General features: G+C 39.8%; 3 protein-coding genes across 5 annotated transcripts in view; 1 reads left to right on the top strand and 2 right to left on the bottom strand.

Annotated features, from left to right (window-relative positions):
• erich3 (glutamate-rich 3) overlaps positions 1 to 13125 on the bottom strand; it is a 13240-nt gene extending 115 nt beyond the window's left edge. Inside the window, exons 1-14 of the mRNA XM_030727990.1 lie at positions 12900 to 13125; positions 11053 to 11146; positions 10834 to 10959; positions 10663 to 10734; positions 10283 to 10411; positions 7469 to 7627; positions 6928 to 7128; positions 6248 to 6428; positions 5957 to 6143; positions 5348 to 5574; positions 5128 to 5268; positions 4600 to 4956; positions 3139 to 3273; positions 1 to 3052 (exon numbers count right to left, since the gene is read on the bottom strand). The exon at positions 1 to 3052 is cut by the window's left edge and continues 115 nt beyond it. Coding sequence (XP_030583850.1) covers positions 1 to 3052; positions 3139 to 3273; positions 4600 to 4956; positions 5128 to 5268; positions 5348 to 5574; positions 5957 to 6143; positions 6248 to 6428; positions 6928 to 7128; positions 7469 to 7627; positions 10283 to 10411; positions 10663 to 10734; positions 10834 to 10959; positions 11053 to 11146; positions 12900 to 12919 — 5081 coding nt within the window. The 5' untranslated portion in view covers positions 12920 to 13125. The remainder of the gene's footprint in view (positions 3053 to 3138; positions 3274 to 4599; positions 4957 to 5127; positions 5269 to 5347; positions 5575 to 5956; positions 6144 to 6247; positions 6429 to 6927; positions 7129 to 7468; positions 7628 to 10282; positions 10412 to 10662; positions 10735 to 10833; positions 10960 to 11052; positions 11147 to 12899) is intronic.
• Positions 13126 to 22625: 9500 nt separating this feature from the next.
• Positions 22626 to 28380, top strand: LOC115778582 (LIM/homeobox protein Lhx8). 2 transcript variants are annotated; one of them, XM_030726687.1, is made up of 9 exons: positions 22626 to 22762; positions 23408 to 23485; positions 24119 to 24244; positions 24454 to 24575; positions 25094 to 25314; positions 25493 to 25596; positions 26435 to 26530; positions 27139 to 27328; positions 27865 to 28380. In XM_030726687.1, exons 1-9 carry the CDS (start codon positions 22682 to 22684, stop codon positions 27939 to 27941), a joined length of 1095 nt encoding a protein of 364 aa, XP_030582547.1. In that variant the 5' UTR covers positions 22626 to 22681; the 3' UTR covers positions 27942 to 28380. The 2 variants fall into 2 exon arrangements, with proteins under 2 accessions (XP_030582547.1, XP_030582548.1); XM_030726688.1 differs by lacking the exon at positions 22626 to 22762 and adding an exon at positions 23175 to 23249.
• slc44a5b (solute carrier family 44 member 5b) lies at positions 27740 to 71599 on the bottom strand. Of its 2 annotated transcripts, none has more exons than XM_030726686.1 (22): positions 71369 to 71599; positions 54068 to 54116; positions 49666 to 49739; positions 47498 to 47582; positions 47128 to 47212; positions 46881 to 46994; positions 44987 to 45047; positions 44764 to 44887; positions 42880 to 42963; positions 41668 to 41780; positions 41358 to 41489; positions 40482 to 40581; positions 40302 to 40394; positions 38618 to 38705; positions 37789 to 38051; positions 37472 to 37566; positions 37271 to 37374; positions 37099 to 37172; positions 36721 to 36791; positions 36214 to 36302; positions 33607 to 33691; positions 27740 to 31857 (listed from the first exon to the last, which is right to left on the bottom strand). In XM_030726686.1, exons 1-22 carry the CDS (start codon positions 71403 to 71405, stop codon positions 31760 to 31762), a joined length of 2118 nt encoding a protein of 705 aa, XP_030582546.1. In that variant the 5' UTR covers positions 71406 to 71599; the 3' UTR covers positions 27740 to 31759. The 2 variants fall into 2 exon arrangements, with proteins under 2 accessions (XP_030582546.1, XP_030582544.1); XM_030726684.1 differs by lacking the exon at positions 27740 to 31857 and adding an exon at positions 31976 to 33300 and having other exon boundaries at positions 71369 to 71595.
• Positions 71600 to 71837: the final 238 nt, after the last annotated feature.

Raw genomic sequence — 71837 nt, 5'->3', positions numbered from 1 at the left:
TCTTCTATCAGCTGCAGCTCTTTTCTGTCACTGTCGACTCCCTCGTTACGAAGCTCCTCTTGACTTCCATCGTCAGACTTAGATGTTGTAAGATCAGTGGTTTCTGTAACTTCTCGGTCTTGCTTATCTGCTTTTCCCCATGTTTCGTTGATATCTTCAGTTCCAAGTGGGCTCGTGGACTGATGACCCTCTTCAGTTTGTGGTTGTTTTACATTCAAGTCAGTATCAGTAGTTTTCTCATCAGTTTGGTTTTTAGAAACACTCTCAGGCTTCCCAGCGGCCAAATGATGACTACCTGAAATGCTTTCCACTTCAGTTTCCTCATTAATTCCTTGTTTTGCACTTTTTTGATCATTACACTCTTGAGGAGATCCCACGTCTCCTTTGCTTCCTTTGCGCTCTTCCGACCTCATCTCCTGCGAGGCTGCAGACTCCTCACTTTGTTCAGTTCCTGCTTTTGGTATTAAGCCTTTCATGTCAGTCTTCTCCTCCACTTGTGGTACATTTTCAATGTCTGTGTGCGCTTTCTCTTCATCGTCAGACATCCTCACCATCTTAAGTGGACTCTCTGATCTTGGCAGCTCTGTAGACTTTGTCTCCTCTTTATTTGAGTTGGATGCTGGAGTCTCTGCTACTTCCTCCCTCAGATCTTCCAGAGGTTCAACAAACGTCTCAAAAAACTTTGACGACTGGTGCTTGTTTACCCAGTTAGTGACTAAATCTGTGTTGTCTTCTGTTCCTAAGGTCTCTGGATTTCCTTGACCTGCTGCAGCACTCTGTTCTGTGTTATCAGCCTCATCGTTTTGAGCTTGAGGTTTGAGAAGCACACTTGCTCCTTCCTCCGAGGTCTTGCTCGCGTCTTCTGCGTCTACTCCGTTTTCTCCATCGGTAGCAGGGAGGTCAACACCAACTGCATTTTCAGTGTGCGGGTGTATGTCAGACATTGCATCCTTATTCTCTTCATCTAATTTGGATGCCGTATCACTTAATTCGACAGCAACTGGTGCTGAAGATTGTTCCTGATCCCCTGAGGCAACAACTGTGACCTCATCCATGTTACCCTCAATGCTACTCTCCTTTTTGATGAAATATGGCTCTTTGTTTTCATTACCACAGTCAGATTTGTTGCCATTTTGATCTTCTTCTGTTTCCTCACTTTCATCTAATTTAGGCTCCTCTTTTATTTCTGCACCAGCTGTCTCTGGCTGTGAGTTGCTTGGAGATGATTCATCATTTTTTTCCACGCTGTCACCCCCCTCCTTAGCATCACGTTCCACCTCATCAGCGCCGGGAGCCTGATCAGCCTCGTCATCCTCATGCTTTTTAGCACTTTCTTCAGACTCCATTGTTAATTCTTTTATGTCTGCGCTCTCATCTTCAGCAGGCCTGTCTGATTTGCTTCCTTCTTCACCGTGTTCTGTTGTTTTCAAGTCATTTTCATCTTTTGGCTGAGCCTCTCCCTCATCGTCATGAGTTTTGCTCTCAGCTCCTGTAGAAACCTCCCCATTTTCAGCATCAGTTTCTCCCTTTTCACTGGTGTTACTGGCTCTTCCGGCTTCTTGCTCAACGCTCTCAAATTCTGGCGTGTCTTCAGTGAATTTAGTCCCATCTGCTGTTTCATTTACACCAACATCTGCACTTTTCTCACTTTCTTCTGCGGTCGCAGATATTCCTTCTCCTGGAGGGTTTTCATTTGTGTCTTTTTCCTTGTCATCCTCTTCATCATTTTTGATCTCTTTATCCTCACTTTTCTCAGCTTTGTTTTCATTCTCACTCTCTGATTTTTCAGCTTCATGATTGTGTTCTTGAACAGCTGTTTTAGTCTCAGTTTCAGCCCCACCCTCATTTTTATCAGCTTCCCTTGCTTCAAGATCTTCCTGTTCATTCTCAACACATTCACTAGTCTCATCATTTTCTGTCTTTTCTGACTCTTCAACTTTCTCTTCATCTGAGACTTTGTCATCCTCACCCAGGATCTTCACAGTTTCTTCTTCATTTTCCTTTGTTTTGGTGGCATTATCAGCGCTTTCTGCAGTGTTTTCCTGTATGTCTGGTGTTACTGGCTCTTCATCTTTTTCATCATTTTCTCTTTTCTCAGTACTTTCATCTTCTTCTATTTCATCAGAGGATGCACGAGTTTGTTTCTCCTTCTCTTCTTCTCCATCCTCTTCAGATTTCTGTTTGTCTTCCTTTTCCTCTGTTTCCATCCCCTCCTCACCCTGCTCACACTGTTCTTCCTGACTATCATCCTTACTAGTCTCTTTTCCTGATACTTGTTCTTCTTTAATGTCATCTTTACTGCTTTCATCCTTTGTATTTTCCTCACTTGTATCTGCAACCTTTTCAACTGTGGTTTCTCCACTCCCATTTGGCGAGCTGCTTGAGTTTTCGGCAGTGACTTCGGTTTCTGATGCTGCAGCTCCGTCCTCGCTGTCTGCCGGCTCCCTTTTTTCTGCATCAGTTACAGGTGCCTCTTCATAGCTGAGGGCCTCTCGCTCCTCTGAGGGTTCTGCTTTTATCTCTATTGTTTCTCTTGCTGTCATTGTCTCCTCCCCTGCATTATCAGGCACTGCTGTCTCATCGGTCCTTTCGTCCGGCTCTGATACTGATGACTCATCCTCCTCTCTGCTCTTTGCCCCTTGCCCTGCCTCATCACACTGAACGTCAGTCTCCACAGCAGTTTTCTCCTCCTTTTCTTCATCTTTCTCTACAGTCTCAGCATCAATAGTTTCAGCTGGGATTTCTTCAACAGGTTCAGTTCTCTTGTCATCTTGTGCCACATTTTCTTCTTTTAAAAGATGCAAAGCTTCACCTGTTTCCTCTGATTTATCTTTGTCTGCTGTGGCTTCGTCTTCCTCAGCCTTCTCATCTTCGGTACCATCCCGGTTCTCATGAGGCTCCTGCTCATTATCGCTTTGTTCTTTTGTTTCAGGTGAATCTTCCTGTTCCTGTGCCACCACCACTTCACCCGTATCACTTTCTTCACATTTTGTCTCTTCTGCAATGGTTTCCTGTTGTTCTGTAATTGTAACAAGCTCGTCTGGAGCTACAGCTGCAAAATACAAAATGGACTTGTAAAATACAAGAATTGTCTTGTGCAGTTTATGAATTTGTTATAATAAAAGTAAAATCTGATACCTTTGTTGTCTTGTTGAGGGCCTTTATGTGTGGTCTCCTCCTCTTCCTCTGTACTGGTGTCACTCAGTTCAGGCTCAGAGCTGCACTGGGCTTCCTTCAGTATGGCTTCAGCCAGTTTCTCCTGCACAGATTTGGCTTGAGACAAAAGGAACAGGACACTTGTGATCACCCTTCTCTGGGACATGTTAATGCTTCAATATTAACTTACCTTTGATAACGAGGGCTGCATCGCTTTTTGCAGGTTAATGGATAGGAATGAAAGATTTATTGATCTGCTTGTTTAAGCAAAAAAAAAAAAAAGTTCCTGTTCATTGTTCAGATGCATCATAGCAATGGGACTGGACAGAGAGCCCACTCCTCCACTAAAGATGATCGAGGAGGATGTAAGAAGGGAGGAATCCATCAAGTGTCGCAGTGAAGCATGGCGTCCAGAAGTTAAATGAGTAAGACATTTAAGGACCAGACAAATATTTCTTTAATCTTTCCAGGTGCAAACACAAAACGAAGCTAAGTGAGTGTTTCTGTTTCATGTCAACTGCTTCAACTGCAGCTGTTATATAGAAAAACCTTCCTAAAATTGCTGGTATCAAGAAATGCAACAGCCACCAAATTAATTACTAAAAAAAGACAATTAGTAACATAAACCACCGCCCTCAAAACAGTTGCATTAGAAACGTGTTTGACATGCATTTTTGTGCATCCCTCATATGAAAAAAAAACTGACCAAGAATTATAGTTTTAGTAAAGATATAGATGTACGCATATATGTTAAATATTTAGAGGTGAAGAAAAAATGGTGAAAGAAATCAAAATCTTTCTTGTCATGCAAAAGTAGATTTCTTTTGATATGCAAATGAATAAACGTGCAGCAGCTCGTCACAGAAGCATATTTTGAGCTTTTGAGTATGCAAATATTACTTTTTCTTCACTGCCGCTTACTTCTTCTTCTCTGATTGCAATTTCACCCCGATGTTGCTTGCCTTTGTTTACTTAACGATATATTTACACGTTATTTTTAAAAACCCTAATCAAGAAGATTGAATGAAGACTAAACATTAAAGTGTGTAAAAACACATTTTTAAAAGTTTTTTTTTAAGTTTTTTTTGCAATAAAAATTTTATTTCTCACAGATGTCCAAAGATCTCAACAGTAAAAGTGGATCAGACAGAAAACAAATCACTGCAACGACACACATATTTTTCCACTATTATTATTATTTTTTAAACGTTACAAGCTGACAATATTTTAGCAGTATGACAGTGACATGTATTTCTCTGTTCTATATTACAGTATTACTCAAATTATGTACAACTTACAGATAATTGCTTACATTATGACTCAGACTCACTTAAGGTGGTCTTGACCTTAGTCCAGGTTGTGTTAACAGTGGAAAAATCTCCATACAAGATGGATTTATCGACGTTTCTCACTCCACAGCTATATTTGGAGTTTTATACTCACCTCTCTCCTGTTCCTCTTCATGTTTGCTCTCCTCTATCATTTTCTCAGCATCTTTGTCATCACTCTGTCTCGTGTCGCTTCCTGAGGGGACGCTGGTGTCAGAGATTTCTATTTCTGTGCTGTCCCCTGCACTGTCCATGTGCGAGTCTTTGGCCACAGAAGACTCAGCTTCTGTGGCAGCAGCTTCTTCTGGATTTGGTTCATCTTTTTCCATTGGCTGAGCGACAGTTTCCTCTTGACCGTCCTCTCTTGGTTGCTCTGCCTTCTGGTCCTCTTTGCTGTCTTTTGTGTCTTCAGCATCACTCTCGTCCTGCTCGCTGCCCGAGGAGCTGGAGCCTGAATGAGATCTCGTGTCGTCTGTGAACAGGAATAATACATGTAAACATTTCACAAGATGGTTTTTGTTGCCTACAGTAAAAACACTTTACTTAAGCTCCTTTTGTTCCTTAATTGTCCTTAAGATTTTAAATATTCACACATTTTACTGGGATTGTTGCTTTATGTGGTCAACTAAGACAATTCACCCACCATCCTTCTCATCATTTTCAGTGTCAGAGGCGTCCTTCTCTTTAACCTGGCTTTCCATTTCGCTGGATGGAGATGGAGATTTCTCTTCTTTTTCCTCCTCTGCAGGTTTCTCTTCATCTGCTTCAAAGTCTTCTTCATAATCTGAAGCAGAAAAACACAGAAGATCCTTTAATAGGCATGTAAATCTTTAGTTTGAGCTCAAATGCTCCAGTTATTATACCATCTCTGTCTTTGTCCTCCTCAGGTGCTGTTTCTTCTTTGACTGGAGTCTCCTGTGGCTGACTGGTTTCACACTCTGAGTGGGAGCCAACATCCTCCCCGGTCCTCTCCGTCTCCATTTCAGGTGCATTTTTTGGGCTGCTGACTGATTCCTCTCTCCTTGTATCCTCCTTGACCCTCTTTGGTGGAGGAGTGGGCTTTTTGTCCAGTCCCATTGCTATGATGCATCTGAATAATGAACAAGAACTCTTTTTAAAAAGTAACTTTTGCTTGGTTAAATAAAGATATCAATACATCTCTCATTCCTGTCCACACCGTGGTGGTGACGTTAAAGTAATCTATCTATGGTGTAGTTCATTTTAAGCCTAATGTCACTTCAAAAATCATCAGTTTGAAAGGATTAGCTTGCTGAACAAACTGTGTGAGTATTATAAAATTTCTTTCTTTCCACAGAGTTTATTTTCTAGATTTATCCAAAATCCTATTGGCAGAATAACCAGGGTGACGCTAACTTCTGAGTTGGCCTGTAAAAAAAGGTCATCCCTGGGACACTTGTTTTATATTAAACAGATTTAGAGTTAAGGCTCATCTTTAAAGCTGTATATCTTACTTGTAACAGGGAGCGGCCCCCTCTACGCTGGAGAAGCCAAAGTGCCCGTGCTTGCCGCCGAGTCGGGAGCCTTTCCTGTGTTTGAACTCACAGCACGAGCTCAGCCGCTCCACCTGCAGCCCATTCAGGAAGAAGGTCAAGCTAAACGGGAACCCTCTGTGTCGCCTGGAGATAAACTGGAAGGTTTCTGAGAGAGAGATTGAGCATGATGAGACCCCCAAAAAAGCCATCCTAAATGTTTTGAGGTATCTATCTATCTATGAACAATACAACATGGTTTCACACACTGACCCCCCTCATGAAGTTTTCCCTTGTACACACACAGGTTCTCTCCTCCACAGTGCTGCTGAAACACCTTGACCTCGTCCCTCATGTCAGTCAGGTCACTGGAGAGACGCACCGTTTTGCCAAAGTACACCATGTTCACACACACTCTGCTCTGGTGAACAGAGCTCCTCAGCACTGGAGTGTCCTGGATGGAAAAAGTGGCAAGTTGGGGCCAGTTTATGAATTTATAGTAGTTTGGAAATACTTTAAGTTGTGATTCCAAATTTGATGTTAGTGATACATAGAGGTGGATGATATCTAGAGGTGGGTAAAATGTACTACTTCTATATGAGTCAAACAATTATCTAAATAAATTAAGGGTGAATGGGCATTAATACTATTAATTTGACACTTAAGTTCGATTTTTGGATTGTTTTTAGCAGATGTTTAGAAATGCTTTGTGTAGTTCTGTATTTGCTTTTTGGTATTTTCAAACACACACACACACACACACACACACACACACACACACACACACACACACACACACACACACACACACACACACACACACACACACACACACAGGAAATGCTATTTGTTGTTCCTGATTAATCCAAAGGAGCTGCAGCTTCATGTTTGTTGTGGAAACGTTTGTTGCCAAGGAAATCACAAGGAGAGATAAAGACCTGCTGTAACATCACATCAGCTCCACTGGAGGCGGTGGTCGGGTGCAGTCTGCGGCCTCTGACAGTACTGCTGGGAGTGACCTTTAACCCTCTCTCTTTCCTTTTCGTAGCTGGAGGCACTGGAGTGACAAAGTTGTTGATAACTGGGAGGCAATAGGGCGAGATGCCATGGGAGGGCTCCACCGGGGTCAAACGTCTCCGAGGCTCTTTTTCCATCTGGTAGAAAGGTTAATGAAGTCTGTGTATTGGCTCTATGAACAGCTACTTTTTGTTTTTTTCACTCTTAAATCTAGTGTTATGAATATTTAAAACTGTGGCTGTCTTATGTGAAAATACTGAGGTTCAGCATAGTTGATTTCTCTCAGTGCATAAGTATTATACAGAAAAGCATATTTAGTGCTGTCTACAGCTACATTTCTACATCTCTAAAAGGTAGTTTTATGACCAATAATACACTATAATTACTACGTTATATCACTTTAAAAATCTAATTTGTCTCCACAGAAAAACCTGTGACACAGCTTGTACATGTGGGTATCTTGAGTCTCAGACTCACAGTGCAGTTGAACGGCACGTCATTCTCGTGAGAGGATTCGAGGGGTCTGTAAGGGGAGCTGCGTCTGAGCGAAGCCGTGGTGCTGTTACTGTGGATTGGCTTCAAGCGCACCGGCCTCTGCATCTTCCCAGGGGCCGTGTTGGGTCGAGATGAGCTCGGCTAAAAACCATGTTACAGGCATACAGTAAGCACTCTGCTAATTACGTGAATGATACAGCTATACTCTTTGCATTGCCCTTGAACCATCATCATTGTGATTTCCTTTAATAAATAATGACAATCATGGAGCTGTGTTTCCACCTGCTCATCACGCTGGTGTTTTCTAACTGTGGGTTGTGTTATGTGAACTAGAGCTTATTTATTATTACGTTTTTCTTTCGCATTACTTTCCCTTAATAAAATAAAATCATGAGAAATCAGGATGACAACAGATGCATGCGAAGTGCACATTAGTTGTCTTCTAATCGTCACATTTCCCAGAAAATACACATTAATGTATTTCAAGCAAGGCTCAACCCGCTTTAGTGTGAGATGTTTGTCGAGATAGGGGGAGTGATTGCAGCAGAGTGCTCACAGAGATCAAAGACAGGATTACTGGCTCTATTTATTCTGGCATCGAGGTCTGCGACTTTTTATGTTTTAAAGATAACGCACAGCTAATCCCACCACTTCACTCAGAGCGCTCTCGTCTGCACACAAAGCAAACAGCTGAAGCTGCAGCTCTTCATACTAAAGTGGCAATGTCACTTTAAACACGGCAGCTATCAGGATGCACAGGTTACAACATACATTATAGTAATTTATCACTTAGGCATCACTCCTTGGCTGCAGGTCAAACTATCCATATGTTTACTCAATTAACCTGAGTAATGCTGCAAAGATGCAATTCTTTCTGTTTTTCTACAAGGTAGTAATCCAAAAGCTATGAAAAAAGAGAAAATGCACAAACTGCCTGAATGCAAGTGCAATGTAATAATCAGTTATAAATTTTGGCAAGTGCAAAACGTTTGCTTTCTTCCTAAGAAATATCTAGTCCTTATCAGGTCTTAAAATGAGGTGAATACATAATACAGATGGACAACAACACGTCATATTACACCGTATCCTTATTTATTTAACAAAAACTACGTTTTGTGTGTTAAAAAAAAAAAAAAAGGCACACCCCATGATTCAATATCTTGTTGAATCACCTTTAGCAGCAATAACTTGAAGTTTGTTTTGTGACTTTGTAAGTCTGTCACATCGCTGAAGATTATTTTTTGCCCACTCTTCTTTACAGCGTTGCTTCAGTTCATTGAAGGTTGCAGGCATTTACTTATGCACAGATCTCTGTCCCATCACAGCATCTGGAGATGCTTTATTATTTTCTTTCCAGCCACTCTGTTGCAGATTTGCTGTTCTTGGGATCATTGTCCTGCTGCATGAGCACGCAGCTTTAGTTGTCAGACAGATGGCCTCACATTTACTCCTTTGGTGTACAGAGGAGTTCATGGTTGACTCAATGACTGCAAGGTATGAAGCGTTTGTGCTGGTGTGCTGTGCTGGGTTTTCACCAAACATGGTGCTGTACACAATGGACAAACATCTCCACTTTGGTCTCATCTGACAATTTTTCTACAGGTCATGTGGCTTGTTTTAGATGCAGCTTTGCAAACCTAAGCCATGCTGCCATGTTCCAGGTCCTGGGAAGATTGGCAGCTGTGTTGAATGGTTTCCACTTGTGAATAATCTTTCTCACTCTAGAATGATGAGATTGGTTGAAAATGGCCTTAAAATCCTTCATAGATTGATGGGCAGCACCGATTGCTTGTCTAAGATCACTGCTGATGTCTTTCCTCCTCTGCATTGTGTCAACACACACCTGAACGCTCTAGAAGAAAAAACTGCCAAAACTTCTGCTTTTATAGAGGCGCTCACACTTGCTAATGATCAGTTAATTGCATGTGAATAACGGCACTTGGCTGCTCCTTTCCCTCTTAATACCTGTGGGATCAGTAAAGGTGTACCAAATTTTTTCACACACTGCTTCTGCATTTTGGCTTCATTTCTGTTAAATAAATAATGACACTGTATAAAATGTGATGTGTTGTTGTTCATCTGAGGTTGCACTTACATAACTGGAAAGAACCAGATATGTTTTATGTATGTAAAATCTTACATACATGGTAAGAGAATGTACTTTCTTTATCACATGACTGTGTATATTATATTATCTATGCATGCGTGCCTAAACATGTCTATTATAAGATCAGTACTTAAGCCTGGGAACAGATGTCTCAAGTGTACCAGATTTATTACTCTAAGTTTTTTTTTTTTTTTCTTTTTTTTAACCACAGCAGTGAGCCCGGTTTGGTCCAAAGATAGGCTATTTTCCCAGGATTCAGTGTACACTACAGGTTATCCTGGCCAACAAATTAATCCAGCACATAAATCAAATAAACAAACACATAAACAAAAAAACCCCACAACTTGTTCATTTCACATATCTGTTTTTGTGTGGATTATAAAACATAACTTAATAAACACCCAATATCTCACATGTCAGCTCTGTGTTTGTTTTTAAGGTGATAAATAAATGAATCTTTTCTCTCCAATCACACTGATCAGCCTGAGGTGGATTCTTTAACAAAAGGTCATTGCTTTGAACTCACACATAATTCTCTGAAACCAGCGGTGTAATTTTTAACTTTGTTGTGGCATATAAAAACACCAGTCTAGTTGGTGTGATTAATAAAATGTTTTAAAAGGTCACACTTTAAACAATAAACACTCAAATCAGTGGATTTATGTAAACATCCTGGTGCTTTCACGTACCGACTCAGAGGACTCAGAGTGTTCCCCCTCTGGCCCAGAGTGCTGTTTCCAGATGCCCCTGGCACCTGTAGGTGGGCGTGGAGACAGGATGTGGACAAAGCCTTCCTCATACCTTTTAGAGCGCTCCACCTGCCAAACAACACCATTACTTATTATACAGTATGTGGCGTTATATGAGACAAATATAAATTCATTATTTTTTTGTAAAAAAATAAAAGGGTTAGATGACTCATACAGATGTGATCTTCTGTTGAGACACTGAAAATAAATTATATCTGCAAATTAGCACTTGTGATTAATTGTTGCTTTTTTCCTATAATTTAAGAGTCATTAGTTTACAAAATGGGGCAGCAAAGCATTGTTTTATGTAAATGATGTACCTTGATCTTACGCACTCTTTCCCTCCTTGCAAACTCCTCCAGTTTCCTTTTGATCTCTATTTGGTGGAGACGCTGTGTAGACAGGAAACAAGGCAAATTATCAGCATCTGTTACATAAGGAAAAGCACGGATTCAATGACAGTGTTTTTTTCTTTTAATTTTATCGCCCACCTCCATCTCCAGCACCTTGTGGAAAATAGCCTGAGCCAGACATTCTCGAACATGTCTCTGGTGGGCTCTCTGGATCAGCTTATGTCTGTACTCCTTGTCCGGAACAATGCGCCCACTCCTGGTGATCTAATGTCAACAGGAGTATCAGCAACTTTCAATCAATCAATCAGTCAATCAGTAAATCAATGTTTTTAACTGGATTCCATAATTTAAACATACCAGTCCTGCTCTCTGCAGGTGTCGCCTGATGCGAGTGTTGCTAAAGTATCCAGCGAGATGTTTGTCTGTGAGGCTGTTGTAGGCCGAAATAAGTCTGCAGACACAAAACCAAAAACACGCAGGAGACACACATATTTAATCCTAGTCACCACTAAACACAGCCTCACTTCAGGAGAGGAGGAATGTGCAGGCTTTAAACTATGTGTTGATTAAAGCTATCGGAGAAGCGGAGTCCTAATCAAATGCTTTACTGGGGAACAGCACCGTGTTTGTTTGTTGCCAGTTGTTCTCTTGTCCTCATTAACGAGACATCAGCTCGTCCCCAGACCGGCCTGTCTGAAAGCAGGATTTTTTTTTCCAATACAGATTTGATTTCCACCAGCATTTGTGTAGAACACAACAGGATCTTACAACTATAGAGTCTGTTACAGGTGTCTGATTACCCACAGGAATTAGAGGGGATGACACACTTAACCCGGGCTGCCTCCTCTTTGTGCGCCAGGCTTGTTTGTTTCAGGTGCTCCAGATCGCAAGCACTGAACCTAAAACTGTCATTTTAGACATGACTTTCTCCGAGCAGGAGAGGTGTTGTGGAGAAACACGGCTCAGAAATATCCGGTGCCAAAGCAGTTAAGAGGCATCCTTCTTTTCATGACAGAACTTGTTGTCTCATTTGTGTTTACAGTCTAGCACGTTTTTTTTAAATTAGTTTTTATTATGGTATCGTGGTATATTTGCTTATACGAGTATGGGGAAAAAAATGCAACTGGATGGATAATCTCACCTGTGTGTGTGTGTGTGTGTATCTCTATTCCTCCTCAACTGCATGCAAGACTTGACATATCATGAAAACAACGTTTGCTGGAATATTTTGCAGGGATAGTGTTACAAATACAAAAGATAACTGTGTGAGACCGTGTGCCGTGCAGGTGTGATATTTTCTGAGACGGTTAAAATCTAGTGCTGTTGCAACACTACTTTTTGGGAGGGTGCATATTAGTAAACTGGCCTAAAAGCAGCAAAACTAAAACACCTGCATTCAAAAAGTTACTTGAATGCCAAAATAATAGCAACAAAATACAAGCCAAGTAATCACTCTGCAGCAGGACCTCTGTCATTATTGGATCAATGCTGCATGATTGTACCACGGAATCGGTTTGTTTCTTGTTGCAGTTTAGTGAAGTGTTTACTATTTTCCAGCTCATTTGAATTTTTATTTCCTTAAGTTACAGTTTGATAGTTACATCCAGAGCTATACAGCATGTTAAAGACACTGCGAGTGCTTCCTTCTGAAATGTGGTGCATTAGAGATCTGAAGTAGCATTAAACAGAAAATGGTGAAGTACCTCAAATCTGAACTTAAGCACAGTAGATGGTTATGGGTACTTGCAAGACACCGTTACTTCAAATTCTTTCTGTTTGGCGTCACTCGTTATTCATAATAAAGCCCAATGTTTTTGCAAAGCTGTCTATAAAGTTTTCTTTGAATTATTTATGGGTTTGAGTGGACCCATTTGAAGAGGCAGGTTAAAGAAGCACTCAAAGTGATAAAACGTGCCTCACCGGTGACTGTATTGGCACACACTGTGGGAGTCTCATCCACCGAGAAGCACTTTTAAACTGTTATTATTATTATTAGCCTTTCTTAGCAGGATTAGCATAGTTTAATTGCTGGATATTTAAAAATATTATTATTGATAATTTTCCAGCTTTTCTAGCTGCTGAAAAATATGAAAAGAAATGGATGGAGTTCATCTAACACAAGGCCTCCGAAGGGGGTAAAGTTATACAGACTGAACCAGGCGGCTCTGTCCACGTTGAATAAAAACATATTCAGTTGCTCTTACCCTGCGCTGAAGTGACTCATGGCTTTCAGCCCGCGCTCTCCTGAAAATTCCCTCCAGCGTTTGAGGTGTGAAGGGAGGCGGACTCTGCTCGGTGCTCGTTGGGAGACGTTCAGGTTAGCGTCATGTCAGATTAGTCAGAGACGTTGTTATAAAGTGAGGCAGGTAAATTTTGAGCTGAGCCGGACTGAAGGTGCACTTCTCCCACAGCGGAACTGATGACAGTCGCCGGTTGCCATGGGAAATCACGTGACGAGTCTGCCAACAAGGCTGGTTTCCACTTACAGAGTCCCACTGACAGCTCAGCACGCATACAGAGCCACGCACGCATCCATCCTAAACTAATTATTTTAAACACATATTACAATGTGTCCATTTACAATTAAGAGCAGGAACTATGTTTTTTTTTTAACTGTTAACTTTCTCAATCATTTGATTTCTATTGTAACTTGAGGTCATGACAGAGCACTCACATATCACTCCACTACAAAATCAAAAATATTACAAAGGTTCTGCATTCAAAATCGTGTCTAAGATATACAGTACAGTTGTAGGTGACATATAAAGCAGTATAAAATGGACATAAATATACTTTTGTAAGGTAAAGATTTAATTACTTAAAAGCAAGACTTGAGTATGCACTAAGTACGAGTTTTACTTGTTTTTAATCTTTTAATCTGCTGTCTATGCACTTTGTACTACTTTACTGTGTTGTGTGAAGCCGTTTTTCAGTTTCTCTGTTCTGTGTTCATCTGAACTTGTATTTATCTAATTTTAAGACCTGGTAAAGACCAGATCATTTTTTATGATGTCCTGATACCTGAAACCTTAGATCTGAAAGACAACGTGTACTTTTATCATAAAAGGGATATTGTAATTTTTCAATAAGTTTATTAAAGGTAATTAAGTACTCATAATGATTCAAAATAAACTTTTGCCCATCACATTACACAATGTTAAAAATAAAACTTAAATAATGCCTCAATTTATCTATAAGACAACTATGTTTTCTTGACTTGATGGAAAAATAAAAGTGATAAATGTGCAGTTTAAAACTTATGACAAGTTATGTAGAGCTACTTAGAAGTCTGTGAAGCCGCTAGAATTTTTTTATCTTTCTGCATAAATGCTTTTGACATTCACATGTGTAATATTAGATCATTTTATTCAATAAAAGCAACTCTAAAATTTTTTGTCTGATTTTTTTAATGTTAGGATGTATAAAAATCCCGCAGCTCATAATCACAGATATGATTTAATATATTTAAATTGACGTTGTGATGCTATCAGCAACCATAGACAGTGTTCCAGGAACCTACAATGCCACGTGCAGTCCTGCAGGTGTAAAAGAATAAAATATGCTTCTGCAAAGTTATTCTTTGCATTCGCTGACTAGAAGCTACAGTGACATAAAAATCACTGCTCTTTCCTTCATGACTGATTTTTATTGATGGCTGATGATGTGAGCTATGGTCTGCCCTGAAAAATCACTGATTCAGTGGCAAAACCATCAATTCCCACCTCCATAAATAAATTTGCAGTGGAACTGGACGACTTCAGGTCCTCTGTGGCCCTCTTGTGGAAATGTGAACAACTATTATAATGATCTTTTAAAAAAAAAAAAAAAATATGTGTGTGTGTATATATCCTTTTTGGCATAATGTAGTATAATTTTTATGTGGTTTATTAGCATGTTTCAAGCTTTCAACGCAATCATCCCAGATATTCTCACCACCAAACTGCACAGGTTTCTTGGTGTCCTCATCTCTGCTGATCTCTGTTACGCTGGATCTCATCTGTTATCAAGAAGGTTCAGCAGCGACTTTACTTCCTGAGGGTCCTCGGGAAGAACAACCTGGACTCAAACCTGCTGCTGACCTTTTACCGCTCATCCATTGAGAGCCTGCTGACCTACTGTATCACAGTATGGTACGGCAGCTGCACTGAGGCAGACAGGGTGAGGCCTCAGAGGGTGGTCAAGACAGCACAAAGAATCGTTGGCTGCCCTCTCCCCTCCCTGATGGACATCTACACCTCCCGCTGCCTCAGCAGAGCCAAAAACATCATCAAGGACAGCTCACACCCTGGCTGAACTGTTTGACTTGCTGCCCTCTGGCTGGCGCTACAGGTGCATCAAAGCCAGAACAAACAGACTCAAAAACAGTTTCTTCACCAGAGCGATCACCACCCTGAACTCACACAACTCATCTGTTTGCAATATTATATTATTCATACTGAACAATATATATATCACTTCTATATTGCGTAATATCCAATATTCATTCACCAAGTGCAATACTCACCATCTTCATGTTATGTGTATATACTTTCATCAATCCATCCATCCATTCTCTTCTGCTTATCCTGTTCAGGGTCGCGAGGGGGATGGAGCCTATCCCAGCTGACATAGGGTGAGAGGCGGGTACACCCTGTACAGGTCGCCAGCCTGTCGCAGGGCCAACACAGAGAGACAGACAACCTTTCACACTCACATTCATACCTATGGACAATTTAGAGTAGCCAATTAACCTAACCCCCAGTAAGTGCATGTCTTTGGATGGGAGGAAACCAGAGTACCCGGAGGAAACCCACGCAGACACGGGGAGAACATGCAAACTCCACACAGAGAGAGGGAGAGGCCTGGGCCAAGGTGGAATCAAATGTATATACTTATTTTACTTATTTTATTTTATTTTATTTTATTTACAATTTATATATTTTTATACATTCTTTCTATTTTATTTTCTGTATATTTTTTTATACATTCTTTTTATGCATTGTTTTATTTTCTGTATCTTTTTAGAAGTTCTATTTTATATTTATAGGAAGTGTGACTTTCTACTGCATGGCACCGAACAGAAGTGGCCCTCCAACCTCATTGTACATCCTGTATAATGACAATAAAGACATTCTATTCTATTCAGAAGGCATCTCTTAATTAAACTTATAAGATTACCATAAATGATATGTTTGGTGAAATGTTTATCTTCTATATTTCTGATTTATGTAAGTGTGGCATCAGTGCTTTTTGCTTCCTAACCTGCAGCATCCAACTGCCTTTATATTGTGTGGCATTAAATGTCAGGCATCACTTCGAATTCTCTGATAGAGCTCAGTTTCACAATCACTTGATGGCTCATCACTTCCAGTGTTGACCAGGGAGGGGAGCCATGCTACTATCTGGAGATGTGACACGGCTTTGAAGGATCACTGGTGAACACAAAAGAAGAGTATTCTTATTATTCTGTTATTCTTTTGCCTGTATCTGCTCTACCCTGTTCAAATATCCAACAGGAGATAGAGACGTGCAGCCTGTGAGTAGGTAGGTCATGATACTGTGTGTAAACTGGCCACTGCTGGTGATTAGTGAGCAGAAACGTATTCTGAGACCATCCACAAATTTCACCATAAATCAAAGTTTGACTGCACATGAAATGTACCAAAGTCAGATCACCGGGGAGAGAGTCGGGGGCTGCATTTTATTCCCTATTCATCTCTTTCTGAAAACAAATTTTCATGTGCAAAATGTGTGTGGTGCTCGAACACATGCGGGGTCAATGCAGCTGCTGGAATGATGAGTCACTACTGGAATTATTTTTTCCTTTATCAAGAAGAAGAAGAAGATTACAATCAGTGTTGCAATTTTTAAGCTGTTCATAGCTAAGCTTTAGAAGACGGACAAAGTTTCCTATACATACGCTCACTGTACACTTTATTAGGTACAACTTGCTAATACTGGGTTGGACCTCCTGTTGCCTTCAGAACTGTCTCAATTCTTTGTGGCGTAGATTCAACTGAAAACATGTTGGAAACATTCCTCAGAGATTTTGGTCCATATCAACATGATAGCATCACGCAGCCCAAAGGTGCTCTGTTGGATTGAGATGGGGTGACTGTGGAGGCTGTTTGGTTTCAGTGAACTCATTGCCATGCTGTGTGACACTGCCTGTTATTCAGTTGGAAGCAGCCATCAGGAGATGGTCATAAAGGGATGGACATGGTCAGCAACAATACCATTACTCCACCACCAGCCTGAGCCATTGATACACGGTGGGATGGATCCGTGATTTCATGGTGTCTAAGGCAAATTCTGACACTACCAATCACATGTTGCAGCAGAAATTGAGACTCATCAGACCAGGTCCAGCCTTCTATTGTCCAATTTTGCTGAGTCTGTGTGAATTTTAATCCCAGTTTCCCATTCTTAGCTGATAGGAGTGGCACCCAGTGTGGTCTTCTGCTTCTGTAGCCCATCTGTTTGGAGGTTCAGTGTGTTGCTTGTTCAGAGATGTTCTTCTGCATACCTTGGTTGCAACTAGTGGTTTCTTAAGTTACTGTTGCCCTCCTGTCAGCTCAAAGCAGTCAGACCATTCTCCTCTGACATCTGGCATCAACAAGCCATTTTTGCCCAGAGAACTGCTGCTCACTGGATATTTTCTCTTTTTTTGGCCATTCTTTATAAACCCTGGAGATGGTCGTGTGGGAAAATCCCAGCAGATCAGCAGTTTCTGAAATACTCAGACCAGCCTGTCTGGTACCAACAACCATGCCACATTCCAGATCACTTAAATTACCTTTTTTCCCCATTCTGATGCTCAGTTTGAACTTCAGCAAATTGTCTTGACCATGCCTACATGCCTAAATGCATTGAGTTGCTGACATGTGATTGGTTGATTATACATTTGCGTCAATGAGCAACTGAACAGGCAAACCGAACAAAGTAGCCAAGTAGTGAGTGCACATATCTAGCTTTCTCTCTCATGAGATATTGTCCTTGTTAAATGTACATTTTTGCATATATACATACATACATATATACATACATAAATACATATTTTGGCGTGATATTGAAACTGATGGCATGTTCATTGTCATCAGCCATCAGAGCAGCACGAGAAGCATCCTTTGTGGAGCTTCATTAATAACCTTTCCATTTACAGATGTGCACTAAAGGTGAACAAGCCAGGCAGGTGAGTTTCCTGTTTGAACATTCATTACATTTCAAGCTGCTGGGATTGAGACGGGTATGCCTTCATGCTCAAAATAAACATAGTAATCAAGGCAGACATTTCACCAGCACTAAATACCTAATGCACAACGCAGGTCTTAAAATAACAATTAGCGTGGAAATGGAAGAGGGTGATTATAAATTCCATTCAGGAAAGGGTCTTGGCTGTAAGCTGGGAGGTAGCAGGGAGATCTCGGGGAGTCATGCGGTTCAGAAATGGGGGGGCAGCAGTTTTTGCAATCAGTGTTAAATAGAACAGTTTTGTGCCTGTGTGATTGTGAAGTGGGCCATTACTCGTTGATAAGAGCACTTTTTCCTTGTGTCGCTCTGATTGGGCTGAGCATGCTGCTCCCTCTCACATGCTGTCCCAATGCAATCAGACCCCTCTTTCACTGCACTGCCATTTTCACCGCTGTGATTTCCACCCAATCCCTCCTTCGCCCCCCCACCTAATGCAACCACCCCACCCCACCCCGCCTCCCATCCTCCAGCACCCCACCTCCCCCTTCAGATTCAATGAGTACCCATTTACAGCAAGGAGAAAAGGTCACGCCAAACTCGTTGTGTCAATTGTAAACCACCCCAATTTGGACTGATTTCAATGAAATAAAAGAGCGGTTGCAGCCCTAAAGAAAGCAAAGGTCCATGTGGAAGTAGCAAATTAGGAGAGTTTCTGAGAGACTGGTCAGGGTCAAACGCTCAGTGCTTCACTGGGCGAGACTCATCCACATTCCTTGTTCTTACTGTATTAGGGAATGTTGTGTATCCTCAGAAATTAATCTTTTATAAAATACTACAATGTAATTAAGATGTAGAGATATGTCACATGGTGTCAATTTTAAAAGAAAGAAAGAAATATGTGCAAGGCTTTGATTTTCACAACAAACATTTCTTTCAGGTTAAGTGAGGATGACATTTCTACCTGTCATGTTCCTTATTTAAGTGCTTATATTACTACACTCACTAAAAGAAGTACTTATTTTACTTATTTATTAATGTGCATTATTGCACTTTATGTTCCCCTGAATGTTCTCTGTTGCCTGGGGTATGCAAATTGACAAATATCAATCTAATCTATCTTATATATTATAGTAAACTCTGCGATTTGATGCCTTTTATTTTGTTTTACTTCTCAGAGGTTCCTCTCCTGTATGTGTACAATTACATATATTCTCTTTGTCTTTTTTTCTTTGTTCATTTTTTTAAGGTTCCAGTCTGGCCTGCTGGGTGGTTTTGCAGAATGTAAAAACTGCAAAGAAGGCGTGCATAATTTTGGACTTTTCTCGCTATTTTGTAACTTGTGTTGCAAGTCCTGTAGAAAATTAGCACATCCTCTGTGTGGGTGTCTGAATTGTTCTTTTTATCCAAGCCTGAGGTCTGAATCATCATCATTAGTTTTAATGTTTTTGTACTGACAGAGACTTTACAAATGAGCTGCCATCACCTAAAAAGTAAGGTGGTTCAGCCAGGGAGCTGTGATGGGGCATTTCTTTGATTTACAATGTTTCTTTGTGATGGCAGCAGACTGACTGATTGTGAGGAAACTGGGACATATTGTTAAAACTACACTTATTTTTTTAATCAAAAATCTTAGCCTGTTCATCTGTTTTATTAAATGTGAATGTGAAAGAATTCAAACATATTTTCACCAAAAGAAAGAGGAAAATTGGGTTATTATATTGTAATATATATATATTAGGTTTTACAGGTTTGGCCCACAAACTGGACTGTATGTGTCCCATGGACTGAAGTAAGTGTTAACCTATAACTTTGCCACTAAAGTAGAATTACATTTGACAGGTGACAAAAGTGCTAAAATGAGTTTGAACACTGTTATTATGATGAAAGCTACTTATATGTGTAATATAAATTGTACATGAATAATTATATAACCCCCATTGTTGCCAGAAACAAGCGAAAAAAAAAAAGAAAGAATAAAATCCAGTTACTTCTTGTTCTTGGTTGCAAAATGATCCAAAACTGTGAACCCACATTCTAACCCAAACATTTTTTGGGGCATCATCTAGGATGCCACTATCGCACTTATACTCCATACTGTACCACGACCGCCACCCACAGTCAGATGTAAAGCAGTGACGCAGCAGAACCAGTTTCTAAGTGTGTTGACAGATGAGAGATTGTTTTTGTCTGGTCCATATCACACAAAACATTTTAGAAGTCAGCCGTGCAATGCTGAAAATGAAAACATGCAAATGTTACACACGCAGATGTCCATCTTTCCCAACATCTGCTCATATGAGGTATTCCATGTACAGTGAAATGGAGTGAGATGTGATTATGTTCTATATTAAAATGCTGTCTTTGTCTTTTCCCACTGAACTAGAGAAACCAAAATAAATCGTCTTTCAGACTTTTTCCTACTGCGCTTAAAGACTTTTCCACTACGAAGGATTCTGTGTGGTTGTCTCACAGTCTGTTTTAACTGAAACGTCTGATTCGCAGTATGCAGTGTTTGAGTTGTGCGATCTGATAAGGAGCATTCATACCCACCAGGTGGAACAGGACACATCTCGTTGAAGGCACGCTAACTCTTTTATACCTCTGCGATGATGCGATACAGATGCAGGCTCATGCTGGTGCAGGTCAGACAGTTATCCCACCAAAACAGCTGAGGACAGAAAACATCCCTGAGCTGGTGTGTGTGTGTGTGGTGGCTGGAGTAAAAGGATGTGTGAGGTGTGGGATTGCGTGAGTGACAGGGTTGAGTGGGTGAATGAGTGAAAGTGAAAAAAAGAAAAGAAAAGAAAAAAAAAAACGAGCCAGTTACAAACTGTATGTTTTCACTCAAGTAGCTCAAGCAGTGTGTTGATAAGACTCCAGCCCTTCTAATCCCTGTGGGGTTTCTACATTTCCTCCTAAAGAGAACATATAGTATCCTCCCGTCACTGCTTAGATGGAGAGTGAAAGTTTGCATACCAACTTAAAGCAAGCGAGCTGCCTGATTTCCAGTTCTGAGCAACGCAGCATGTGCAAAAAACACTCAGAGAGCCAAATACATTTAGAGGGAATATTTTCAGTTAATGATGCTTCCTAAGTTACAAAATGAATGTTCTGCATTTTACTCTTCATTTCTTTGACAGCTGCAGGACCCACAGCTCGAGCAGGGTGAGACAATCTTTTATCTCATGAATCATCAAACTGTTGAGGAGGAGTCTGCTGATTATTATTCCTTCCCCATATTAGACTTGTGTTTAATAATGCTGATCCTGGCCATTGATGACTGGATGGGGTGAAAATAACTGGATACACTATGTTTTATGTTACAGCCTGCTTTAGTGGTCATACAATAGTAGTAACATAATTATGTAGGCAATTTACATTTCTTAAGGACGCAGTGAAAGTTGATTAGTTATAGAATTAGCTTCTCATATTTCCACCCTGACAAAAAGGTTCAAATAAAAGAAAAAAAAAACTTCACAAAAGTAAAATTTATTAGACTGTATTACTTTTATTTAAGCTGACAAAAGATTCATAAGGATTCAAACGGTAACACACAACTCAATGACTGAACCTCCAGACCAAGAGAGACTCCAGATGCCTGCGGCACACTGCATAACCACAGGGTTTAGTTGTTTGCTTCACTGTAAATTGGTTACCATCAAAATCAACTAATGTGGGTCCTGTGGTTTGAAGAGATTGTAGATTATATTATGCTTCAGTAATCTGGGAGTTCTGGCTGCATGAAAATGAAAAAGAGAGGATGAAAGGCAGCATTTTTTTTTTTTTTTAAACTTAGGGCCATTAACACAAAACCTGAGTTTCAAGACCTCCACTCACAGTGTAGCTAGATAAGTAATACTATAGCAACACTGATAAAATTAGATTTGATTTCTTATGCCCTCTAATTAATATTCAGAAAGAAAACAGTGATTACAAACATGATTGTAAACTGACAGTGACATTCAGTGAGACTGAGAAGGATTGACTGAGTCCTACATGTGTGTAAAACAAAAGGAGCCACTATGCAGAAATAACATCTTTCACAGTTTTGTATTAATATAGTATATAGTTGATATTACTGGAAATTCATTAGTTTATTGTTATTGCTACCACACTGCAGTCTTGCATGCTGCAGCTAGCTGAGGTGCTGCTGATTTGAACTTTATATTTAGGGCTACATCCACCCTGAAGGAGATCAGATTACGTCTCTTAAACCAACTGTAAAAACATGTTTTTAAAGCGTGCATGCACAGGATTTGTAGTCTGAATTTACCTTTAAGTCCGTCCTTAAGGCCAATTTGACATGAAAGCATTTGTTTTCTTTCTCTTCGCTTTTCACTTATTTATAGCTTATGTAAATTCTGCCATGTTATTGCATCAGTTTAAGCCAGAAAAATACATCATAATTACACGTGTTTTATGTAGGAGCTCACTGTGGCAAGAAGGGCTTGAACAGACCTTTCTGATAAATAGGGAAGCAGAAGTACAACCTGCTTTCAGAGAAGTATAAACTATATTAAACTTAATATAACCAGACGACGGATGTTTAAGCCATTCGTCTATCATTAAAATGAATCATATATAATAATATAACTGCAGAGACTTTTGCTCCGCTTAAAACTTGCATTAAACCGCAAAGCTTATTTCTAAGGGGAGGCGCGGCTAAGATCGAGGAGAAAGTACGAGTTATGAAACGCCCTCTGGAAACAGCTCGGGGCAGACTGACTGACACACACAGGAATCCTGGAGGAGAAGGAAAGGATAGCAGCGTGTTTTACTTTGAAAGTGGGACGGCTTTTCCAATCTGGACGCAGACATGCGCTGGAAAAGTGAAGTAAAAGTAGAGTGTTGCATTGTTAAGGAGAATGAAAACGGATCTCAGGTGTCCAGCGACGAGGTGAGTGAAAGGCAGGCAATAGAGCTTGCACTTGCGAGCAGCAGGTTGAGGTGTGAGTCAGTGTCAGAGATTAAATATTAGTAGAAATTGCTTTACCAATTAAATCAGAGTGGGCTTCAGTCTGTCATTAAAGCCGGCCTTCCACACGCTGCGGCTCAGTATTTTTACAATTTGAAGAAATGTCAAAGAAAATTACCGCGCCCTGAATTCTGCAATTAAAACTCAAGTAGTTAATGAGACCTCTTCACCTTTTGGTTGCCCCGCGTAGACGTTTGTGGCGAACTTAGCCTTTTAATTGCTGTTATTAAATAAATCAAACCCCCTTTTCCTTGAGACCTCGCGCTGCTTTTCTGATTGACACGTGAAATTGGCGTGTTGGTTGGTTTAACCGCAGCGCGCGCGCGCGAGCAGTCGCCGAATCACAAATTTAGAGCTCAAGAACATAATGGACACGGGATGAGTATTAGTTCAAGTGTTGTCTGTTTTTGTAAGTAATGACTATCCTTCTCTTTTTAAATGTCATTTTGTTTAATCGCCGGCGTTGTCATGGTGAAAAGTGAAAGGCATGATATTTATGGGAAGGAGCAGGGGGCATTTAAGGCAGCTGCGACAGTTTGACAAACCAGCATCCTCTTCTCGCCGTAGCTTCTCGTCATGTGTGAAGATTGCAAAGGAGACGAGGAGCTGCTGGGCAAATGCACTGAAGACAGGAGAGACATAATGGTAGGCGGAAAGGAAATGGAAATTTATTCTCAAAAAATGGGCACTTTTTTCAGTTTGTTTTTGTTTTTTAAGTTGTGGTTGTGGACAGAAAAAATGACAACTTTTAATAACAGTTTATTGTTCGTGGACACGCCACTAATTGATATTTAAATGGAAACTTTTTGTTTGGAATAATAATACAGGACACTTTATTCTGTCCGACTTTTCTGTTTTGTTTACGGGATTTGGACTTTTGTCTTTGTGTTGGTCAAACTGTGACCCTTATGGCCATACCTCTGCACCTTTACCTCTGCAATGTAAGGGGATTTTATGACGTGGTGTGACTTACTTCGATAATATTTACTGAACTGTTTTTGACTTCTTAGCTTTGCTTTCAGTGTTGTTGCTTATGTTTTGTTACTAATTTAACAGCTGGTCGGGGACAAGGATTCAAGTCCCTCGACTAAAACTTAGAATGAAAAAAAATAAATAAATGGCAAAATTTTAAGAGAAGGTTTCTTGCGGTTATTTTTCAGTCTAACAATCACTCTGTTTGGTGGCAGTGACACTGTGTACCAGCTCATGATGTTCTGTAGGTTAGGAGTGGATGCGTTCCTGTGCGTAATTTTCTAACTGCAGGTCTGATCTCCTCAGGGCGCACCCGTCGAAGTTTTGGATGAAGAAGCGTCGTCCCTGCAGGCAATGTCCTCTGCGCCTCTGTTGGGCAGAACTGTGTGTGCGAGCTGCAACGAGGAAATTGTTGATAAATATTTATTAAAGGTAAAACCTGTTGCTTATTTTTGTTTGTTTGTTTTTTGTTTGTTTGCGCTGGGTTTCCCCCCTACTTAACAGTGTAATATGTTTTCTTTCCCCCTTCCGTTTGGATTTAATCTGCTTTTCTTGCGGGCCTTTTTTATAATTTTTTTTTTAAATTTTTTTCTTTCTTTGCACTGATTGACTTTTGCCAATTCATCATATCTTTGCTTTAGGTTAACGACTTGTGCTGGCATGTGCGCTGTCTCTCCTGCAGCGTTTGTCAGACTTCGCTTGGCAGCCACACAAGTTGCTACATCAAAGAAAAAGAGGTTTTCTGCAAACTGGATTACTTTCGGTAAGTGCATTGATTTTTATCAGCGCCGATTAAATGATAACAGAAGTTTGGCACTCTTTTCGTTGAAGAAAATGCAGCAGGAAAAAAAAAATCGAAAATTGATTGCTTTCTCGCTAGGCTATCATTATTCTTTTATTACAACAATAATAATATAACAGGTTGTCGGACCTAAGAGTTGTTCCCGCTTTTATTTAAATAGTAATTATATACAATTAATAAATGGCCATTCCGTAACTAACTGTCACTCGATGAACTTGATCATGATAACAATAAATAAATTGACTTAGAGGACTTTTAACACTGTGCACAGCTATCTCCAGGGGAAATCTCCATATTTCATGTAACAGGGCCGATATCTAAACCAGATGTGTTCCTGCTGCTGTTTAGACTCATCGTAGGCTCGTTATGTTGTGCAAATACACACATAAAAGCAGGCTTAATAATTAAAGAAATTTCGATTAAAACTGATATCGGTCTTTAAGAACCACGAGGCTGTTTCCTTTGACCTGCACCTGCAGGAGATACGGCACTTGGTGCGCGTGTTGCGGACGGAATATCCACTCCACGGACTGGGTCCGCCGGGCCAAGGGCAACGTGTACCATCTGGCCTGCTTCGCCTGCTTCTCCTGCAAGAGGCAGCTGTCCACCGGGGAGGAATTCGCCCTGGTGGAGGGAAAGGTGCTCTGCAGGGTTCACTACGACTGCATGCTGGACAACCTCAAGCGGGCCGTGGAAAAAGGTGAGCCTACTGAAGGGCGCATCCTTTACGCCTCAAAATTACCCGGAATAATACAAGCTTGGTTTAAATGTGCTAAATATGCTGTTTTTTTTTTTTTTTAATATATATGTTTGAAATTTATATTGACGCCAGCAGACACGGAGGTGTTTTAATATATTTTGCTATCTTGTCGCTGCAGGAAACAGCGTCAACATGGAAGGAGCTGTGCCCACCGAGCAGGAGATTAACCAACCCAAACCCTCCAAAAGAGCTCGAACCAGCTTCACTGCTGACCAGCTGCAGGTTAAACTCCTCCTCCTCATTTATCACATAAGCATATGCATGAAAATGCGGCTTTGTTCATTTATACCCGTAGGGTCAGACGCAAAGTTGAGCTGGGCATTATTTTATATTTTTACTTTTCTGCTTTATGTGGAAAAAAATAGGAGGGAAAACACCAGTTAATTATTTTATTTCTGGCCTTAAAACGGTCACATTTCGAGGTTTTAGGGTCCACAACACTGGCCTCAGCCCTTTTCTTTGTGAAGCCACTCTCCACCGGGAGGAGAGTAGCAGTTTTTTGGTTTGTTTTGTTTTTTAAATGAGCTATAGAAGCTTACATTTTGGCAATATGCATACAGTTACCTTATGTGTCAGTGTCACAGGTGGATAAGATACCTGATTGTGTCTGACCGTCAGAGTTAACCACAAAAGATAGACTTTCATTTTCTACATGAGAATACATTTAGTTTTAATGACATGAGAAAAAAACTTTAAGCCAAAAATCTGCTTTTTTTTTTTTTAAATGCACCTTTGTACAATTTGTCCTCTCTTTGCAATAATAAGCAGCAATAATAAGTAGCAGTTTTAGCAATTCCCTTTTTAGTTTTATTATTTAATTGAAATTAAATACATGATTCAGATTTATGCACGATATCCCAAAATGTTCGTGTTTTCTGGCATTTTTAAAAATAATTAATTAATTAATTAATTAATTACCGCCTTTGGGAGACTCTGCTCCCTTGAAAATACAAATCTCAAATCTCCTCACAGTTACTGCTAATCAGGTGAGTCATGCATTTCCTTCCCACAGGACCACATAGTAAACCCGTGTGTTATTTTGTTACCTGTGCACATGCAGGTGATGCAGGCTCAGTTTGCTCAGGATAACAACCCAGACGCCCAAACACTGCAGAAACTCGCGGAGCAGACAGGCCTCAGTCGAAGAGTCATTCAGGTCAGTTAAAGATCGGCGCATGCAGACAAAACAAATGATGGATATGTCATCTGTTATGACATTTTTTGTTTTTACTGTTGTTATGGCCAAAGCTGGTTTTCATGTACAATATTGTATTGTATTGTATTTTTTTTTTTTTGGCACAATCTGGAGCCTTTATGTTACCAAACACACTCCTAAATGGCCAAACAATTCAACCTGTAACTTGGAATCTGAGTGCAAATTTTTAATAAAGCGTCATGCTATCTACATAACTTTATACTGAGTGCTGGAATACTTTAAGTAGGTTTGCAATGCAACTTTCACCACAGTTTGGCTTTTATTTTTTTTAGGAAAGATACCTCGTGGCTGTTCTGACTGCTGCCACTGTTCAGTCCATAAAAAAAAAAGAGAAAAAAAAAGACAGTGGTTTTACTCACCAGGGCAAAAACTTGACTGTAAATCCTAAAAAAAAAAAAAAAAAAAAAAAAAAAAATAGAGTTTTGTTTTGGCTGACACAGGTCACAAGCTCACATAACTACCATTGTGTTTTGTGACAGCACACCTTCTATCCTGGCTGTGCTGTTTCAAATGCAGCCCTGCTAAAGGCGATTGTCCCGTTAACTCAGGTCTGGTTCCAGAACTGTCGAGCACGCCACAAGAAGCACGTGAGCCCCAACCACACCTCGAGCACCCCCATGACCTCACTGCAGCCCAGCCACCTGTCCCAGCCCACCCCGACCCCCGAGGAGCTGCAGTACACTGCCTACGGAGGTCCAGAGGGGTCGATGCTCTCTGCACTGCACTCCTTCATAGACAGTAAGCATGAGACTTTTTATGTATTACCATAACTGTATGTCACAGTGCCTCACAGCACAAAAATGAAATGGGAAGTCTCAGTTCTGACATTTTTAAGTATATTTTTCTTTTATATGCATTTAGGACATAAACATATTTGAATTTCCAAACACACAAATAATTCCTCAAATAATAATGATTTATGTTGACAACAATCCAGGTTTATAGGTACTTTTATTTCAGCAAGCACTTCATTCCCTCTCCTGCTTTACTTTATACCAAGTAAACTAGACAATCAGAAGAAATTACTAACATAAATCTAGACAACGAAAGAAAAACTTTATTTAATGATAGTTTGATGATGTTTTGTCTCAGTAAAATAAAAAAAAAATGAGTGATAGATGACTTTTCTAAATTATAGAATGAAAATTGAAAAAAAAGATCTTTCAGCCTTGTTGCACCCAGAGAAATAGTGAATTTTTTGTAGTCAGATAACTGATAGTCAGTCTTGTAATGATTTTTGTTGTTTCCACTCTGCTCTGTGTTTGTGCCTACAGTACACTCGCCTCCATCCTTGTTTCAACCGCTGCTGCCAGCCCACGCCATGACCTCGCTGCCTGTGTCTAACGCCTGAACCGCTCTCGCTCTCTCTCTCACACACACACACACTACAATGTTCGTCCATTATTAGCAGCAGTATTCTGATCTGTGTGGTAAATATAATTTAAACTTTTCGTGACCCATCAAACCTTTTCTCTTCTTGAACTGCCCGTCTTGCAGCAACACGTTTATATTGTTTGTCAAGCAAATTTCAGATCTCTATAATTTACAGGCCTAAATGTCCTAATTTTATCATGCAAATTGCAAGGCGTCGGTGCACCTCACACATGACATTATATATTTATATTTGTTTGTGGTCTGTTTGTCGGTGACAAAGTTTGATTGTGCTCCTCTTAGTGAAAGCCACCAGCCCCGCAAAAGTCGACTCCACATGAAGATGAATTTGTCTGAATAGCAGTGTTGCAATTTAATTTATTGTATGTATAGTCTCTTTTGAGAATAAATGTCTAATTTCACAAAACCTGGGAGATGAATGAGTGAAAACATTTTGCATGTTTGGTGCTGTGCTGCATTCACATCTGAGTGGGCCTATTTAGATATTAAGATAGAGAAATTGTGTGCATGACAGCAAAAATTATTTATTGATTAAAACAAACAAACAAACAAACAAACCTTTAAAAATACAACCATATCTGTATGTCACACAGAGGCAACATGTTCTGCTGATAACATAAAAACACCTGCAACGCAGTTATTCTCACAGTCAACTTTGTGGAGAAATGAGTGAATTTAAGTAAAACTGAAGTGTTGCTCATCTGTTTATGGCAGGTTAGAGCGCTGCATCTTCAGAGTTTGACTTTTTTTACGAGGTTGTGGTAAGAAAACTGACTCACATTATACCGAGAGAGACGTTTAACTTGCGTCTACTTGCTGACTGCGGTTGACCAAAAGAATCCAATTTCCAGACACAGGAGGGAGGAGAAGGCCTATAAAAACACCTCTCTTACTTCGCTTATCAGATCTTACATAGTGACACTACCTGGAGTGAAACTGAACCTGACTTACACACACAAAAAGATATGAAACTCTAATGGGAGTATGATAGTTATTCTGGGTCCAAAAAAAAAAAAAAGAATATACAACCTGCTACATGCGTAATAAGCCCCACTGTACTCGACATGCATCATTTCTCTTCTTTCAGATACACAAGGAGTTGTTTTTCTTTTTTTTTTGGATGTTACATGTCCCAGCGTGCTCAAACAGGGGCAGGAGGTGTGTGAGGCAGTCTGGCAGTGCTGTCACTCCGCAGCACCATCGGGGCAGGTTCTCAGGTTTGACAAGCACGGCGCAGAGACTCACAAACATGAGTCACATCTTAAGAGATCTAAAGCTGAGCATCTTTCTAAGTGGTGCGTGAATCTACTGTGGTAAAAAAGGCACACGTCAGTAAAAGGTTCATGTCAATAAAGTACAAGTGGGGGTGTGAGGTGGGGTACACCGTGGGCAGGTCGCCAGTCCATCACAGGGCTAACACACAGACACAGGCAGCCATTCTCGTTAACGTCAGTGCCTGCGACCCACTGACACGTTTTTGGATTTTTATTTGATCGATCTCCAAAAATCCGCTAATCCACTGAATCTTTCCTCCAAGACAGAAATCAGCTTCATCTGTGGCTCACCAGCTTATCAATTACATCTATCCAACTGCATCTTTGACACGAGTGACTCACTAGTATTACAACCAACTCTGCAAACTGAGCCAAAACTACACCTTGGATCAAGAAGAGGACTCGTATCAGCAAAAACATGTAACACTGTTACTCCAATAACAAACTTTGTTATGATTTTCTGTTATTAATACAAGACTCAAACATTTTTAGTGTGTATATTAACTAAGGGGCTGCAGGCCATAGTTCAAAGATCCATTAAAAACCAATCCAGCAGCTTCTCTGCTCTTTGTTTTAGACCAAACACAAATTCTACCTCCCAGTGATGTGTTAACTGCATATGTTTGCCACACAATAGGAGCCATTTATATGTTGCTTTAACATGCCAAACATAAAAATGGTTAACTGGTTGCACTGTGAGTAAGGGTTGTGTGAGATACCACTACTGACAATAAGAATCTTAAATAAAAAATAAATACTGAAACTGTTACAAAATACACACTTGATTGTATCACAAATAATCCAGAAACTATTTAGCTCAAACTCAGATGTTGAGCCTTGTGGATCTGCTGTTTATCAGGTCACATGGTTGCCTTGTGTAATTGTGTAGTTGTGCTATTCATGTTTGCTTTTGTACGGTTATGGTTACAGGCTGTCTTACACTGGTAGAGGGTCATTAAAAAAAAGAAACAACCAAACAGATCACACAAAAACAACAATATTAAAGATGATTAAAACCAGGAGTTAATAATGAACCTTCAGTTAACCATTTAACACCGAGCGTACCGTCGCCAACCCGCTCAAAAAAGTGCAGCTATTTTTCCACACCCCTCCTGCTCTCTACACTGCGTGTGTGCGCGGGGTGGGATTTTCAGGTTTCCTGCAACAGTGCGAGTGAAATTAGCATAACAACCACATGTTGGCTGTGAAAACTATGTGCTGATACCCAAGGGGGACACCCCCATCCCCGCTGGTCTGGGATCCCCCACCTGCAAAATCTCACTTTAACCTCTGATTAAAACTGACAGCATTGTTGTTGTTGTTGTTTTTAAATTGTCCACAAAGAGATCACAAGTTAATCTTTGTTGTGGATGATAACCAGGGAGCAAAAATCCAAGAACAGAACTAACTGCAAGTGTGGTTTGAGGAAGTGTCTGAGGACGTTTTGATTGTTTTGGAAATGCACAATCAGTGAAGAATGCCAGTGACGTCTATTCAAAGTGTCTACCGTTATTGTGGTCTGTGATGGAAGCCATATTAATGCTAAGAATGGACTCTAACACTAATGAGGCCATTTTTCAGAGATTGTCACTTTAACAGTGTGATGGCTTTAAGACCTGTCACTGGATTCAGTGCATTGTTACAGATACACAAGCCCACATCAGAGGGTTTAAAAGCAAAGACAAAAAGCACATGCACCTGTGAGGTTCTGTGTTTTATAATGACACAAAATATAAAACACAGAATATAATTTAGTTTCACCTTCCACGCTTCATTCACTCCTAATAAACCAAACCTGTTAGACAACATCTCTTGCTGATCGATATCCCTTTAAGAACTTAGCTACAAGTGTCCAAAGAACGTAAACTGCGTAGCTGCAGCATTCAATCAGAAACCCAAAGCAAAACACTCATAAGACTGAAGTAATGTGCCCTGCAATGCCTTTACGTGCTTGGCAATTGAATATGAAAACAGTGGGCAATAAGTTGCATATATGTTTCTCAATGTGAGACACTAACACTGTGATAACACACAGATGAGCTGAAGTTTGACCATTTCATGGAAGAAACTCAGTGCATTCAAGCATCAACAACAGCACAGACTGTCATCTGGTGCTGACTGGCACCACCATGTGGTGGAAATTGGCAACTACAAGATTTTAGAGAAACAAAAGCTGAGATTTACTAAAAAACAAACAAACAAAAAACACAGGAAATCAACTGTTCCAGTAGGAACCTGCTGTGATATGGCATATGGCAGTAAAATGTACACAATTTAACATATTTCTCTTAGAACTGCACACCTCTGGAGTTAACAATTAGTGAGTTCATAAATTACTTTGTGTGGGTCAATCTAATTCTTCATATTGCTCAGCTACAGTTTGTCAATTATAGTGTACAGCTGCAACTTGTGTACACTTACATTACATATGGCAACATGATTATTGCCACATGGGTTTGTACCACACTTTGGTATTAATATTTAGTCTTTCTCCGTCCAGTCCCTACTTCCTTCTGTTCTTCTTGTGGAGGATCTTCCTCAGCGCTTTGTTCATGCGGAAGGGCCGGGATAGAGAGCCGTCGTTCACCTCCAGATCCCACACTGCGAGGCAGTAGCAGCAGCATGTTAAAAAACGATGGAGAGAAGCGTGCAGAACACCAAAACTTAAACTGTAATCATCGTGATTTTTCAAAGTAGCACCTCTGAAAATGCAGCGGTCAGTAGTTTAACCATTTATGTTTATTCGAAAACAAGGATTCACATTTTCATTGGATTCATTGATAAAAAAATTTCTCCTATACAAAAAGAACACTGAATAACCTCCAGACAGATGTGTGTATTATACTTAGTATTAAAACAGCACAACATCTGAACCATCCAATAAAAAAATTTACCAAAAATGGCTTTGACATCCTTTTATAAACTGTATCGCAAAAGTTCCTGGTGTTAGGTCTAAAACAGAATAAGAGGAACATTTTTTTTTTGTATTTTTTTTTTTTCACAACTAGGCACATAAACTAGTGGCTGCATTCAAAAGTTTCCTGAAAACTGTCAGGTTCGGTTCATTTTTTTTTTTTAAGCAGAAACCATTAAATGTCTTGTGAAGTCTTGACCTCCCACAAAGTCTCTGTCTGGTTTACAGTACATCTATGAGCGTAATGAAAACTTTTAATGTGACGGTGTGACTGATTTAAAAGAAGAGAAACCTGCTTTGCTAAGTGCAGAATACACACCATTTTTGGATCTGTGTGCTTGTGTTAGTATAAATATAGTGGTTTAAAGCAACCTATAAAACCAATGGTAAACACCAATAGCCAGCAAAGTAATCATGCTACACAGAAGAAATAAATCACATGGTTCTTTTCCTGTATGTGAAAGTGCATACAAAACATGATTTTACATTAGAAGACCAAAGTGCGACAAGAGGGTGCCCCATAAGTCCACCACTTTTTTTGTTTTTTTTCATGGTGATGCCTTATGTCAAAGTGGCATCTGTACATTTTTACGGTCCTCATGTTTGTTTGGGTAAAAAAAAAAAATTCAAAAATGCTCGTCTCATTTTTATTTCAGCCTGTGCATCCATCCTGCGAGTTGACGTGTACCCTCTCGGTAAGGCAGAGGTCAGCAGAGAATACAGACAAGAAAAAAAAAAAAAGAAACACAAACAAAAGTGTAGCAGAAAAAAAGGCAAGTATCTGAGTTGGCTTGAGAGAGGAAGTGAACAATTATCTAGTCCCCCATGCCCTTTCTGTGAGGACCTGAAGTAACAGCATGTCCTTTCATGTTCAGGTCGTCCCTGACAGGCTGGGATGCATCCAGTTTTAATGTTTAGCCCTACAGTACTTGCTCTCAAGCGTCCAGACTCCCACGCATACGGCAGATATGGAGAAGCGAGTCAGAGAGCCAAAAGTTTAGTAAAATGCATCCCTCAGGAAGCAACGCATGATTTGGCACCCTCCTCTCCTTTGCGCAGGATCTTGTGCAGGCCAGGGGACATGTAGTAGGGCCTGGAGGAAGAACCATCATTCCTCTCCAGGTCTTCACCTGCGACCAGGACCCAGCAAAGGAATAGGAGGAGCAGGAATAGCAAACAGCACACAGTGACAGCCCGAAAGAGAAAGGAAAGCAAAGACTCAGTAGAGATATCAAACAAGAATATGCAAGACAGAGCACTAAAAACAAGCAGTTATTAACAAACAGTTATTAAAAGGAGGAAAGAAGCTGCTGACATGCATGTGTTTAGATCTTTAACCATAGCAGGATTGTTTGTGTACTAAAAGTCATATTCTCACTGTGCCGAGTAAAGTTTTAAAAAAAACAAAACAAAACAAAAGAAAACGGCTTACTTACAAAAGCACAGGAACAATGTGTCCACACACATGGCATAGACGTTAAAAAAGCCATGTGCGATCATGTAGGATCCAAATATCACCGTCTGAAAGAGGTAACAGGTCAGTCTGTGTTATACTCTCAGCTACTCTTGTGCATTACTGCTTTATTATACAGGATTTAAAACGCTGCATTCCAACAAACACCAAAAACATTATGAAGAATATGAACTGCTGAGTCATAAATCCTCCAGCAAACTAATTAACTTGTGCAGCACTGTAAAAACTGCAACTGTGTTAAAAGAAGCTTAACAGCTTTTCAGAACAACTATGAAATATATGCACTTAACAAATTTTAATATTTTTGATTGAAGAGCAGACTTTCACTTTTAATTCAAGGGTTTTAAAAAAAAAGATTGCATTAATTGTTTAAGAAAATACAGCCATGTTTATGCACAGTCCCCCATTTTCAGAGGCTCAAAATGAACTGGACAAACTAACATAAATATATGGACTTTTATTAATACTTGGATGAAAATCCTTTGCAGTCAGTGACTGTCTGAAGTCTAGAACCCATGGGCATCAACAAATGCTGTGTTTCCTCCCTTGAGATGCTCTGCTAAGCCCTTACTGGTGTTGTCTTCAGTTGCTGCTTGTTTGTGGATCTCTCTGCTTCACTTTTGTCTTCAGTAACTGAAAAGCTGCTCTATTGGTTTAAGTTCAGGTGACCAACTTGGATATTGGGAAGAATATCCCATGTCTCTGCCTTGAGAAACTCTTGGGTTGCTTTGGGTCACTATCCATTCACACTGTGCTGTCTGATCAGGTTTGCATTATTTGGCTGAATCTGAGCACAGAGTATAGCCCCGTATACGTCACAGTTCAACCTGCTGCTATGATCACCAGTCATATCAATAAACACTAGTGACCCGATTCCACTGGGAGCCACACATGCCCATGCCATATATCATGTTTGACAGATGATGTCATACTGTTTCAAATCATGAGCTTTTTCTCTCCTTCTCCAGACGTTTCTCTTCCTATGATTCTGATACAAGTTAATCTCAGTTTCATCTGTCCAAAGATTTTTTTCCCAGAACCGTGCAGGCTCTTTTAGATGTTTTCTGCTAAAGTCCAACATTTGCACCTTATTGTAAACCATCTGTATTTACATTCATGAAAGCATGTCTTAATTGTAAACTTTGGCATTGATACGCATACCTCCCCAATAGTGCTCCTCACTTGGTTAGATGTTGTGAAGCTGTTTTTCTTAACCGCGGAAATAATTATGTCATCATGCATTTTAGCCAATTCTCTGATTCTCAGTTTATTTTGTTAATTCTACAGCAAAGAAGGGTTACTGAGGTACTCTGTCTTTTGGTAAAATAATGTAACAAGTATTCTTGGAGCAACTTTTCAGCCTGATGACAGCCTCCTTCACATGCATTAACATCTTTTTGGATCTCATATTGAAAGTTCTAGCAAACAGCTATCAAATGCAAAACAGACATCGTTATTTTTAATTGTACTGAACAGTTGACGGACTCTGCAGCCTCTCTTGGACACCTAGGGTTATGCATCCATCAATCTGTTAAGAATGTTGGTGTGATCATTGACAACTCTTTTAATTTTGATAGGCAGATTAGTTCTGTGGTGAAAACTATTTTTTTCCATTTGAGATTGTTGGCTAAAGTGAAGCCTTATCTTTCTTATAATGACTTTGAAAGAGTCATACATACTCTTATTATGTCAAGACTGGATTATTGTAATTCTTTGTATGTAGGATTACCACAGTCATCTCTTCATCGGCTTCAACTGGCCCAGAATGCTGCTGCTCGACTTTTAACAGGGACGAGAAAGAGTGAGCATACTACTCCAGTTTTAGCTTCACCTCATTGGCTTCCTGCCAATTTTAGGATCAATTTTAAGATTTTATCGATTGTTTTTAAGATTTTAAACAGGTGTGATCTTATTCATTTTCACACTCCTGTCAGAGCATTGAGGTCTGCCAATCAGATGATCCTAAAAATTCCTAGGTCTAGACTTAAAAGTAGAGGTGACCGAGCCTTTTCAGTTATTGCGCCGAGCCTCTGGAATGCGATACCATTTCATATTAGAACTGCTCGGACTGTTTCTACATTTAAGCCATTGCTTAAGACTCATTTCTTCTCGCTGGCTTTTAATTCGAGCTAATCTTGACATTTTGCATTTATTAAGTTATTATATTTTGTTTGGATCTTTGTTTGTTTGTTGTTGTTTAAATGTGCTATATAAATAAATTTGACATTGACATTGACAAATGCAAGTTGACATTTGACATCAACTCCAGATTTTTGTTTTACGTTTGTCATGAAATAACAAGACCTCAGACCTCACCTGGCTATGAAACTGCTTTTCAGTAAGTTGTCCAATTACTTTTGAGCCTCTGAAAATGGGGGACTACGCATAAAAATGGCTGCAAGTCCTAAAGAGTTCATGCAACACAATTAGTGAAATCTAATGAATTGCAGCTAAAAGTCTGCATTTCCATCACATATTGATTGTTTGATTTAAAATCCAGTGTACCAGTGTCCAAATACTTATATTTACATACTTATTACAGTAGATAACTAACATTTTAATTCCTTACCAAAAGGGGGACCCAAATATAATTTAGTGATGGCACCTCCTCCTGAAAAACTGGTATTTTACGTGAGAAGAAGAAAAATGCAAGAACACCTGAAAAAAAAAAATGTGACTGAGTAACAAGCAGATATGTGTATTGGTCCATTTCAAACAAAACAACAAACAGCAAAGGCACTGTGAGTGGTTAGGTTGTGTAATAAATGCACTTTAACATTACAGGTATAAATCAGGAAAACTATGAGGATCAGGGTTTATGTTTAAGTTAAGCTTTTATAAAATGACATGAAATCAGGGTCCCCAAATTCATGTCAGCCACCTATTGGGGTGTAAATGTCATCTTATAGTGACACAAAATAAACTAGCAAGTAAAACAGAGGCTACTGTATGCGTGGATATATAACGGGAGTGAAACAATTTATCACCCTTCTTACACACAGCTAGATGCCTCATTGTGCCTCTTCTGCTGTTTTTTTTTTGTCACTTCACAAAGTGCAGGTGACATGACACTCACCGACACTTCCTGAAATAAGCAGTTTTCCCAGGAACAGCAGAAAGTCTGTCACCTTGTCCAGGACGGCCACCCTACGAGGAGGATGTGAGTGGAAGGGCAACACAAACGACAGACATGGAGACAACACTATATGCATTGTGTCACAGACTTGAAACACTAACTGCCCCATTGTTTCACCAACACATTAACAGTAAATATACTCGTTTGCTGCGCAAATTTGTTATATTCTAGCATTTTTGTAGACTTTTATTAATAGAATAACCTTTGTGGTAAAGAAGAAGCATTGTTGGCGCCATCTCAGCAGCACATCTGTACTCCACCGAGGCTGCTTTCTTTTTAGGCATGTGGCTCTAACACATATATTTAACTAGGACTTACCGAACAACATTCCTCATTAAGAGGAAGAAAGCATCCTTGGAAGAGGTGCAGAAGTTCTTCCCATATATTGCCATCTGTTGGTGAGAAGCAGAGGGTAGTTAAGGACTGAAGCTGGGCCAATTAACTGCTAACAGATGCCCGCAATAAATGAGTGTTACTAGAAATTACTCACCATAATGAATGCATTTCTGTTTAGAAACTTGATAAAATGTTCCAGGCACCAGAAGCAGCATTTGAGGCAGCAGAGCAAGAATCGAGCGCAGGCATTTTGAGAAACTGGATAAATATCATACATATAAATAAATATCATCAACATCTCATTTGAAATAATCAGTAATAAATTAGAAAGAGGTCTTAAAGAGTTACAGCTTGCCTTTCAGTTTGTGATCCAGGTACTCGAGAACAATTCGGATCATCTGCACCACAGAAAGGATCAGTGACCCAAAGGCCAGAGAACCTGTGTGAAAACTGTGCCACAAGAAAGCAGAATATGAAATGAGAACATCTTCCTCATCATCTTAATTTTATGTTTTATATTAGAGCCAAGATTTGCAAAAGTCTGCCAGCTTCCTAGCAGATTCATGCTTGTTTTGGGAGATCCCTCTTACTTCTATTCATTCTTGACTTTTTCAGGCCATGGAAATCTTAATCTAACTTGAATTTAACAGTTGTGTCCATGACAATGCTCACCGTATAGCTCTGCTAAATGAGGAGTAGAGGGGGCATGCAGGGATGTCTTTTGGCTTCTTCAGGGCCCAGTAGTAGGAGGCGAAGGCCCCGGCCAGGGTGCACTGGCCCAGGGCGATGGTAAAGTTGACCAGCCAGAGGAACACAAACAGGTTACACAGATGGAAAACTACGATGTAGCGATGGTACACACTCTCCCCACCGTAGAAGGCGAACATACACTGCGACCCAGGGCACACCTTGGTAATATTGGTCTTGCTGAAGGTCTGAAATAAAGCAGCAGATCTGAGCTTGATGCATTTTCAGACAGCTTTAATAGAAAGTCTATTTGTCACCATAGTCAAGCTACTCAATCACAGAATAAGACCGGTGTCACGTTTCTCTTCTCGTCTTTTCCTGCACGGTGCCTCTAAAATGTAAATTATTTCCAAATGAATGGCTTTAACAGAATCCTTGCATATGCATCCTTTTAGACGCTCAAATTACTTGCCAGTTGATAAATAACATCTGTCAAATAAATGTTTGTAGCTGCCAGCACCTAATTGAACTCGATTTACATCAGAACATCCAATCTATTTACATTAAGACATTTTATTAATAAGCAATAAAGCCGCTATTATACCTAATTTGACTAATTACGCTTTAGTGTGGAGAACGAATCTGATTAAGAAATATTTTGCATGGCAAGTGATGGAGAAATTACACAGTAACATAAAATAAAGACTCAACACCAGTCATCAGGATTTTCTGTGATAATGCAGCAAAATAAACAGACATATTCCAGAAAGGTAAAGTATCTTCAGTTAGAATTGTAAGTGAGCATAGGGCTAACCTGTGGATTGCATGTGAGGTTTGCATACATGCATTTATCGTCAGCAGGTGTGACCTTGTAGACTGCATTGCCCGATGACGCTAAAAAGCTGAGGATAAACTAGTCAAAGGAAAATTCCAACACACACAGAATCACTGACTAAAATAACATGTAGTCAGTCTTGTTTGACTGCTTCAGTTACTTGCTACATGGACTCCACTCTCTGGCCACTTCACTAAGTACACCTACTCAACTGCTTATTCATGCAAATATCTAATCAGCCAATCACATGGCAGCAACTCTGTGTATTTAGGCATGCAGACATGGCCAAGAGGACCTGCTGAAGGTCTCTGGGTGATTTAAGTGACTTTGAATGTGGCATGGTTGTTGGTGCCAGACATGCTGGAGTATTTCAGAAACTGTTGATCTGCTGGAATGATGCCACACAACCATCTCTAGAGTTTACAGAGAATTGTCCAAGAAGGAAAATATCCAGTGAGCAGCCGTTCTCTGGCTGAAAAATCGCTTATTGAGACCAGAGGTCAGAGAAAAATGCCCAGACTACTTTGACTTATTATGAAGGCAGCAGTACTCAAATAACCATCATCATTACAAGCAAAGTTGAGCCTTGAAGCACATAGGCAACAACATCAGAAGATCACACCGGGTGCCACTCCTGCTAGTAAACTGATGCTACAGTTTGCATAAGCTCACCAAAATTGGACAGTAGAAGATTGGGAAAATGTTGCCTGGTCGGGCGAGTCTCAATTTCTGCCTGACTATTCAGATGGTAGGGCCAGAATTTGCCATAAACAATATTAAAGCACGGATCCATCCAGCCTTGTGTCAACAGTTCAGGCTGATGGTGGTGGTGTAATCATGTGGGGGATATTTTCTTGGCACACTTTGGGGACCTTAGTACCAGCTGAAATACCACAGCCTACTTGAGTATTGTTCCTTACTCTTTATTAAAAGAGTGCCCACATCTTCTGATGGCTGCTTCCAGCAAGATAATGTGACATGTCACAAAGCTCAGATCATCTCAAACTGGTTTCTTGAACATGGCAATGAGTTCGCTGTGCTCAAATGCCCTCCACCGTCACCAGATCTCAGTCCAATAGAGCACCTTTGAGATGTGGTGAAACAGGAGGTTTTGCATTGTGGATGTGCAGCTGACAAATCTGCAGCAACTGTGTGATGCTATCATATCAATATAAACCAAAATGTCTGAGAAATGTTCCCAGCACTTTGTTGAATCTGTGCCAGAAAGAATTAAGATGAGGTCCAACCCGGTACTAGCAAAGTGGCCTGTGAGTGTATACAACAACCAGCCCATGCAGAAAGTCTGACTTTCCTGAGCCTGGCTCTAGCAGAGCTTTTCCTCTCCACTGCTGCTGAATGCATGTTCAAAGGGAATTGGTGGCTTTCTCTCTAATATTGTAAAGTCTTTACTTAACTATATCAAGTGGCCTGAGGTGAATTATGTTGTGATTTGATGCAACATCAACAAACTTGACTTTAATCTGCTTAATCTAATATCTGTACTGATATTACACACAATCTTGCGGATTATTCTAGTTACCCTGTTAAAATGCATCTACAGTAAAAAAAAAGAAAAAAAAAGGCTGATTGTTGGAAAATAGCATAACTCCTTTAGTCCTCTACATAAAACTTTTCTTCAGTTTTTCATCAGTCAGAAGGATACACTGCTGTGACAGCCCAATAAGCAATGCAGATGGCCAGAAGAAAAAAGGTGATAACAGGGTAGAAGAGAGTGGACATGATGTAGCTGATTGCCCTAAAACAAAAAAAAAAAACAAACACTGTATTCATGAAAAAGTATAAAACACACAGATTAATTAACAGAAGTGGTATCCATACTCACTTGCTTCCCTCCTTCAGTAATGCAATAGCGATGCGCAGCCTCGACCTCAGAAATATCAGCATAATGACAATGATGGCCTCAGTCACAGAGAGCGAGATCACTACAAAATAAATGTCAAGTCAACAGGGGCATAACAAATATGTTTTAACACCAGCTTATCTCACTCTTTTAGATATCTTTCTTTTTGTTTTTCAAAATATATTTATTAATTTTCATTTTTGAAAACTTAGATATCTTTCTGAAAAATCAGTTTAATTCAATTTTATTTATATAGCACCAAATCGTAACAGTCACCTCAAGGCGCTTTAATATCAGCATATAAACTCCAGAATTAAGGCCAAAGCATGCTGGTTAGGTCACAGTGGTCTTGAATACAGTTTTCTCATCACATCACCCGTGAGTTCAAATGAATTTGTGCCAGATGTAAAGCAGTTCCCTCCGGGTGCTCCTGATAACTCAGATTCAAAGAATGGGACTGACATGAGGCCATGGTGACCTTGACCTCTGATCACCAAAATCTAATCAGTTCAAACTTGAGTTCAAATGGACATCTGTGCCAAATTTAACGAAATTCCCACAAGGTGTTCAAAAGATTTCCCAAGAATAAGATGTATGTATGCACAGAACAACATACCAATCTGAAAACATAATACACCAGCAACAGCCATGATTACATGCATAAAAGATTAAACCATTTAAATCATCACCATCAAAAATGTTTTCCTATAATTTCGGTTTATGTTGGGAAGAATTTAATAGCAATAATACACGTGTTCAGGATACTGCCGTGCACACAGAGCAGAAACAAGCTCCTGATATCTGTTATGTAATAAGTATCTCACTTAAGTGCTGCTATGGTTATGGGTGAAAACTTACTGAAGATGAACCACGTCTGGCTTTGCTGAAGATAAATGCTGAAGTCTGTGTGGAAGCCAATGTCAGAGATGGTGACATTAGAGCCCGGCTTCCCGCTCAGATTGCTGTATTCCCAGTAACAGTGCCAAATGCCTGAGAAACAGGGAGAGAAAGAGAGAGTGAGAGAATGAAACAGCCGAGATGATTCAAAAATCTACTAGTTTGCCATGACTGTTCACAGGACGATTGGTGAGAAAGTCACAGGTAAAGTCATCGCTAACACTTGTGCTAAATATACAGCAGCCACAGGCAACTGTTTCTGCATCCTCACCGTATCCCACTGCAGTGATCACACCGAAGATGACGAGCCACAGCAGCACACCGGCAGTGTAGCGCAGCAGCAAGATGAAGAGCAGACTGACCACCATGGTTATCACCAGACCTCTGCAACACCAAACACATAAAGTCTTGTGAAAAACAATTTTTTCCTTTTTTAATTAAACCCATCTCAGAATCACGCTTTCACCTTTAGTGTCAAGTTTTCTGACTGCATTGTGCATGTTTGTGACGCTGCTGTTTAGAAAGAAATCTCAAGCTAAGTACTCAAAATAGTCCAGCTGGTGCTATAACAGGTGTTTCTAGGACCAATGTGAAGCTCTGAAGACAAGAATAAAGCATGTATGAGTAGTTTGGTTATATTATAAGGAAGCTTTAACAGCTTTTCAGCAATGAAGCCTGGTGGTGGATGTATTATGATTTGGGGTAGCTTTGCTGCCTCTGGGACTAGGCAACTTGCACTCATTGATTTACCTAGAAATTCTTTACCATATCACACATCCACAAATGTTCATTACGCAGAACAACTTTGCACAAAAAGTTAGGAAATATCTTTTCGGTCGATCATTTCTTTGTTGTAACAATGCTTCTTGGCAGTAGCTGTTGGAAAGCCTGTTTCTTTCTCCTTAAATGGCGCCACATTTGAAAGAAAAATGCATTTTTAGATTGAGCAGCAGAGTGACCTCAACCCCACTGAACACTTGTGGGATCAGATTTGGCAAGTTTTTCAACCCACAAATGCATTTTCCTTACAAATGTGGCACCATTTAAGGTGAAATAGGCTTTCCAATGATATAAGATTTAAGAAACATTGTTTCAACAAAGAAATAATTGACCAAACACAAATTTCCTTACTTTTTGTGCCGTGTTTATTATTATTTTTCTACAAATAAATGGTAAAAAAATATTTTTAAAGAATATCCTTTTTTCCCCCTATGGATCAAAAGTTTGCTTGTTTAAAATTTATATACAGTATATATATATATATATATATATATACTTCCTCTTTAAACATGACTGTACATACTGTAAATTGACAGTGTTTGATGGAAAAAATATTAGACAGCAGGAATTATCTTTATATGAAAGTAACAATGTAAATATCTTCATAATTTATCTCACTAATGCATCTGTAATATTTCTCTAACCATGAAGGACAGCATAAAATCATTCATAAGAACTGAAAAAAAGCACCGGTCATTCTTACATGAGGATCCAGATCCAGGAGTTTGCATAATCTTCGAAGATCTTCATGCCGACTTCTTTGGCATTCAGCAGACTGGCAATACCTCTGTGGTTCAGTAAAATAGTGAAATGGAAAAAGTGGGAGGAAGAAGAGGTGACAAAAAGTGATTCAACAGTACAGAGAGACACTTTGGTGGGTTTCTGTTACTGCCTCTTAGTTCACAAGGATTTCCCCAAAACATTTTGATACTTGATTTATCTTTGCTGCTCTCACCATGGAACAAAAACAGCTACTGTTCCAAAATGCTTTTAATGTCAACTGTAAGAGCTGCTTAAGTTTTATATCAAAGAGCCACAAAACAGAATTAGAATTACTGAAGCACTGCTGGGCAACAGCTCCTACAGCAGGGGAGTGATTGAGTAACAGATGTGTTTGATCAAAAAGTCAGTTATTCATGCCCACAATAATAAGTTAAAAGTTTCAGTTAGTAATAAACATCATAGACTCAGTATTATTAGTTTTTGGTAAGTAACCTCCACTGAAGAAGATCTGGTATAAAACTACATACAGTTCTTGTTGAGTATCAGAACTCAAATAATCAAAATCAGATATAGAAATCACAGATTTTGCAGTTAGATTAATTGGTAGGTGTGGCTGTGAGAGTCTGTGTTAGTCTGTCTACCACAGCCGACACAGGGCAGAGGACATGCCACGCCTTCTGCCCTGTGTTGGCTGGGGCAGGCCCCGGCTCCACCGTGACTAAATCAGATAAACAGAAAAGAAAACGCCTGTCCATTTCACAGGGTAGCTCACTTTCTGAGTTAATTAAATAGCTGCACTTGTCATTAAACACTGAGGGGGTATTTAAACTAGAAGAATGGCCGCAAAGTCGGAATATGATTGCTGCAAAATTTACTGTAGAAATGACTACGGTTTATCTTGAAAATCCAAAATTGGAGAGACACAGACCATGGGCAAGAAAACATCGCTGCGGGACAAACAGAACACCAGCATCAATTCTAAATTTCTAATTAAGCTCCTTAAATGTCACTGTCCACACATAGAAGAGTTTGGGTTCCTCCCAGAATCTACATAAAGGAAGCAAAGCTAATGACCACCAGAGGGCACCCCAGCACTCTCTATTTTACTTCACACAGAAGGTAGAGGGGATCATCAAGTAGAAGACTTGATGTTTTGAGGTAGATATGGCAAAAATGGTGCCATTAATCTGCACTAATTTGCATCTACTGTCACAAGTGGAATAAAATAGGAATGGATGAGAAGGTTAGTGTATATAAAGCTTCTGGCTACAGCGGAAGCAAAGTGAAAAAGCTGAAAGAAAGTCTTTTTGAGCCCTTTTCTGCTTTTACTGCACAGCAGTTACTTGTCTACGAAAAAATAAAGCATTAAGTTATATTATTCAAGGTAAGATTATTGCAAATAAAATTTAATCACAGCAGCCACAGAAATCATGTATGATCATAATATCAGCTCACATGATCTCTGAAGTTTTGCTGTCTCAGCCCTTTAACATGCTAATAACATTTCCATACAGAGCAGCTATTATAAGCTTTGTAGGTACCCACACGAAGGTCTGCTCTTAAGCTTGTAGGTAAGCTTAATTTTCATGCAATAAGCATGCACATGACTTTGAATGTGACTGAACACATTCCTGGGCATCAGTAGCATGCCCACTGGTCCTACCCTGTAATATCTGTCCAGATCTCTGGTGCAGAGCTGGCATCCCTACAGACAGTATAACAATTTTAAAAAACTTAACTCTAGAAGGGCTTTTTTTTTTTTTTTTGCATACAATCATGCCAAACCTTAATCTGTGAATTTCTACTGGTAAAACTAGTTGAACAAGTAGGGCAAAGATTAGTGTTGCATGGTAGAAAGTCTTACTTGGCAGCATCTTTGAGGTCGTCGACACTTCTCTTGTTATTGTCACCGTCTTTGAAGATGGTCTGATTGGCTACAGTTAAAATTCCATTTCTTCTAATGAAATCAGGGAAGCACCGCTGAAGGACTAAAACACATTTGTAGATATTTTTGTTGTATTTACCCTCTTGGCAAAGCAAACAATTTTATCGCGGTAATGTGTTCAGAGTTACAGAGATTCACTTACAAGGTCTGCTTGGCACAATCATAGACGGGCAATCTTCATCTCGTATGACTTCTCTGACTGACTGAAAGGGTAACAGAAGAGACAATGAGCTGAAAACAAGGGATTCTTCCTTGAGCATTCACTCCTCACAGCCTTTATTATACAGACAGACATTAAATTTGGTGATCTTGTTTGGCTTAAATCTGTCATATATGCTTGAGTATTTCATGTTAAATGGCTTATGTCATTTAAAATCTCAAACAAATGTAACTAAAGTAATCTAAGTAAATACCTCAACTATTTTCAGTAATAATCTCTCACACAGATTTTACTTCAGTAACAATTTTTTGTGATTGTGGATTTAATATCATTGATATCACTAATCTGATAAGGATCAAAGAGACAGATGTGACAGAGTTTGTCACAATTATGAGGGAAGCGGAACCTATGATTCAGTTCAGACAGTATGACTGAGCTGTTAGGTGCTCCCACACAACACCTCACTTTGATTTGTATGTACCATAACACCAACGTCATTGTCACTGAACTGCTGCCAGTCGACAGAACGGGGCTGTGATGAGCATGAGCGGCTGCTAGCTCACTTCCGGCTGCCTCTCAGAGCTCGTTCAAAATGAGCTCTTCATTATAATGACTAGAACTGATGAAATGATTTCAAAGAATGTTCAAGAATTAAAGAAAAAAAGGTGCAAAGAGGTTTAAGAAACTGGAACTTGGGAGCAAATACAGTGCAAAAGTCTTAAGCCACATCTACTCTCCTTATATTTTGTTTCCAATGAGCCAGACTTTCTTGTAATTTTATTTAAGTTGTCTTGAGCAATAGTTCGCCAGGATTTCTAAAGGTCTTTCAAAGATTTTCTTTGGACATTAGCTGCTTTTTCTCTCATTTTCAGTTCAGTCCTTGTACCTGACCATTTTCAGAGAAAAGATTTTTTTTCTTTCTTCTGCTACTTAACACTGACCAATGAATCATTCGAGCATAACAGGCACCTAACTCAAGGGACGACCAGTGTTGTGTCTACACATAACAGACAACTTAGCAATGAACCAATTTTAAACTGTGTAACACAATATGTTCTCGTTTTTTTAGCTGAATCTATAAAAAATGCCAAAGATAACAAAGTTTGACAGGCATAAAATAATATTTTTGCACCACTGAGGTGAAAAGAGCTATTAACTTGACATATCTCGGCATGGCGTCTGTAAAGAATGTGAGAAAACTGGACAACACATGGTAAAACATGGTCGAGGCTCTGTCATGGTTTGCGGCTGCATTTCAGCAAGTGGTTTTTAGAGATCTCATTAAAACTGATGTAATTATGAATGCAGAAATGCACCATCTGATTTAGAACCACCATGCAATACCATCTGCAAAGTGTCTGACTGGCAGCAGCTTCATTTTCAGCATGACAATGATCCCAAACACACTGCAAATGCAGTAAAAGCATACTTGGATAGAAAAACGTACAATGGAACACTATCAAGTCATGGATTGTCCTCCCCAGAGCCAGACCTTTACAGGATTGAAGCAATGTGAATATAAAGCAAAGCCGAGAATGGAGTAAAAGGCAGTCAACATCCAAAGAAGAGCTTTGAATGTCTTTCAAGAACCCTGGAAAATTATTCCTAAAGACTACTTATAGGAATGACAAGAAAGCTTGCCTAAGAGAGTTCAGGCTGTGCTGAAGAATAAAGGTTTCCATTTATCTTGTTTCAATAAGTCCCTGCACCTATTTCCCACTTTTCTAGCTACGTATAAAGAAATGAGGGGGTGACTCAAGACTTTTGCACTGTATTGTACATGACCTCGTCTCAAATCATCAGTAATCTAGCACTACCTTGAACTTCCATCTACTTTGCAAAAAGAGAAAACGGACTGTTACCCTCTGTCTCTCACCTTACTGCCAATCTCGAAGCCTGGCTTGCAGAATTGCTTGTAATATTCCCAGTTTTTGGTATTCATTGCATCCAGGAGAGTGGCAAATCTGTCAGGGCACTTTGAGACGCAGAGCTGGAGAAGGCAACACATCCTCTTAATGAGAGCGCCCATCAATCTTGCATAATCATGCGTGGTAGAAAAGCTGGAGAGAAACATCAAGCACTGTACACTGCGCTACGAGAAGGGGTTTCATTCAATCTCTTACCTGGGTTGTAGGGCACTGGAGGTTAATTAAAACTGTAGGATTGGCACATTTCAGCATGTTGAAGTAGAATAATATGGCTTTGTTTCTGTGAAGACAAAAGATGAAGACAAAAAAAGGGGAGTCAGATTAGACAGATCCAAAAGTCCATTACTGTGCAATGTTTTATCAGCAAGCATTTAAGGTGCGCACACTCACACACTGCGCTGTGCAGTAAAACTTGCCAGGATTAATCAAAAATCATCTCAGTGTACTGAATGGTAGACAATGCCTATTGTGCATGTAAAGATAACAATAGAATGCTGACCGACAAATTGGACAACATAATTATTCCACTGTGTAACAATTTAAGAAGCAGATATTTTCCACTCACGCATTGGGGGTGTTCTGCTGGCCACAGAACTGACCGCGGCTGTCTGTTGGATAGACGACCTTCCTGGGGTCTCCATGAATCCAAGCTGAAAAGATACCACCACAGCTTTTCATTCGAACTGCTTGAATTTCAACACCTGCAGCCTCACCAGAATCATCCTCACATATACGCATGTCTCATTCAACTTGCTCTACCTGCTGAAGAACACGAGGCCACTGGTCAGCTCATTACCCCCTTTTCAGACTCTCTGCGGTCCTAAATGACACACGCTGTCAATTTTAGTAGCTGATCTACTTTTAACGTAACTGAGAAAATGATCTGCTACCAAATCACTAGACATGCATTATTATTCAAATACAACTGGAACAAAAAGAGACCTCTATATTTCAAGAAGATCTCTGAGTGCCTAAGGCCAAGGCCATGTGTGTTTCTCCAAGGATTAAAAAAGTAACCAAAACAATTAAGAAGCCAGTGGAGTTTTTTTAAGCAACGGCATGAATATTAATTGAGAAGAAACGCGCCAAAAAACAAAGAAATCAATTGACTTTAATTTGTTCTGTTCTTGTTGCCTAGATAGGACTAGTGGCAGTCCTAAAAAAAAAATCAATTTTCTAAGCAATGCTTGTGTTTCATTAATTTATCCAACCCAGACAACACAGTGTTAAGGCCTTTCACCTTGCCAGTCAATGAAGGACTGTGGTGAACGTGAGGGAGCATAATTAAGTCCCGACAAGGAGGATGAAACTGGAAATTATGAAGACAGAACACCACATTCTTTAGGTGACTGCAGACATTTTTTTTTTTTTTTTTGTGTGTGTGTACAGTGTCATACTCCCTGCTCTTTTTTAAATTATTCGGAAAAAGTAACTCCTTTCCAAGGCCACACTGAGACATGACTCCACTGATGATAAGCTGGCAAGAGAAAGCTCACTTCAGAAGTTTTGGGACTTTACTTTCTCCAACTTTGTGATGTATGTCATGCATATGTTACAAAGACACACAATGGAATACTATCAGTCATAGACTTGCATCCAGAAGAGATGAAGCATTAGATGCGCTGGTCAGTGAGACAGGAAGAAAGCATAAAAATGTGAAGGAAAAAGGAAAAATCAAGAGAGCTGATGGTAAGATTTACTGTTTTGCCTCAGTTAGATGAAAACTAAGTGGCTTTTCTGTCACACTTGAATGAGTTAAATATCTGTAAGAAGTCTGAATAAACTGAGAGCAGAATGAAATTACATTATGCCTATTCAAAAACCTAAGCAAACAAAGTTTTATTATGAAATCACCTTGAGCCAAGACACGAACCCAAGCACAGCACAGAACTGTCTCGGTTCTTCATGGCATAGATTCAACAAAGCACTGGATACATTCCTCAGAGATTTCGCTCCACACTGACATGACAGCATCACGCTATTGCTGCAGATGTGTCAGCTGCATGATGTGAATCTCCCATTCCACCACATCCCAAAGGTGCTCTATTGGACTGAGATCTCTGGAGGCCACTGGAGTACAGTGAACGCATTGTCATGTTCAAGAAACCAGCTTGAGATGATTCTGCTGGAAGCAGCCATAAGAAGATATATATATCCTGGTTGAAGCAGTCAGGCCATCAACAAGGGATTTTCAGCGAACTTCCACTCACTGGATAGTTTCTCTTTTTTGGACCGTTCTCTGTAAACCCTAGAGATGGTCGTACTCAAACCAGCACGTGTTGCACCAACAACCATGCCACATTCAAAGTCACTTAAACCACCTTTCCTCCCCATTCTGATGCTCAGTTTGAGCTTCAGCAGGTTGACAGTTGCTGCTGTGCAATTGTCTGACAAGATATTTTCATTAATGAGCAACTAAACAGAGGTACCTAATGAAGCGGCCAGTGAGTGTTATAGAATAGCTTTGGTCAAGCAGTAAAGTTGTTTGATATACTACAAGTGCAGCTGGAGTTTTGACCTCTTCAGACAAAACCTCACAGGCAGAGCACACAATTTGCATTCACCTTTTCATTTATACCATGAGCCATATGGTGTGCTACACTACCTGCAAGGACGGAGTATCAGAGAAATGAATTCTTCCACACCAAAACATAACTTATCATTACGCGCACATGTTTGTGTGTCATTATGAAAGTTTGTGTGATGTAATCACTAGCAACCTGTCAAACTCACCCACGGTACCCAGAGCGATGTATCCAAGGATGACAATGACAAAGATAACACAGCAAACCACATCAGTGCAGCTCCTGGAAACAAACAAACAAAAAAAAAAAAAATAGCACATGTGAACAGAAAGAGATGTGTGACTTAGGAATCCAAGATTACAAGTGAAAAACAGTCTAAATCAGTAATATATGCAAATATATTTAGCAATGTATCCCCAGGGGGAACAGAAAATTCGTTTCACCTCAAGGAGAAAAAAAAGGTGTATCATGTGTTTAACCATCTTACATTACTGCTGTATTGTACAGGAGTTTTAGCACTACATCTTAATGCAGTACTTTACTTCCAGAAATGGGAAACTGCAGTAGCAACTATGAATCCCCCCCCCCCCAGGGTTAGCTGTCCCGCAGGCACAGAGACCGTTATTTTAATTTTTCTCTCTCTCACTCCACAGCAGCTTAAAACTGCATCTCAGAGTTGTTTCTCTCTGAGTCTTTATTCACTGTATCAACGTCTCTCAAATAAGCTTTTTCTCCCTCCTTTTCTAAAAATGATGCCCATCCTGGCTGTTTTCAAAACCACTCAGTACCAGCCATGAATCAAGCCAAGTCTGCTGTGCCCAATAGTACCAAACATATATAACATTCCCCTTACACCATATGGTAATGAAATTGACTTTAGACCCTCATCTCCTCCAGATTTCAAAGCCAAGGTCAAAGGATGCCCATCCTCTGTGTGGTTCTTTGAACAGTAAACTGTCCTTGTTTTGTATGCAGCATGGTTACATGGCTGTTTACAGGCTACTACTGCTCTTCAGCCTTCAAACAGTACTTCACAATTACCAAGCAGACAGTAAGCACTGAACCAGTGATGTACAGACATAATATACACTGTGGAGGAATCCACTGAAACACGAATAGTAACTTAAATAGACATTAATGCATTTACAATGACTGAAGTAAACTGAATGCATTTTTTTAAGCAAACAAGCAAAACTATTTCAACAGTATGCTTAGTTTAGATGCTTAGATTTAGGTCCAGCTGTTTAATTTAAACTTGTATTGCAAATTATTTAGGACTGTTTTCAAGTACTGCTGCAATTAGGAGATAATGTTTATAGCCCTGCATTAAAAACTATGGTAAAGCTTGCAATCTATGTAAACAGATGTGGTAGCTTGCTGAAAACAGAGGGGAGGAGATATTTTCTGTCCCAGCAAGGCAGCTAATACTTATTGTTTCTCATTTTAAAATCATCTCCATTATCTGAACTACACTAAGACTGCAGATAATTGAAAACTCAAAATGTGATTTTGCCATTCATATCCTGGACAGTGAATCTGAAGCTTATAATTTAACCATGGACCTTCTACATTTGTAGGCAAGCATTTCATTTGTCAAATAACTGATAATTGATGACAAAATAATAAAAGTAGAGGTGAAATAGTTAGCTAATTAAAAGGCTAGTCAATCAACAGAAATAAATGGCAAATAAGATCAATATTTTTTGATTGTGGAGTGTTGGACACATAAAACGAGTCATTTGGGAATATTTTACAGGTACTTTTATAAATTTCTGACATTTTATTGATGAGAAAGGACAATTAATTGAGCAAGTAACTAGAGATTTAACAGATAATTGAAATAATCATTAGTTCATTCTTAACTAAAAAAAAAAATTAGTTGGCTCTTTTGAAACATATCAAGGTGTAAATTATTTTCTGGAAGCACTGCAATTATTTTTATGGAGCTAAGAGAGGAACAAAGGCAGCTGATGTGGGCACAGCTCTCCCAAGTGAAGACAGCCACAGTTTTTCACTGACAGCGGATATGGGGTTTATAAAGACAACCTGCTACACTACCAGCAAAGCTGCTGCTGAGATTGTGCATATTATTAACAAAGCGAGACAGGAGAGTATCATTTCATTTAATTCAAAAAGAGCTGTCAGGGTTGCTATGGCAATTATTGCATTCCTTGCCTCCGAATCCCTCTCTATCCTCCAGCTGGTAAATAAGTTAGCTATCACTCAGCCACACATCCTATTTGATGAGTTGGGAAGATATGAGGGCTGGGAGTCTTAAGCTGAAATTGCTTCATCTTCACTTTAATATGACTGTTACCGTAGGTCTGTGGGACTTTTCAGCTCCCTCATATAGTAACAACTGCATTAAAAAAAAAGAAAGGACAAAGTGCAAACACAGCACCTTGGTGCTAAAAGAAAGTGACCTTTGAAGCATGCTAAGGTCAGTGTTAAAGGGAAGCCAACAAAGGGAGTAGAGTGAAAACAATTCTGCTTCATTCTCTTATCTCAGGAAAACATAATTAAACTAAATTTATTTGGTTTCCAACCTGGCCTCGATCCCAAGCTTTAGATCTCTTCAGATGTCTCTTACACATAAGCACACATGAACCAAGACATTTCTCTGCTTGTGTACTCTGTTGGCATGCAGCGCTGCTTAAAAAGAAAGCAAAAAAAAAAAAATCTGTATTTGAAGCTTTATCGGTGCTACAGGAAACTTTTGTGTCAGTGTTCTGCAGGAGCCAAGGTGACACAGATGGCAGAAGTGCCACAGAATAGCGTGGGTGTCATTGTGGTGTGAATTTGCCAGACTGTCCCTGCTTTGTAACAGACATTTACAGGAAGGAGGGCCAGATTTTCACACAAAAGCGATATTTCACATGGTCAGAGAGCCATTAGGGACAATTGTTCAAGTGAGCAGTATTCCTGACAAACACAAGGCTCTGTAAGGTAAGTTGTCACACATAGTGAGAGAAGAGAGAGAACCCGACATATAGTTTAAAGGCACATTTATAGAATGGCACACTATTAGAAAGGGCTACATCAGGGTTATGCAGATGTATATAATTCTGACAGTGAATACATCTTTTGCACTTCAGCAAATCCACTTCTGTCTAGCTTGTAGAGGGCTGCACAATAAACTGATATGGTTACTTCATTTAGGCTTTGAGCTTGCATGAAAACAAGACGACCACAGAGTTGGTTCTCTTCCAGTTCTCATTAAGAAAAGCCTTTGGGCCACAGAAACATCAAAGTATACTTGGTGCCTTCACCCACCAGTAGCGAAGAAATGGGCTGGAGAGGGTGGGATAAAGAGGCACAGGAGGACTGAAAAATGCCTCCACAGCAGCATGCCAATCTGACACTGAACATAAAAGAGGTAAGAGCCTACATTATCTCAGAAAATGACTAAATCATCAAGAAAAGCCTACAGCGACGCTCTCAAATGGTTTTGCTTCATTGTAAAGTTCCACCTGTCATTGCGCTAAAGATATAAGGTTTTCTTACAATGTAAAATTCATTTTATAAATCGAATTTATCAGATTGTGGAAGGATAAAAATGGTACCAACCTAAAATTTGTATCAGGGTTACTAAGTCTCACAATCTTATATTCAGCCAAAATGTATTTTTGATCTTGTTTTGAGAGTGATATACTAAGCAAGCGCTGAATGTGTAAGATTATTAAACTTGTTTTGTCTAAAGACTAGATATTTTCAAGAAATCTTACCAAGTGTAATTATCTTACTGCACTGGCAGATTATTTCACTTGATTATAGTCTGAATCTTTGCAGTGCACAATGCTAAGGAGGAAAAACATCAGCAATGATCTTAAAGCTACTTCCAAACAAAAAAAGTCCATCATTCGATAGTGTGAACGATTACCTTACCAATACCACTTCATTTCCATAATTCTCAATACCAAATTGGATATTTTTTTAAATCATAAAAACTTCTATCACCCATTGCTTTTTATTTTGACAGACTGGATATTTAAGATGGTAGCTAATACTGTTATGATCAGCATCAAGCTCATTATGTATTATCACTATGATAGCCTAAAAAAGTCAGTAAGAGTCTTTTGTTATAATATCAACACTTAGTAATATGCACATTTTGTTACAGTAGACTGTAAACACAGTACTGGTTATCATGTCATCCCCAGTGTGTACATCTGTTTTGTGTGTATCTGGCTGGCTGCTAATGTGTGTCATTGGGTTAACTCCAGCCACCAGCTTGACTTATGGCCATTGATCTGTGTAGTGGAGTGGAGAGATGTGCTAGCACTCTAGCCTCACTCTTTATTAATATAGCATGACAAATAATCAATCTGTCAGCACTCGGACAGCAGTGTGCACCAAAAAAAAAAATGATACAGTGAGGAAAATCAATGCACATGTAAAGAGTCAAATGCTTGGACAGTCAGTTCATCAAAATAAAAAATGCATATTACCCTAAAACGTTGTACTGATGTCTTCTGCTTACAAGTCTTATGCAATGCAGATGAATGAAAATCAGTTACTTGCTATAAGCTGTCATAGGTAGGTGACATTAAAATGTCTCGAATGTGTCTGTAAGTGTATTTTACACATAATAGGTTGAGGATGTAGAGTACCTGTTCTGAACAGGCCCTCTGAAGTTTGGGTCAAACTTGCGAGGTTCACCTGTAAGACAAAAAAAAAAGCAAACAAAGCAGTTAATCACTGCGTGGGTATACACTGCACAGAGAAGCAGTAACAGAAAATCAGACTACATAGTATTTGAATCAGATGATGTTTTTTTACGATGCCTCTTTTTGCCAAAAGAGTGTAACATAGAGCAAAAAAAAAAAAAAAAAAAAAAAAGAAAAATCTAAAAATCTGAGAGAAACATTTCATTACACCATAGTCAACGAAAATGTCACAAGTTCACCTGCTGTGCCATTCAAATGGTCAGCGCCAACTAACTAGGTCATTTCACAGTGCAAGTTTCCTAGCAAATCTGGGAGAGCGAGCACACCGTAGTAAGGCAGCTCAGTAAAGGCCAAAACAATATGAACAGGGAACTATAATAAATCATCTTAACAACTCTTAATCCAAACAGCTTATTTGGGTCACAGTGAGGCTTCCCTATTTGACCCAACTTCAAACTGAAGCACAGATGCAGCACTATTTGTCACCCAAGGGCCTAACTCTGACTTGTATGTGTAACAGATGCAACTGCATTTATCATCAGTTGCTTCTTTGGTCTATATGTAGCCTCTACCCTGGCTGAAACAAATTATGATGTGTTGCTGAGAGCCTATTAATCATCGCACATGGAGTGCAATATCTGCAAACAGCTGGGGCAGACTTGGGGGCAGCATGACTGGGTCTATTTTCCATTTGCCTATTTCCCAGGCTGAACCTGTCCACACATATAAGTCAGTTTTGCTTCTAAAATTGTGATGAATGAGTATACTGTACATAGCAAACACAAATTATTCAGCCTGTTCTGAATGTGCAGAACACCTGCATTTACATGTTTGTATTTTTCATTAAGTCCACTTAAAAGACCAATAAACAATGTATTCCAACAAAGAGCATTATCTGTGTCTGACCTGGCTTGGTTAACAACATTAACTGTACACTATATTGCATTTTGTGGCGCAAAGCACAAAGTGCAGCATAATCACTTTCATCTCATGTGGCTTTAAGCCATGTGTCACCTGAAAAATTGGAACAATCACAGATGTAGAATGCAGGACACACAGAGGCAGAGTAAAATCTAAATAGTCTTTAATCATCTGTAGAGAAGCAGTCAGACAAGGTAAACAATACAGGCACGAGGCAGGCAAAAAGGCAAGGTCCCAAAGTAGGCAAAATGTCCAGGGTGCTGGTATAGCTCACTGGGCTGAGCATGCAACCCAGGCTAATGCCCCTGGCCAATAAAGGCTAAGCTGAATGTTGAAGCTATGGCTTAAACTGAGCCTATTCATTTGGGTTAACTTCTGCAGTCATGCAGGAGTGACTGGAGAAGTTCAAAGCTCAAAGGCCATTACATTACATCAGTTGATTTCATTTTTTTTTTCATTCAGTGCACTGTGTACACTGTTTTAGAAGTACATATTCCTCTATAGTGTGTCTACTACTGTCCATTAAGTGCTCTGTTTATTCTTAACAAACCTGTATCATGTCCTTCTTTCGGTAAAGTAAAGCCCAGAAGCTGCTCCTCACAAACTGCCAGATTATATTACAGATCCCTAAGTGAGTGTTTTAACACACTTGAAAAGGGGCTTTGGCATAGTACAATTCCTATGTGGTGTAACAAGAGGGATTTCTAAAACCAATATTGCTGCATAATGACAACACACTGAAAGACCGTAAGATGAGTCAGAATCCTTTAAATATTTCTAACAACATTACTTCCTCCACTAAAGTGCTGCAGTCTGAAGGATAGAAATGCCAAAACCGTCTCCCAAGAGTAAAGAAATGGGATTGTTGCAAGCGAACAAAAAAAAAAGCTGCACACAAATAATGAATAATTTATTATTTATGCATGCGGATGAATCATATATACAAAAATAATAAGCTAAAAGTTTTTCAGAGGGTGGCTTTGAGATTACATTTAAGCAAAAACATTCCCACTTTTGCTCTCCACAAAGACTGTGTACCTGCATGCAACCAAAGCCTGCTCAAATGTGATGGGTCATTATTCAGACTACAACTAGAAACCAGAAAAGTTCCACTACCAAACTTGTCACTTGCCAAAATATTCTGCAAATTCACATGCAGATATCTGCTTGTTGAGATTAGTGCACCCTGAGCACATCAGGCCTGAACCATTGCATTAAGAAAGAAAAGTAGAACTGGCTGCTGCTGAAACAGACTGTATAGTTGTAATGACAGCAGACTTGGGATAACACAGCAGCCAGTGATTGCAAAAGCCATTGCTGTGCTTTATGATACGATTAAGGGTGATGCATTCATATTTAATGCTTGTAACACCACATGCAACTGAAAATCAAACAGTAGTACAGCTAGACATATCCATAGCTGCTGATGTGACCCATTATGTAGTGCTGAAGTCTGAAAAATAACCATACCCAGCCACAGCTTCATCTGTAAGAGCCGGACAGAGCAGCTGCAGCTGTGCTGACAATCATCAGCTGGATAGTGTCTGAGACTGGCCTTTTAAAACAAGTAAAAAGCATCCGGAAAGCATCACATCATCTCTCCTTTCCATACTGTCTGAAACGTCCAGTTGTATGAAACAACAGGCACAACAACTGTTCACGGATCAGAGGGAATACAACACTGTAACATAACACCAGTGCTGGGAGTTACTGTGAGGTAATGCAAAGTTATAGTCTGCAAAACGAGTTCTTGCAGACTTTTCAGGGGTTCCATAGGTTCTGTTCATTCAAATAAGTGCATATTTTAGAGGGGAAAGAGGAAGATCAAAGGTTTTGGAGGGCATACCTTAGACTGTGTGTAGGTGTAATGATGACCATTTCAGCTTTTTTGTGATAGAAGCAGTGAATGCTGTAGGCTGTCACCCTTTATGCCACGTTATTTGACACGAGAAGGTAAATGTGCCCTTTCCTTTTGTCCTTGCTGTTAAAAACGTTATTTTTCAGCCATCTGCTTGGCTATCAGTGAAAGTCACTCACTTGAGCTGTGTTTTAGGTCTAAAAATGGGAGATGCTCCGAGTTAATCGCGTGAATTCCTCAGCCAAGGACACAATGTCACAAAACCAGGCGTTCACTGCAGCATTTGCAGCACCGGTATCAAATATAAGAGGATTGTGATCTGTTTTATTTTCTATGTAGTCTACAAGGTTGACAACAGAGCTCAAACAGAAATGAAAAAAATTATATAACAGACATACAACAGATAACCTCAAATAAGCAATGCTAACAATAGGCTAATACTATGAGCTCCTCCACAAATATTTTTGCTGCCAATTACTTTGTGTCAAATAAAGAAAGAAGCAATCGTAATCCTCTCCATCTACACCAACAGTCAGATGAACTCCATTTGACTACAATGTGTAACGCTAGTCTTTGTTTTCCTCTGTAGCCTTGGCACATAAACCAGTTCTCCACCTGCTGCAGGTTCTGTTTGGTGTAGCCCTCCAGCTTGCAGCAGATCTACAGAGAAGAACTAGGTGGTGAACAACATGCCAAGGCAGTGGATCTGCAGTCTGTTTGACTCTGAAAAATACTTTAGAGTGCTAAAAAAAAATGGCGGTCTTGCCTGTCTGCCTGTAAAGAAACACCAGACAGGAACGACCAGGTTAGCTGGTTAGTGTCCACTAAACTTTCAAATGTAATCCAGGGTTTTTGGGTTTTTTTTTTTTGCTACAGCATCACTTCATTTCATAAACATAATATCAGAACTAATTACAAGGACACCTATTAGACTGGAGCCAATGCAAGAATATACGCAGATTTTAAAAAATTGTTTCACTGAATTTCCTAATATGTGTGACTATCTCAAACACAAGTCCGTCTCCACAGTGCTGGAATTATTGCAGTGTAAACAGGTTAGTCCATATGGTGAGTGGAAGCTGAATCACACTGAGATCAAGGAGAGTCAGTGGTGAGAGGACAGATTGTGGTGCAGTAAATGTCAGGAGGCACAGTTTTTTTCCGGGGTTTTTCACAGCAGGGGGAATCAAGTGTTTTGGCACTGGTCAAAATACAAAACTGCCAAAACAATGTCGCAGTAGGAATTTAAAAACATAACTCTACAATAGCAGAAATATTCCTCAATTCAGTTCACAGATATCTAAAATGAATATCTCACACCTAGCTACCAAAATAAAAATAAAATATCTAAACCTAGAACATTTTAATCCTTTTCATTCTATCACAGTAACACTGAGGAAAAGACATATGTGCCTGAGCTAAATTTAGCTTTAGCTGCTATTTTGACTCACTACATGAGCTTGACTACTTCCACTAGGCTGTTGCACCTTTTTCTGACCCTCAAAACAGATTTCAGTGAAGGGTTAAGAGAAAGCGGTGAAAATCATCAGTCATGCCACCAGCAGACTCTGCATTAGATAACTGCTGTGTAGCCTGCACTGCAGTCTGCCAGTGTAGGAGATGAGGACGGTGAAGTGGATGTGTTTGCTGGCTGTAGTCACACTGAATGGGGGTCTGTAGTCAAAAACATTTGGAAAAAGCCTGGCAGGCATGCTTCACTGGGACAGTTAGAGTCGCTGTTAGCTGCACTAACTGCTGGTCTCCTCTATTGACAGTTTTAGATAATGCCACCACGTCCTTCTGTGACAGAAAGATTTATACACAGTCCAACAATCATGGTGGTAATCAAAAGCTCTGAGAAAATAAGGCTTCATGAGCTGAAGAATTACACATCAAGATCAGACAAAGGCTTTGGCAGAGGCTTCTCTCCCCATTTCCACTTGTATTTGTGGCTGGTCTGCCATAGCAATAGGATTTATGGATTATTTTGTAGGGGTGAGGACATACATAAAAAATATTATAAGGCTTTCCATTCCTAACATAAAATTAGCAGTTTGTCTGCATACAGGCAACTTTTGTTTTAGCTTACTCTTGAAAGATGTACTGGTAGTTGATCAAGTTTAGAAAAACACTTTTCTTTCACTTCACCTATATTCATCGTCTCTGTGCCCCTGCCACCACCTCTTTGCTGTCGCTGTATATGTGTCAAGAGAGGAGAGGCAGTAGCTGTATTACAGTACCAGTCAAAAGTTTGGACATGCTCACCCATTCATAGGAGACCATGCTCGACTCTGCATGGTCTGAACTTTGTAAAGTTGCAGATGCAACTATCATTATTTAGGCTACAAGGAAATACTGACCGCAAGAAAACAGCAACTTCTTAGGAAACTGATGGTTCACTTCAGCCAGTTTCTATCACAGGTGATTAGTAATCATTGGCTAGTGGATGGTTAATCAACTTGCCTGATATACTTTTATACTTTTTTACTGGCCTCAAGCCACCAGGCCATTAGTTATATCAAAACATGAACCAGCTAGCTTCAGCTGGCACCCCATTACACTGTTGTGATGGCCCTGGATATCATGTTTTGCAGTTGCGGGGCCTCCAATTCCATGATCTTGGACTGCAGCCACAGAAGGTGATCTTAATTCTGCTCTACTCTAACCAGAAACTGCAGCAGGTGGAAAACTATATTTCTACCCGCTACACCCAGCTCACCAAAGTGGTAGAGCAGAACAGGCTACCACTTCAAAACAGTCCACTGAGCATGTAACCACAGGGATTAGTACAGCTAATGTGGCCGATGACATGTTTATTTTTAAGTGTATGCACACAAGCCAGATCTATGCTAAAATTATAATGTTGAGGGACAACTGTGCATATTTTCATGATTAATATAAACCAATAGACAGGGACTGGGCGTGTTAACTTGTCAGCTCTTTCTCTCTTCATTTGCCTCTCCCTTTCTCTCTGTGCTCACATACACTGTCTTTCAATATAGTTTCATTTCCAATAAAGCTGTTCTCATGTATACATTTATCTGTTTCTGCTGGAACAGAACAAGCATAAAATAATGACTTGGATGCGGTCAATTAACCACATTAATCCACTGACAAGATATTTTTTCAAGCTGCTGCACCTCACTGCTGAAATCCTAGATTTACATGCAAAATAACGACTCGAACAAAAAGTTAGAAGCAACAGACTTTAAATCCTGTTCTTTGTTGCTCTCATTGGCTCTCTAATGTTCGCATATATATATCTTCTTGAACGGGCGTGGGCAGCAGCAGCCCAGCTGGATTTAAAGCTACAGATACTGAAATAGCCCACTGGTACAGCAAAAAGAAAAAAAATAAGGATATGGAGAGATGGAAGAAAGAATGATCTGTACTTGAAAGACACATTTTGGAGATATGCGAGACTTGCATTAACCTGTTAAAAGGGGTATGATATGGGACCTTCAAGACCCATATTCCTGTCAGATTCTGAAATGCAGGATGTGCTAACACTGACTACAGAAAATCTACTTCAAAGTGACAGTGCTGGAAGCAAACTAGATCTAACAACTGCCCTGGAGTGATAAAACCTCTGGGGAAAGTCAGAGAAATAGTTGAACTCAGTGTATTTCAAAATTTAGGAGACTAACTTGCGTGCTTATCTCTTTTGAGTCACTTTTCAGAAGTCTGCTCAGAGTTTATGTGTGCATTTACCGAGTTACATTGTCTATCAATTAATATGGGTGGAAATATTAACTGCGGAGTACAGCACAACACACCCTCCAGACTACAACTTGTTCACTTCCTTTAACCCATTTCCACCCTTCCCCTTCCCAGGGTTACTCAGCTCGTAGCCATAAACACATCCAATATAGACACATCAGCACAGGCAGACACAGGCACCAGTGTCCCCTGGCTCCACTGTCCAACACAGGCCTCTTTCATACCGTGGTCAGGCAAACAGCTCGAACACTGCAGGTGCTCTACATGGGTTGGGTGAAAGGAGCCATTTGGAAAGGACTATTTTTTTGTTGTTTTCACTCTGTGTATTCATCCACATTTCCAAGAACAGGAGAGAGTGAAGTGCTAAGAGACTTCACTTCTGTCAAAGCTGTGTTGGATTAGAGTATTAGATCCAACTATAGTTAAAAAAAAAGAAAACGAAAAAAGACTGAGAACACTATTTTTTTTTAAATTCAGCATAATGATGTTGCTCAGCAGGAGAGGCACAGTCTATAAGTCTGAATTCTGTGTATAGTATATTCATTCATATTTGATGAAAGCACTGGCTTCTGCCAATCCATAGAGGAAAGCAACATCAGTAATACGGCTTTGGGGCTTTGTGCTTTCCTGTAGTTTGTATTTTAAAAGCTAGACATATTCAGCTTCCTCCTGCATGACATACTAGTAACAGAGCTACTTGGATGGATTAGCTATAAAGGGAGATACCCGGATCATGTGTGAAGCACAGGCTTACTGTCAAGATTTCGTAGTTGAATCAGAAAATGCACACACGGGATCACACAGGATCATGAGGGCAGACATTTACTGGCAAGTCCTGAAATTTCCCAGCAAGGAAAAATAGCTAGTTTCTGAAAAAAATCAAAGCAGTTACATCAGATGGCTTGGTTTAAAAAAAAAAAAAAAAAAAGGAAAAATGAGCAAAAATATACGCACACTATCTCCATGTAGCATCATCTATCATCTCACACTTTTTCTCTGCCTTTCTTCTATTGACCTTCTGTACAGCGAATCATCTTTCTTGCCTTTCTTGTACTTTCTCTCTTTGGAGAAGAGTACAGCCTTTAAAGTGCTTGTTTTCCCATTGCAACAAGACAAAAACATACCAGTCTCTGGTTTAGGTTTACTTACTGGAGTCTCTTGGGAACCTCTCAATTATTAGCAGATGGTCAAGGACTGCACTTGGCATATCTGACTTGGTAGTCCTCTGAGTTAACTCCAAGTTAGTAAATGAAGAGTATTTACTGTGCACATTTTCCAAGGAAAGGAAAGACATAGCAGTAACTGACATCCTTTCAAGTAGTGAGAATAGTGGGACCAAGGTTGGGATTCAACTCTCGAGAGGGGTGTTAGCATATGAGTGTCAGATGCTGACAGCTTGGCTTGCTGCTTCAAGCAGAAAAACAGCAGTATTGGGGCTGATGCTTTGTGACCTTGGTTACTTCTGCTGGAGCCTCCGGCATGTCAGTGGCAGCCCCGAGTTTCTGTAAAATGAGACTCACAACTGCTACTGTAGATTAGTGACAGGCTCAACTAGCTTTGGTCAGGATTTATAAAGACTTAAAAATAAGAGGACATGCCTTGATATCCAAATACACAGTAAATCAAGGTGAGGAAAAAAATAAACACTATACACTTAAACACATATTTAGGGAGCTCATATTTAATATTCAACAAAAGAAAAAACAATTATCCACTTTTTTCCTTTACAGTACCTCTGCAATGGTATATGATTTAGAAGGTAGTGTTATAAGTCAACCAAGACAGAATGGTCAGATCTGACAATAAGCATCATAAAAGTAAACACCTTTATCTGCAGTGGAAAGTTTGCTGTAAATAATCCTACCCTTCAGGCAGGCTTGTTTGCATGGCTTAGAAAAATTAGATTTTACGATTTCTCTAATGACTAAATGACTAATTGAGATGGGGATTTTTTTTTTCCTGTTTATGCGCCTCATCTAACTTTACACATCAAAGTTTAACAAGCTTTATATGAGGCATGATGTAACTACGCCCTTACGAGTAGTAGCACAGTAGGAAGTCTGTAACACTGCTATTAAACATTTCATCATATGCACTGTTCTCTACAACTAGTTTTTTGTTTTTTTTTTTAAATCAAATGAAAAACACATTGCAGCAACAAAAGGCTGGCAAATGGCTGAAGCTTACAGGGAAGAAATGCTTCACAGAAATAAAATTCAAGTCATTAAATTTAGTCTTGAATGTCAAGCTCATGGCTTATAGAGCTGCAATAATTAGTCCTTTAATCTATTAGGTGATTAAAGCAAATTTGATATTTGTCCAATACGTCAAATATTGGCTGAATATATATATATATATATATATATATATATATATATATACACACACACACACACACACACACACACACACACACACACACACACACACACACACACACATCTAATCATGATCATGCCAATATACAAAACAAGACATACGTATAAAAATGTGTATGTAATGCTCTCTGTCTGAAGAAGGGCAATTACGCCCGAAACGTCACGTGTGGTGATCTCCATTAAAGTTACTTAGGAGCTAGACCTGGTGTGCGGACTCAAATTGTCTTTTTCAATCCAATTTTAGACTCAATGGTTGAACTGATAGGAAATGTGTTTGCACATTTTTCAACAATTTTCAACAGTCCCTTGACCAACAAAAATAGTGTAATGTCCTAATAAAAATAACTGGCATATTCATTGTTAAAGCTCTTTTTACGTATGAATTCTAGACGCTGTCACGGGATTCAAGTCTGGACATTATCTGAAGCTGCCCTTTTCTCAACCACTCCCTAGCTGCAAAGTTATTGGACTAATAACTACGCTATTCTCACAAACTAATAAAATCTGACTTTAAACTAAGAAGCTGACAGGTTAAAGACAGTTTAACGTGATCTGACTGCACTTCCAATCTCACATGCGCCTGTGTTGAGTAATGTCTGGAAAAGTTCAGAACTACAGTCCATGGGTCAATTGGACTAACGCGGCTTACACCTCTTCTTAAGCTTAGTCAGTCATAATTTGGCCATCTAAGTCTTACCTAATAATAACCACAGTTGGACCAGCCAGTTGTACATGCAAGCCTTCTTCTCCCTTCAACTAGCTGTAAACCTTATGCCTAGGCAGGAGCGAGTGTAAAGTCAAAGTCTAAGTTGTTTTGTACACCTTGTAACAATGTAGGAAACTTGCTGTATATGCTCAACATGTTTAATTGAGGAGATGGTTTAGAAGTTGTGAATCCGTGTGAGATATCGATTTGGATTTATTGGACTATTTTTGGATAGCTTTCCATTGCCAACCAAACCAGTTCAAAGCAGGTGAATCCTCTCCCAACATACCAGCTCTTTGGTGTGTTGGGTGAATCCTCTCCCAACACACCAAAGAGCTGGTATTTATAATGGGGTAATGGGCGATACTTGAAAATTTTAAAAAGTAAAGAAAAGATGGGAGAAACACCCTTCTACCATGTTATGAGTGTTGATGTTGCATTATATCTCTACGGGAGGTCACTCTGCAATTTCTCTGTTGACAACATGTATTTGGACTGCCACAAACACAACAATACATCTTTGCTGCTGATTTGAAGGTGACTGTTATTATTTTTTATTTATAGTATTTATTTTTTTACATACATGCTTCACTTGGTGTTTTTCCTGATGGACGAGGGAGTTGCTTTGGTGGTTGTGACTGTTGGTGTAACTCCTTAACCAGATGGTGCACACCTGAGGTGAAGGGAGTCATCAAGCTGATGAAAGAATCCAATTGAGCTTGGCTGGCTTGCGGGACTCTGGAGGCAATTACCAACAGTTATGAATGGGCCAAGTGGTGTTCACTCCTAGCAGCAGTTGAAGCAAAAACTGAGGTGTGGGAGGAGTTTGGTAAGGCCATTGAGGAAGACTTGCAATTGGCCTAGAGGCAATTCTGGCAAATTATCAGGCAACACAGGAAGGGGAAGTGGTTTCCTGCTCACATTATGTACAGTGGAGACAGAATGCTGCTAACCTCAGTTGAGGATATAGTCTGAGGAGCTCTTCAATCCCACTGACCTCTTGAGGTTGTGTGAAGGTGCATGGGAGTTTGCTCAATTAGACTACATGTGTTTTGTGAACTTGGAGAAGGCATTTGACAGCACCCCTCCAGCCTATGGGGGGTGCTTCAGAAGTATGGGGTGACTGACTCACTGCTACAGGCCACTCAGTCCCCTTACAATGATAGCAAGAGCTTGGTTCACATTGTCGGTACTAAGTCAGGCCTGTTCCTGGTGAGAGTCAGACTCTGCCAGGGCAGCCCTTTGTTTCTGATTGTGTTTATAACTTTTATGGACAGAATTTCTCGACAGAGTCTAGTGAAAGAGGGTTTCTGCTTTGGTGGCCTCAGGATCGCATTTCTGATCTTTGCAGATAATGTCCTTCTTCTGGCCTCATCAGGCGGGGACCACCACTATAAACGGCTAAACATGTAAAGTGGCTGCGATAAGAATCAGCACCTCCAAGTCTGATCATGATGACCATGATCCTCAGCCAGAAAAGGGTGGAGTTGGTCAGAGACAAGTTGCTGCCCCAAGTGGAAGAGTTTAAGTATCTTGGTGTCTTGTTTATGAGTGACGGGAGAGTGGAGCACGAGACTGACAGATGGATTGGTGCCACATCTGCAGTGATGCGGATGCTGTACCCGTCTGTGGTAAAGAGAGAGCTGAGTGTGAAGCTATTAATTTAACAGTCAGGCTACATTCCTACCCTCACCCATGGCCACGAGCTTTGGGTAGTGATCAAAAGAATGAGATCAGAGGTACAAATGGCAAAAATTTGCTTCCTTTGAAGGGTGGCTAGAGTCTCCCTTAGAAATAAGATGAGGAGTTCAGTCATTCAGGAGGGGCTTAAAGTAGTGCCGCTACTCCTCCATGAGCCATTTGAGGTGGTTTGGACTAGAATGCCTCCTGGACGCCTTCTAGGTAAGGCATTTTGGGCATGTCCTATAGGGACAAGGCCCCAAGGCAAACCCAGGACACAATGGAGAAATTATATCTCTGGGCTGGCCTCAGAACACCTCTATAGCCTCTTTCCCACGAACAGGTTTCCGGAGCCGGTGCCTATATTTGAACCATTAGGCAGGTTTTCGACCGCAGAAGCACTCGGTGCTCGGCCGAAAAACAGGTTCAACTCCGGCCCTGCAAACTAGCTGGTCTCGAACCAAGAATGCGTGACAAAAGCGGCAGAAGGGCATGACTCTGCCATCTCAACATCAAGTTTTCTACCATATTACATGCGTATTACATGAGAAAAGTGAAGCGATTTTCACGGCTGTGAATTAGGTTGGGCTCTAAGGCTGAACTTGCTGCTTTGTATCAGTTCATATCACAGATAAAAGCTGCGTACTTGTGGTCTTGCTCTGTGTTTTGTCTGTGTGTTGTCTGTGTTTACCTCTGTGCTGCACACAGATGCTGCAGTAGTTTGGTTTGGACCATAAAACGCATTTGCAGCACAAGAAAGGGGAGCGTGTTCTCCCATGTTTGTGCACTTCCATGTCCAGACGAGGACCCGCCCACACTCATACGTAAAGAAGCAGTACACAGAAATGCGGGCTCGTTCTTAAGCGTTTCGTTTGTTCATTGAAGCCAGCACCAGCACTGGCTCCTCAGCGGTGGGAAAGTAGCATATGAGTTGGAGGAGGTGGCCAAGGAGAGGGAAGTCTGAGCAACTGCTGCCCCCGCGACCCAAGTTAGGATAAGTAACAGAAAATTGATAGATGGATTGTTTGGATCAAGGTAGCCATACTGTTGGGCAAATAAATAATTTCAAAAGTTGTTTCTAGTTTCACTGTGCACCCAAGACTCAAAACAAGTCATGCCTGGCATGAAAGTAGCTGCCTCTCATCTCACTTTTATTTTTCAGTGTATCTTTGGGTCGTGTTTCATAAGTCACTTTTAGTGTCACTTAACCTTTTAGTCCTAAATAAATACTGACTTGTGGAGATTTCAAATCTGCTTGCTGTCCCCAGGAAAACCTCTCCACTAAGTGTTTCATTTTCACAAACTCAAATGAACATCCATCCAGCATGATGCAAAAGTGAATCTCTGAGAAATATTTACTGACACACCCTATCATTGGTGTGAATAATATAGTTCAAATTTCAGGCATTGACACAGTTATCTCTTAAGAAAATACACACAAAGTCAGTAGCAAAAGAACATGCCCTTGTTAAAAATAATGAGAAGAAATGCCATAAATACTAACAAAATACTCTGCAGAGTGAGCATTAGTCTTTATTTGAAACAGATATTTGCAGATGATAGTGACACCTAAAAAGCCTTTAATAGCACTTAGTCTTAGGGGCAAAATGGGCCATTCAGCCACAACCTTCTCCAGCTGCAATTTCACAGGAAGATACTGTGAATGTTTTGATTCTAAACCATTGCCCTGAGCTTTCTGTCAAAAGTATGCATTGACTCAGTATAAAAATGCAGCGTTTAGGGAAGCTGCCCATGCGAGAAATTTGTTAATTAACAATGTGCCCAACTCAACACTTTCTATGGTGAATGGAACTCATATCTACACTGTTACTTACAAACCTGTCACAGAATGATTATGAGTTATTCTCCTACTTTTCTGACTGACTGAACAGTTCAGCAGTACAGTGAACGCTTGCTACATAGTTAGAAATGTTATATAATATACTGGCCTCAAGAGTACACTTGAATCTGACTGCTGACCAAATATAGGACAGAATAGGCCTGAATGTGAATTTACAAGCTGCCACTTTTCACATTTGGCTCCTTTTCTTTCAGTTTCACTAATTAACAGAAGGATTCAACTTTATATCAGGGTAGGTAACAATTTAACAATACTTATTAAACTTACAGTAAGTAGAAAATCATCATGAAAGTCTCACTTGAGCATTATCATTCTTTTTGGTCTTGTAGGGCTCCTCTCTACACTGTAAAAAAAACCCCTGTAATTTAAAATAATTTATTCCATGAATTTTACGTAATTTTCCTATTATTCTGAAACATGTGAAATATGAATAAAATTAGACCATGAATTAACATGTCTAATGTAAAATGAATAAATAAATAAAGACCTTTGTATAAACATGATTTTTTTTTCATGTTTTCATAGGAAATCCATTATTTTTCCACACAAAAGGACTGTAAAATACACTCACAATAGTAACATAATTTAAATTCTAGTTTATTAATGTAAATATATATCTGAACTGATGAGTGAATAATGACACAAAAATTTCTGTAATTTCACATAGATTTGTTCTTTAAATAGCAGATATGTTGTGTAATCATGGACATTTTCACCAGAAAAAAATGTGGAAAAAACTTTATTATTTTCTTCCACTTATTCAGGGCCGGGTGTGGGGGCAGCAGCAGGCCACTCTCTCCCCAGCTACCTGCTCCAGCTCATCTGGGGGAACACACAGTTCACAGAAATATTGCTGCAGCTGGGGTGCCAGAAATTTTTTAATTTTTTTTTTTAAAAGGAAATTTTCTGTTTCATGAAATCACAGAAATATTCTGGCTGTCAATCTCCTGCTCCAATCTCCCCTTTGTCAAGTGTCAAGAGTTAAACTCCTCCACTTGGGCCAAATTTATTATTATTATTATTATTATATAACATCTCCCTGACAGAAGATGAGGGAGATGGGAGTGGGAGATTAACAGACGGTTAAACGGACGGGCTGTGGCTGCAGTGATGCGGATGGTGAAGAGAGAGCTGTGAAAGTGAAGCTGTCAATTTACCGGTCAATCTACATCTCTAAACTCATCTATAGTCACGAGCTTTGGGTAGTGACCAAAAGAACAAGATCACGTCTCCTGGGCGCATCTTGGGTGAGGTGCTCTGGGACGATGCCCCGGGCCAGACCCAAAACACGCTGGAGAGATTATATCTCTGGGCTGGCCTGGCAACGCTTCTGTGTGCCCCTGGATGAGTTGAAGGAAGTGGCTGGGAAGAGAGAGGTCTGGGCTTGTCTACTTAGGCTGCTACCCCCTTGACCCCATCCCAGGTAAGCAGAAGAAAATGAATGGAGTATATAACACCTGAAAGTATTAGCAAATTGTCTAAACAGTTTACACCCTGAGCATGCCTGATCACGCTTGATGTCCTCTGAACTTGGAAGCTAAGTAGGGTTGGGCCTGAATAGTACTGGATGAGACACCAAAAAAAATAAATAAATAAAAATATTATATATTTATATATTTTACAGAATTTAATTTTTGTGGTGCCCAGCTCCTGGAATATGTTTGTGATTTGATGAGATTTTTTTTTTTTTTTAACAGTGCATGTGCCTTAATTCACTTAATTAATTTAAACAGATGCTGTGTGTGAAACATTTTCCAATATAACTTGACAACACTATGGTGTGAAGTGCTGGATACTCTTACGGCTAAATTACATCCCTTAATGAATTGCTAACGTCCAATTCATTAATGCAATAAGAGAGACATTCAAGTATAGTACACACTAACTGTATACTGTGTATTAATAATGTATACAATATTGAAACACATGCTTTACTTAAGTTAGCCAGTTACTTACAGCATTTTACACATGTCAGGTTTATGGTGCACTGTAAAGTACCAGCTTAAAACTGTGAACAGGAAGTGATTGGGCTCTGACATTCCCAGTGGTGAGCTGCATGTCTGCAGAGAGCACTGAGAATCAACTACTGCTGACAGGTTGCAGTCTTGACTGGCAGAGTGCTGGAGTCATGAGGTCTGGGGGACAAACCGGGGAAGAACATGGGGAAAAACAGAACAGGAAAACATAGCAGCTACCCCCATCAAAGGCTGACAGGAATAGACCTGACAATGCCTGTGCTACTTTTGAATTATTTTGTGGGCATTGCAACTATTTGATGAGGGATTAATAGGTATGATGTATTTACACTTGATAACGATGGAGAAGGCTGTGCAGAAACTGATAAGCATGACATATCACCTATCAAATAAAGTTCTGCATCACTGCTGAGGTCTCACTGAATAACCAAAACATATTTTAGGTCTACCTTTGGATTCTTCCTTGCATATTTTCTGATAAAAGGACCGATGAGTTGGCATATCAGTGGAGCAGATCACTTTGTCTGGATATCAGTGACAATGTAGTTTTGCTTTTCAGCAGCCTGATAGTACCAGCTGAGAAAAGGAGTAAATCTCTGAGAGAAAAAAAATATATAAATTATTCAATAGGAAAAAAAATAGTATTAGCTGGGGAAGTTGTATAAAAATCACAAGTGGAAGTCGCTCTTTGTTTCATAAAAATTACACTACTGTCTGTGTAGCATCTGGTGTTGATAAAGGATTTATTGTTTTGATGAACAACATGATTACTCAGGCAGGCTAATGGACAGATGATCTGCACAGGGATTATATATTCCATTATATGCCTGCAGGGGCAAAAAATGCAAGTGGGAGAGAAAGAAATAGCCAATGTTACTGAAGTAGGTAAGCAGAATGCAACCTGCTGTTAACCTTTATTATAAGCCATAATATCTGAATGCAAAAATAAGTAAATAAATAAATAATAAGTGGAGCTAAAATCTTTTGTTGGCGACAATCCTACAGTGAGAACGGCACCAGGTGAACAATGCCAAGCAAAAAATAACACAGGAGATTACTGAAGAGTATAGAGGTGTTGCAGGATGAAATTAGGAAACACTAAAAACAAACAAACAAACAAAGCAAATGTTATAGCTTATTTATTCCTCCATAATTTTTAAAACCGTTTTATGTGTGACGTCAAATAAGCTAAACAGTCTTCTCAGGAGTGTACACTGGTGACCTACCTTGCTTAAGTCCCTGTAAATCACAGCAGGGAACATTAATCAAGATTAAAAGGATTAATGTGAACAGAGGACTCGTTAACTCCAAATGATGAATGCATTAGGTGACATTGGCAGTTTTAAAAAAGCTTTTAAAGGAATAATCATCAGACTGTTTCAACTAAAATAGCATTAAGTACTATAATAAAATAATCTAATATTATAATAACCCTACCTCAAATTAGCCACTTAGTTGGTCTTTTATGATAAAAACTGAACATCTTGTAGCTTTGGATTGGTGTAGGACAAAACAAAGCAATTTGATGACATCATCTGGGGAATCAGAAAAAAAAAAATTTACGGGCATTTTTTCTGCCTAAAAATTGATCAATTAATCGACAAAATTATGGACAGATTAGTCGATAATCGTGGCTAAACGCAGCTGTCCCTAAAACCTTGAAGATGTCCTGTTGTCATAATGTTATACAGCAGTTATAAAGGATAAATACATCGGCGTTAACAACAAAGGCGAAATAATAAGTGGAGCAGAAAGTGGAGGTAGGACTATTCTCCTATTGTGGGCACTTTTACACCTTGTAAACAAAGCAAGGCAAAAATATTATATCACTGCAGTTAATCAACGCTAAAGACACGGATATTTTCGAAGCACATACAGCAATGAAACTCGAAAAAGACGTCCTACTTATTTGAGCTAATATATCCGCTTAAAACGTTGTCATACCGTTACTGCGTATTTCACGCCAACCTTTAAATAGCCCAACAATAGTTAGCAGCTGATAGTGTAAGCTAGCTACCGTCCCTGAATGCCACAACAAAGGGTTAATCATCTTTCGGGCCAAAGAAGATATTGTTATACACTGCTGTCATAACGTTGCACGGTACAAAGGAAAAATCTCCTACAACAAAGACAACCCGACTCACCATAGTAAGAGGTGGGGATGTCCGTTTTTCTAGCCATGGCACTTAGCAGGACAGACGCGGCACCGTCGTCTTGGTTTTGGAGACTGCATATGAGAGTCGAGGTGAACCCCAGCTGTTTTAATGCCTCCCAGTAGTCCCGTCGTGAAATAAACACAGAGGTCTTAGGCTCTTGGTCGGAGGATGCTTCGGCCACGCAGCTGAGCGTCAGTCGTGTTTACAGCGCGACGTCATTAATTATTCCAAAACGGTCTTAAAGGGGACGCTGCGCACTCCGGGCTCCTGCTGATCCCTGTCCCGGTTCCCTTTGTTAAATCCAAAGCTCACACACGGAGGATGTTGTGCACTTTGGGCATCTGACATCAACTGATTTCAGCAACTCGCGAACGAAAACAGAGGAGTTAGTATACTCACTGCCTGCGCCTGTAAAAAAAGAGCAGCTATTATTGTTGTGTTGATTAATAATTCAGTC

This window comes from Archocentrus centrarchus, chromosome 4 (assembly GCF_007364275.1).
Source record: "Archocentrus centrarchus isolate MPI-CPG fArcCen1 chromosome 4, fArcCen1, whole genome shotgun sequence".
NCBI classification, from domain to species: Eukaryota; Metazoa; Chordata; class Actinopteri; order Cichliformes; family Cichlidae; genus Archocentrus; species Archocentrus centrarchus.
This window is presented reverse-complemented; position numbering and strand designations above follow the sequence as displayed.

What these genes read in the sequence shown, in the direction of transcription:
- slc44a5b (XM_030726684.1), bottom strand. Translation starts at nt 71,405, where the DNA reads ATGGCTAGAAAAACGGACATCCCCACCTCTTACTATG. An exon ending in GACCTCAAAGATGCTGCCAA is followed by an intron (nt 42,964 to 44,763) that starts GTAAGACTTTCT and finishes ACTGAACCACAG; the next exon opens with AGGTATTGCCAGTCTGCTGA. An exon ending in CCAGACGTGGTTCATCTTCA is followed by an intron (nt 40,582 to 41,357) that starts GTAAGTTTTCAC and finishes TTTATTTTGTAG; the next exon opens with TGATCTCGCTCTCTGTGACT.
- LOC115778582 (XM_030726687.1), top strand. Translation starts at nt 22,682, where the DNA reads ATGCGCTGGAAAAGTGAAGTAAAAGTAGAGTGTTGCATTGTTAAGGAG. An exon ending in TGCAAACTGGATTACTTTCG is followed by an intron (nt 24,576 to 25,093) that starts GTAAGTGCATTG and finishes CTGCACCTGCAG; the next exon opens with GAGATACGGCACTTGGTGCG. An exon ending in CAAGCGGGCCGTGGAAAAAG is followed by an intron (nt 25,315 to 25,492) that starts GTGAGCCTACTG and finishes TTGTCGCTGCAG; the next exon opens with GAAACAGCGTCAACATGGAA.